At 38.8% G+C, this 72089-nt stretch overlaps 3 protein-coding genes and 1 pseudogene across 5 annotated transcripts; 1 reads left to right on the plus strand and 3 right to left on the minus strand.

The window, feature by feature from the left end:
- Positions 1-9846: 9846 nt before the first annotated feature.
- Positions 9847-10287, minus strand: LOC107766721 (uncharacterized). The gene is made up of 2 exons (XM_016585588.1): positions 10201-10287; positions 9847-10113 (listed from the first exon to the last, which is right to left on the minus strand). The coding sequence occupies exons 1-2, from the start codon at positions 10285-10287 to the stop codon at positions 9847-9849; spliced, it is 354 nt and encodes a 117-aa protein (XP_016441074.1).
- A 422-nt stretch (positions 10288-10709) lies between these two features.
- On the plus strand, positions 10710-41794 carry LOC107766854 (mechanosensitive ion channel protein 1, mitochondrial). 3 transcript variants are annotated; one of them, XM_075245295.1, is made up of 8 exons: positions 10710-10882; positions 12088-12917; positions 12999-13276; positions 23478-23578; positions 24576-24683; positions 25521-25742; positions 31077-31209; positions 41290-41794. In XM_075245295.1, exons 2-7 carry the CDS (start codon positions 12166-12168, stop codon positions 31176-31178), a joined length of 1563 nt encoding a protein of 520 aa, XP_075101396.1. In that variant the 5' UTR covers positions 10710-10882; positions 12088-12165; the 3' UTR covers positions 31179-31209; positions 41290-41794. The 3 variants fall into 3 exon arrangements, with proteins under 3 accessions (XP_075101396.1, XP_075101395.1, XP_075101397.1); XM_075245294.1 differs by having other exon boundaries at positions 10854-10990; XM_075245296.1 differs by lacking the exon at positions 10710-10882 and adding an exon at positions 10985-11327.
- Positions 31460-40970, minus strand: LOC142176996 (putative UDP-rhamnose:rhamnosyltransferase 1; annotated as a pseudogene).
- A 707-nt stretch (positions 41795-42501) lies between the features above and the next one.
- On the minus strand, positions 42502-44312 carry LOC107806565 (putative UDP-rhamnose:rhamnosyltransferase 1). The gene has a single exon (XM_016630734.2). The coding sequence runs from the start codon at positions 44098-44100 to the stop codon at positions 42670-42672; it is 1431 nt and encodes a 476-aa protein (XP_016486220.1). The 5' UTR covers positions 44101-44312; the 3' UTR covers positions 42502-42669.
- Positions 44313-72089: the final 27777 nt, after the last annotated feature.

Raw genomic sequence — 72089 nt, forward strand, 5'->3', positions numbered from 1 at the left:
TTGGTGATGATGCAGGAATGATATTTTAAAAGCATATATGACTTTTATAAAAACATGCGGGCAAAATTGGGTATCAACAAATACTCCAAGTGAGAGTTTTGGCTTGATTTAGTGGCATTCTTGGGCCACGTGGTGTCCAATGAGGGGACTAAGGTGGATCCAAGGAATATTGAGGTAGTTCAGAGTTGGCCCCGACATTTTACCGCTACTAAGATCCGGAGTTTCCTTAGGTTGGATGGGTATTATCGCCGTTTTGTGGAGGAGTTTTCATCTATAGCAACCTTATTGACTAGATTGACCCATAAGGGTGCCCCATTCAGTTGGTTCGACGAATGTGAGGAGAGCTTTTAGAAGCTCACGGCTGCCTTGACTACAACTCCAGTTTTGGCTTTGCCTTCAACATCGGGTTCTTATACAGTCTATTGTGATGCTTCATGGATTTGCATTGGGAGTGTGTTGATACATGATGGTAGAGTGATTGTTTATGCTTCGCGTCAGTTGAAGCCCCATGAGAAGAACTACCCACTGCACGATTTGGAGTTGGCAGCCATTGTCCGCGCGCTTAAGATTTGGAGACACTATCTTTACGGCATGTCTTGTGAGGTGTTCACGGATCATAGGAGTCTTCAACACTTATTCAAACAAAAGGATCTGAACTTGAGGCAATGAAGGTGGTTAGATATACTAAAGGACTATGATATCACCATTATTTACTATTCTGGGAAGGCCAATGTGGTGGTTGACTCTTTGAGTAGGAAGGCTTGGAGCATGGGGAATTTTGCTTTTATTCTACTTGGGATGAAACCGTTAGATTTTGATGTTCAGGCTTTGGCCAACAGGTTCGTGAGGTTGGATGTTTTGGAGCCTAAACGGGTTCTTGCTTGCGTGATTTCACGGTCTTCTTTGTTTGAGTTCACCAAGGCACGTCAGTATAATGATCCCCACTTACTTGTCCTTAGGGACACGGGGCAGCACGCTGATGCCAATGAGGTGACTATTGAGAATGATGGGGTGTTGAGGTTGTAGGGTCGGATCTCTGTTCCGAATATGGATAGGTTGTGTGAGTTGATTCTTGAGGAGGCCTATAGTTTACGGTATTCCATTCATCCGGGCATCATGAAGATGTACCATGATTTGAAGTAGCACTACTGGTGGAGAATAATGAAGAAAGATATTATAGAGTATGGGGCTCGATGTTTGAATTGTCAGCAGGTTAAGTACGAGCATTAGAGATCGGGTGGTTTGCTTAAGAGACTTGATATTCTAGAGTGGAAGTGGGCGCATATCACTATAGATTTTGTAATTGGACTTTCATGTACCTTGAGAGGATTTGATGGAGTGTGGGTCATTGTGGATAGACTGACCAAGTCTGCACACTTCATTCCAGTCATGACTACCTACTCTTCAGAGAAACTGGCTCGAATTTATCTTCGTGAGACTGTTCGCCTTCATGGTGTGCCAGTGTCTATTATCTCAGATCGAGGCACACAGTTCATATTGCATTTTTGGAGAGCCATGCAGCGTGAGGCACATAGGTCGAGCTGAGTACAATATTTTATTCACAGACGGACGGATAGTCTGAGCGCATTATTCAGATCTTGGAGGATATGTTACGTGCATGTGTCATTGATTTCGGGGGCTCATGGGATCAGTTTCTATCACTGGCAGAATTCGCCTACAATAATAACTATTAGTCGAGCATCCAGATGGTAGCCTGGGGAGGCTAGCTTGTTGGGTACTGATTTGGTTCGAGATGCCTTAGAGAAGATAAAGTTGATTCAAGAGCGACTTCGTACAATACAGTCCAGGAAAATGAGTTATGCTGATAGGGGGCTCGTGATATGTCAATCATAGTGGGTGAGAGGGTTCTACTCAGAGTTTCTCCCCTGAAGGGTATGATGAGGTTCGGGAAGAAGGGAAAGTTGAGCCCTCGGTATATTGGTCCTTTTGATATTCTTGAGAGAGTGGGTGAGGTGGTCTACAGACTTGCTTTGCCACCCATCTTATCAAAGTTCACCCGGTGTTCCATATTTCTATGCTCTGGAAGTATTATGGTGATCCGTCGTATGTGTTAGATTTCAGCTCATTATAATTGGACAAGGATTTGACCTATGTTGAGGAGCTGGTGGTTATTTTGGATAGGCAAGTCCGGAAGTTGAGGTCGAAGAATATTGCATCAGTGAAAGTTTAGTGGAGAGGTCAACCGGTCGAGAAGGCAACTTAGGAGACCGATCATGATATGTGGAGCCGATATCCTTACCTTTTTGGCACTTAAGGTATGTATCTATACTTGTTCGAGGACGAATATTTGTTTAAGAGAGGGAGAATATAATAACCCGACCGATCGTTTTGAGTATTTTAGCCTCGTTTCCCCTATTTGATGCTTTACATAAGTGAATTTGTGATTATGTGACTTTTCGGAGTGGTTGTTTTGGTTTCGGGAGAGTTTTGGATCGAATTGGGACACTTAGTCCCTTAGTTTGGAGGCTTAAGTTGTAAGAGTTGATCGGAGTTTGACTTTTAAGTAGATGACTCCCGAAATGGTATTTTGATGGTTCAAATAGCTTTGTATCGTGATTTTAGACTTAGCCGTATGTACGGGTTTGGATTTGGAGATTCCTAGGTTGTTTTGGCTTGAATTGGTGATAGTTGGAAAACTAAAGGTTTGGAAGGTTGATAGGTTTGACCGAGAGTTGACTTTATTGATATCGGGTTCGGATTGCAGTTTCAGAAATTGGTATAGGTCCGTTGTGTAATTTGGAACTTGCATGTAAAATTTGAGGTCATTCTGAGTTGATTTGATATGGTTCGGCATGAGCTTTGGAAGTTGAAAGTTCATTAGTACATTATGCTTGAATTGAGGTGCGATTCATAGTTTTGATATTGTTTGGTGTGCTTTGAGGCCTCGAGTAGGTCCGTATTATGTGTTGGTATTGGTTGGTGTGATTTTATGGTGTCCCGGGGACCTCGGGTATGTTTCACATCATTTTTCCTTAATTTGGACTGCAGATGCTGGTGTCTGGTTTTGTTCATCGTGATCGCAACAAAGGAGTCGCGTTCGCAGAAGGTATTCTGGTAGCAGGTGAGTTTTCTTCTCCACGTTCGTGATGGTGTGGTCACGTTCGTGCCTTGGGATCCGCGTTCACATTGAAGGGGAGGCAGGATGGGTCAGTTAGGATTTTAACCTTCGCGTTCATGGGAGTAAGAGCGTGTTCACGTAGGCACAATTGAGATAGCCATCGCGTTCGCGACTAGGCTGTCGCGTTCACGAAGAAGGGGCAACAACTGAGTTGAGTTTGGACTTCACGATCACAAATGTGGGTCCGTGATCGCAGTGTGTATACCTAGGCAGACCACTTAAGCAACTCTATTTGAGAGGGTTTTGGTTATTTTATCACATTTTGAGTTATAGAGCTCGGATTTGGACGATTTTGGAGGAGAATTTCACAATTTGGATTGAGGTAAGTATTCTTGACTCGGATTTATTATTTATTCATGATTCCAACTTTTATTTTAGCGATTGATTGATGAATCTAAGGAAGAAAAAATTGGGATTTTTAGTAAAAACTTATCTAAAGTAAAAATTGATGATTTAAAGGGCGATTTGAGCTCGCAATTGGATGAAACAAATATATTTGGACTCGTATTAGAATCGATATTCGAGATTTAGAAGTTTGGTCGGGTTCTAGGGTGCGGACCCGAGGTTGATTTGCATAATTGAACCAAGATTGTATCTTTATCGTTTGGGCTTGTTTCGTATGTCTTTTATTAATATTATTAAATTATTTTGACTAGATTCGATCCGTCCGGAGGTTGGTTCACGCGGGAAGGGCTTCTTAGAGTATTGACTTAGCTTATTTGAGGTCAGCATCTTGCCTAACTTTGCGTGGGAGAATTTTACCTTAGGATTTGGTCTAACTTGCATTATTTGTGCTATGTGAAATTACATGTACATAAGGTGACGAGTGTGTACACGGGCGTATATGTGGTATTTGACCAGACTAGACCTTAGGCTATTAATATGCCTTAAATTGGGGTTGTTTGTTATATGAGTACATAAACAACATGTACACAGTAAGTATCCAGTCTAAACTCGAAAAAGTAGTGACGAGGGGTCGACATCGACACTTACTATAGGCTAACAATAGAATACAGAAATGCTAAACAGACATAGAGTATGTAAATAATAATATTAACACAATGGCAGCAGTGATTAAATGATTATTTAACTAACAGTAAACTCCAAAAGTCTTTCACTAACACATACTAATTCCAAATAAATTCCGAACAAATAAATAAATTTTAACCTCTCAATTCATGAAAACAATATCATGTATATTCAGGCTTCAAGCATTAACACGTACGATTTATGCCGAGGTCGTACGACCCGATTCAGAATAATGTGTACACTACCGAGGGTCGAGCGACATGAACCATAGATGCATCTATTATACTGTCGAGGCTTCGGCCCGCTCCACAAGAAGAGAGATTACTTTATGAACATCCGATTTAAAATCAATTATAAGGTTAATACATAAAGAAACACAATCTCTATTAATGGTCAAGTGACCCGCCAAAATTTAAGCAAGTGAAAGTCTTTACAAATCCTTTAACAAGTTTCAATATAATTTAAGCACTTTAATTAATAAGTAGGGTGCAAACATCGCAAGTATTTCATGATTTGGGTCCTAAACTACACGAACTTAAGCATAATTAGTAGCTACGCACGGACTCTCGTCACCTCGTGTGTACGTAACCCCCATAATTAGAATCAAATAGCAATTTAGATTACATATGGGGTAAATTTCCTCTTACAAGGTTAGGCAAGAGACTTACCTCGTCTCAAAGATCACTTTCCGGCCACAAATTTACTTTAAGGACCCAACTTGGTACCGAACAATCCGAAGCTAGCCAAATGTCATATAAAATAATCAATATACACTCAAAAGTTAATAATTTAGCTATTAGAGTAATTACCCAACCCAAATTGGAAGATTCCTAAAATTTACCTCCGGGCCCACGTGCCAGGATTCCAAAACTTTTCGAAGATAATTGTTACCCATAACCTCACGAACTCAAATATATAATTTTCACCCAATTCCATAATCATTTTAGTGGTTAAATCTCATTTTTATCACAACCTAGATTTTTCAACTAAAGCCATAATTTCCATAATTTTACATGTTAAAATCTACCCATAATCTATGTACTTAACTTACATTGGATAGAAATTACTTACCTTCAATAGCTAGGTGGAAAACCCCCCTCCAAGAAGCTCCAAAATCTCCCAAGAGATGAAAGAAATGAGATAAAATTGCCTAAGTCCCTACATTAAAAGACCTCACTGCCTCTAACGATTCTGCTTCTACGGACCTTGGGTCGCACCTGCAACACCGCTTCTGCGGACAAAGGTCCTCTTCTGCAGAAGACACCCAGCCCAGCTTTGGGTGCACCTGCGGAAGGGCATCGCACCTGCGAGCCCGCTTTTGCGGCTCGCCTCTCGCACTTGCGACCTAGGCCTGGACGACCCCTTCTCGTACCTGCGACTCCTTCATCGCAGAAGCGAGGCCGCTTCTGTGGAAATTCCTCTGCTTCTGCGAGCCACAGATCCCTCGTCCAAAACCGCATCTGCGATCAAAAGCTCGCACCTGCGGCCAATATCTCGTAGGTGAGGACGCACCTTAACTGGTGCACCAACAGTCCCCCAAGTCAAATTCCGAGTCTGATTTCCAATCTGATCCACACTCGAGGCCCTCGGGACCCCATCCAATAACACTCACACATCCAACAACATAACACGGACCTACTCGCGCGCTTGAAACACCAAAATAACATCTTGAAGTATGAGTGGGACGCCAAAACACATGAATCGAATTTTGAAACTCAAAAACCTCTAGAAACACTTTCGTGCGTCAGATTCCTATTAATTCAACTCGGAATGACGCCAATTTTGGTGTGCAAGTCTTAAATCATTATACGGAACTATTCCCGGCCTTGGAATCCCAAACGGACCTCGATATCCCCAAAACCTACTTCAAACCAAATTTAAAGAACTTTAAAACCTTCAACGCGCCAGCTTTCAACTTTATGCGCCGAAACACTCCCGGGTCATCCATAACTCAATCTGTACCTACTCTCAAGTCCAAAATCATCATACGAATCTATTTTGACCGCCAAATCCCGGTTCCGAGGTTGTTTACTTAAAATGTTGACCCAAGCCAAACTTAACCCTTTTAAGCTAAGGTTAAGGTACTAAGTGTTCCGATTTCGACCCAAACCCTTCCAAGCTCAAACTAACCGCCCCCGTAAGTCATAAAATAGTAAAAGCACATATGGGGAGTCTTAATTAGGGGAAGGGAGATCTAGAAAGCAAAACAATTGGTCGGTTCGTTACATTCTCCACCTCTTAAACAAACGTTCGTCCTCGAATGGGTCTAGAATCGTACCTGGAGTGCCGAGTAGATATGGCTATCTGCTTCACATGTGTTCCTCGGTCTCCCAAGTCGCCTCCTCGACTGGTTGACTCCTCCACTGAACCTTTACCACATAAATCTTCTTGGACCTCAACTGGCAAACCTGCCTGTCAATAATGGCAACTGGCTCCTCCTCATAACCCAGGATCTCATCTAACTGAACCGTGCTATATCTAACACATGCAACCTATCAGCATGATATTTTCGGAGCATAGACATGTGGAAAACCGGATGAAATCCCGATAGACTGGGAGGCAAGGCAAGCTCATAAGCAACCTCCCCAAGTCATCTCAACACCTCAAATGGACCTATAAACCTTGGGCTCAACTTGCCCTTCTTCCCGAACCTCATGATTCCCTTCATCGGTGAGACTTTCAAGAGAACCTTCTCACCCACCATAAATGATAAATCACGCACCTTCTGATATGCGTAACTCTTCTATCTGGACTGTATTGCGCGAAGTCTCTCCTGAATCAACTTTACCTTTTCCAAGGCATCCTTCACCAAATCAGTACCATATAACTTAGTCTCGCCGGGCTCAAACCATCTGATGGGCGAATGACATCGTCGGCCATATAAAGCCTCAAATGGAGTCATCTCAATGCTGGACTGATAACTGTTGTTGTAAGCAAACTCGGCCAAAGGCAAGTATCAATCCTACTGCCCTTCAAAGTCAATCACACATGTTCTAAGCATATAATCCAAGATCTGAACTGTCCGCTCCGACTGCTCGTCGGTCTACGGATGAAAGGCTGTGTTGAGATCAACCCGAGTCCCCAACTCACTTTGTACTGCCCTCCAGAAATGCAAAGTAAACTGAGGGCCTCTATATGATATAATGGAAACAGGCACACCATGCAATTGAATAATCTCCTGAATGTAAATCTGGGCCAATCTCACTGAAGAATACGTGGTTACAACCGGAATGAAGTGTGCCGACTTGGTCAACCTTTCGACAATGACCCAAATTACCTCAAGGTCCGAGGCAACCCAACTATGAAGTCCATAGTGATGCGCTCCCATTTCCACTCAGGTATAACCATCTGCTGGAGTAGGCCACCCGACCTCTGATGCTCATATTTAACCTGTTGGCAATTTAGGTACCTTGCTACATACTCAACTATGTCCTTCTTCGTAGCACCTGGATGAATAGAATACCGAGAACTGTGCCAAGGTCGATTTATGTCCTTCTTCGTACCTCGCTACATACTCATATTTAGCACGCGCGATTTATGCCGAGGTCGTACGGTCCAATCTAGAATAATGTGTACACTACCGAGGGTAGAGCGACACGAGCCATAGATGCATCTATTATACTGTCGAAGCATACGGCCCGCTCCACAAGAAGAGAGATTACTTTATGAACATCCGATTTAAAAGCTATTATAAGGCTAATACACAAAGAAGCACAATCTCTATTAACGGTCAAGTGACCCGCCAAAACTCAAGTAAGTGAAATTCGGTCCTTGCAAATCCTTTAACAAGTTTCAATATAATTTGAGCACTTTAATTAACAAGTAGGATACAAAAATCACAAGTATTTCATGATTTGGGTCCTAAACTACCCGGACTTAAGCATAATTAGTAGCTACGCACGGACTCTCATCACCTCGTGTGTACGTAACCCCCACAATTAGAATCAAATAGCAATTTAGATCACATATGGGGTAAATTTCCTCTTACAAGGTTAGGCAAGAGACTTACCTCGTCTCAAAACTCACTTTCAGGCCACAAATTTACTCTAAGGATCCAACTTGGTGCCGAACAATCCGAAGCTAGCCAAATGCCATATAAAATAATCAATATACACTCAAAAGTTAATAATTTAGCTATTAGAGTAATTACCCAACCCAAATTGAAAGATTCTTAAAATTTTGCGTGCAAGTCTTAAATCATCATACGGAAATATTCCCGGGCTCGGAATCCCAAACAGACCTCAATATCATCAAAACCTAGTTCAAACCAAATTTAAAGAACTTTAAAACCTTAAATGCACCAACTTTCAACTTTATGTGCCGAAACGCTACCAGGTCATCCAAACTCCGATCCGAACCTATGCCCAAGTCCAAAATTATCATACGAACCTATTGGGACCGTCAAATCCCCGATTCCGAGGACGTTTACTAAAAATGTTGACCCAAGCCAAACATAACCCTTTTAAGCCAATGTTAAGGAACTAAGTGTTCCGATTTCGATCCGAACCCTTCCAAGCCCGAACTAACCGTCCCCGCAAGTCATAAAACAGTAAAATCACATATGGGAGTCTTAATTAGGGGAACGGGGATCTAGAAAAAAAAAACGACCGGTCAGATCGTTATAAAAATCTTCAAAAAGGGTATGTTTTCTCTTTTTTTAAAAAGAAAAACGTTTTGATCATTAGTCTTTAAAATGGCTCTATAATTTTAATGACAAAATATGCCACTAGGCTCATTACTATGAGTCAATGCCTAAGGCCATCTCCAACCCTCCCCCATTTTTCCATAATGGGGGCAATTTTTGCCATAATGATGCTCCAACCCTCCCTCATTTTTGTCCCCAAAATAGGGGATAATAGTGTTCCTCCAGATATGGGGGTACACTATTCATCTCCCCATTTACTATTCATGCATATTTTATTATTTAACTCTTTTAATTTATCTCTTTATATATACCTAATTATGTTTATGTAATATCTTTATAATGTTAATTTTACATCTTAACTTTGGCGTATAATTTTGATAAATTAATTTTCGTGCATTTATTATTTTTATGTAAAATTATAAGTTAATTTTATTATAAGTTATAATTGTACAAAAAATATATAATCATCTCAAAAAATGAATGGTGCAAATATAAAATATTAGATGTTACTAAAATTGAAAGGTGCGAACATAAAATATTAGATGTTGCTAAAATTGAAAAGTGAAAATTGAAAATACATTAAATAAAAATACATTAAAATTGAAAATACATGAAAATTGAAAATACATAAAAATTGAAACTACGGTAAATAGCATAATAACTTAGTAGGGAGGTATGTCGTTTCCAGATACACCAAAATCATTATAGTATTGAGTGAATGGGGCCGAGGATTGTTGTGGTTGTGAGTGTGGATATTGTTGACTTCTTTTATACATTATTCGTTGTTGTTCTTGTCGCATAAATTCATGACGAGTCAGATCGACAATAGAATCCACATCCATCATTAAAATTTTATTTTCTTCTTTCATTTTTTTTACTCTTAGTTTTTCTTTTTGAACAGCCAAAACTTCTTTTTTGCCTCGGTTGCATTATTCATCGCCTCAACCATCCGATTATTTTCTGATTGGATTGTCTTCATATAATCTTCGTCAATTTTTCTCTTCATTTTTGCTTTCTTCACCCCACTAGGCCATTATGATGATGTGGAATCACCTGCAACATCCTCATTTAAATTTAGTGAAAATGATGATAAGTTAGGGGATGATAGATAGGGTGAATCAGGGATAGGATTCTCAGAGTCCGATGATATATTAGCATAGCCTTGCTTTCTTGTTTTTTTCCTTCCAAAATCGCCATCGTTAAACTTCTCAAACTCCTTCGTTATAGCCCACACATGATCAAATTTAAAGCCCTTTTTGAAGTTCAGATCTTGCATAAGTAAAACTTTTGCTTGTGTAAGCTGCAATATTAAAAAAAAAACAAAAAACAAACAGTAAGTAAATATATATACAAATAAAATATAAGTAACTACAAAATAAATACTCACAATATCCTGCTCAAAAGCACCACTAGGACGCAAATTTTCTACTTGACGTACACATCCGTTTAATTTTCTTACCGCCTTCTCAATCATTTGCATTCGGTGTTGCAACGATTTCTTCGTGCGACTCTCCCAAAAATCTTCCTTTGTATTGTTGTATGCATCTACGATTCGACCCCAATGATTTCACTTTTATTTGAATTATTAGTTAATCTATAATAATTGCTTACAAATTATATTATTTAAAATTTTATAGAATTTTTTTAATGGAAATTACAAATTAATGAAAATAAAAGATGGAATTTTTTTAATGGAGTTTAAATTTTTTTTTGAAATGAAAGATAATAATATAATATAGAAGAAAGAGAAGAATATAAAAAAGAATATTCTCTTTTAGAGGAAAAAATAGGGGAATGATTGGAGTAAGTTGTCACAAAAATAGGAAAATCTCATTTAGGTTGGAGATGGCCTAAGTAGTATTTGTTTACAACGAATCATTTTTTTCTAATTTTTCTATCGAAAAGAAAAAGAAAAGAAAAAACGAAAAGACCATGCTTTCCTTCGGTGTATAGTCTTTTCAGTCTCACCCTACGTGACATCTTGCACGTCAAGTCACCTCTTTCTTACTGTTTATTCATTTATCAGTTCTACCCCTCTCCAATTTGATCTAGAGCTTTCACCTTTAAGGGTAAATTGATAATTGAGCCTTCCTTCCTTCTTTCTGTATTTTTTTTTGCTGTTTACCCATTATTTGTTCCTTTGTACTTTAATTTTGTTGCTTCTACTGCTCTTACAGGTGAGTTCAATTCGAATTTTCTTTTCCTCTTGCTTGGTTTATTGGCAAATTTTGCATATGTATTAGCTTTACTCACCCGTTTGAAGAAAAGTCGTATCAGATTTGGTCGCTGTTGCACACCAAGGTTGTTTGATAATATGCCTAAATCAACTGACCGTGCACAGTTGACTATGCCATCTAAGACTGACAAAGATTTTTACACGGTACTAAAGGAAATGAATTGCAGACACTATAAACTTGAAGGAGAAACTTAGATATAAAAGGTTAAAGTAAAGAAAAAAGTTATTGCCTAGTGGTCAATGGAGGGGAAGGAGAACATGATGTGTCTAGTTCAGAGGTAAGAAATATTAGGTAATTTGTTTCCATCCGTCTAAGCCTTGGCGGAGGGAATTATACATTGTTGGCCTGAGATAATAGGTACCCGGAGAAATAGTCGAGGCGTGCCTAAGTTGGCTTGTATCACTTTACATGTATTAATGAACTCTAAATGATGTGCCTGCTAAGTATTTTAATTTAGCTTCCTCTAAGTTTGAGGTAAATTACAAGTTACATGATGTTTGGGCTCATGCTATAGGTGATACTGGATATGTCCTCTTTACTTTTCTAATGATAAAAGTACTTTTGTAATATATACATGATGTTGCTTTCTCATTCTTATCTGAATGCAAATTTTCACTATGTTTAAACATAACCACCATTGCTCCGATCCATTACTTAAACGTATGATGAGGTTGATGAACTGGAATACAGCTGGGGCAAGCTTGCGTTAACTATATTTAAAATCTTGAATCTGTTGTTATTATTGGCTGGCTTTATCTTGATTTCTGTGCTCTTGAATTGAAAGCTACCACATCAACTCAGGGTCATCATAATTTTCCTGGTCCTTAAAATGAATAGGTATCATGCTGATATTTTTGTCTTTATAAGTGTGCCTGATCTAATTTGAAATGGGATATACTTTTGCCTCAAGCCTTTATAGTGTTAACCATAGCTAGTATATAATATATATAATGCATATATGTACAGTGTATGAATTATTTTGAGTTTTTATTTTTATTTTTAACCCATCTTTTACTTTGTCTTAATACTTCTTGCAGATTGAAGATGAACGTTGTAGGTTGTAGTTAAAATGATTTCATTTGAGTCATAATTTGCTGGTCAAACTCTATTTGTTGATGGCAGCAATTAGGTTTTCAACGTTGACAAGAACCCTTAGTTCCTCTTTAAGATTAGCAAATCAGGTTGATGTCAGACCTTCATTCGCTTGTGTAAATAGTAATCACTACGCTAGAGAAACCGCCTATTCCAAAAGCTATGCTGCCCCCAAATGTTTCGATATGAGGGGTATACACTCTGCTTGTGTGCCCAATCATGTTACTCCATATCTTAGTGGGCTATTTGATAATAAAAATTTGAGGGGAAGTATCTCAATTGTTGGGACTAGCCCCATATGGAATAGTCGATGGTATTCATCGTCTGTTAATAGTAAAGGAGATATTCTTAAGGGTTCAGAAGTTTCAGCTGGTGCAACTGGGTCTGATATGGATACAAGTGGTGTTGGTGGAAGTGAATGGATTGGTAAGGTTAAGGAAGCTTGGCAAAGAACCATAGATGCTGTGACTTATACTGGGGAAAAGGCGAAAGAGGCATCTTCTGAAATGACTCCTTATGTTGAACAAGTGCTTGATGCGCACCCTTATTTGAGAGATGTAATTGTTCCGGTTGGTGGCACTTTAATTGGTACCTTGATGGCTTGGATCGTGATGCCAAGGCTTTTGAGGAGATTTCACAAGTACTCAATGCAAGGCCCAGCTGCTTTGCTGCCTGGAAGCTCAATATGGGGGCAAGTTCCTTATGAGAAAAGTATTTGGGGTGCTATGGAGGACCCCGTTCGATATTTGATCACCTTCATGGCATTTTCACAGATGTTAGTAATGCGTTTCTTACTTGTTTTTTTCCCACAATGTTCTATCAGTTGTCTTTATCATTGATTTATATCTGTGTGCAGCGCGGTGATGGTGGCACCAAGCACTGTCGCATCACAATACCTTCTTCAGACTTGGAGAGGTGCTGCTATTCTTTCATTTGTCTGGTTTCTACAGCGATGGAAAACAAATGTGATCAGCAGAGCTTTGGTTGTCAAGAGCCTTGAAAAAGGTGACCGTGATCGGTTGTTAACTTTGGACAGAATCTCTTCCGTTGGCCTCTTCATCCTTGGGCTAATGACTTTAGCTGAAGTTTGTGGAGTAGCCGTACAGTCTATTCTGACTGTTGGTGGAATTGGAGGTGAGTTTTCTTAGCTTGGTTCCCACCTGCCTAGTTCTATGAGCGGGAAAAACAAAAGATCAGCTTAGTGTGCTAAATATTGGATCTTATATTTGAGGAATGATGTGTGCAATAGATCATTTGTTGCAAATGGATTTTTCCAATTACTAATTAACCATGGAATCATACTAATGTAAAATCTTTAAGCTAAGGGAAGACATACATAATCAGTAGTATATTTGACGGTTGCTTCATTTGGTTCTGTCACGAGGCACATCTTTTTACATTTCTAGTATAATCCCAGGGTCTAACTGCTCCTTTGCATCCTTATTTTCCTCATCAGCATCATTTTATTCATAGTAGTCTAAATCTGTAACTTCTTTGTCCTTTTTCGGTGCTTGAAATTTTATCATCTAGCATATTTTCTTTGGTGTCTCCAGTTGTAGTTGTTATTATTGTTTTTATCTATTTACTTTTTTGTGTATGTGGGAAACTGCTATGATTCATCTTTTGCCAGATCTTCTAACATAGTGTGTAGAAAATTTTCTCCATCATTCTACATAAGAACACATGTTAATCATTTTGTTGTTACAATCTACACATGCTGTATAAACTTCGAGAATCCTGACTCAGTTATGTTGTTCGGACTCTTCAAAATTGTTGTTGCACTTGTGTTGCCACGACATGGGTGTGGGTATGAGATCTACATGGGATTTGGTCAACTTACATGTCACGACCCAAACCAATGGGCCGCGACTGGCACCCGGTACCTTACTCAACCGAGTACCAACGTAACGTATCTTTCTTATTACATCATCATATACACGTGACATATGTGCCTAATAGGCAAACATGATCATTTATAAACTCAAAACATAAGCCGACAAGGCCGTACAATTTTTCACGTACACGACATATGTCTACAAGCCTCTAAGAGTACATAAATGCTATAAAGGTCGGGACAGAGCCCCGCCATACCAAACCATACACATCTAAATCATACTGACAAAACAAACAGCTTCGGAGCAAATGGAGTGCACCAATATCTTCTGCTGAGCTGATCGCCTACTTGGAAGACTCTCGACTTGTCTATCGAGACCTGCAGGCATGAAACGCAGCGTCCCCAGGCAAAAGGGACGTATGTACAAATAATGTACCGAGTATGTAAGGAATGAAAATTAGTAAATAATAGACATGAGAGAAACACAGAGTAAAAGACTCGACATGTACGTTTGCATAGCTCTGTGAATCATTTCATTTTTTATAATGTCATGCATATGCGTATAAATGTCATACCATGCATAGGTATATGCGTTCATAATATCATCAAGTCTCTAAGGGCATCCCATCATATCATTTCGGCCACTGTGGGCAAATCATCAACGTATACCAGCTGATCAGGTGGTGGTACGTATATAACGCCGTAACCTTTTCCCATATCCCATATACATATAATGCCATATGGTCATGGGTCAATGTACATGTATAAATGAATGCAATGCATGAGAAAGTACGTCAATAAAATCTCTCAGAATGTCATAAGACCATTATGCCTTTGATTAATATTATGAAGTAAACTTTTTCAACTTACGTATTTTTCTGAGACCCATGAACATATGATAAAATAATAGGACACATGGGAATTCAAGAATATAGGCACCTCTAATACTTCTATGTATAGAGTCATTTATGGAAGTTGTGCATTTTCTTGTTTCGTTTGTGTCATATAGATCATGCCAAAAGAAAGAAGGGATAACCTTAACATACCTGAGTCGATTTTCTTGACAATCCCTCTAAGACACGTCAATTGTGACAACACGTAACGGCAAAATCGGAGTAGGAAAAATCCGTATGATATTCTTGAGAAAGATTACACCGTACTCCATTATAATTGCCCAATCTCACGTTCTGATATATGACTCTCATATTCTTAAGAATGAATATGTGACTTTCATGTTCTTAAGACTTAAAATGGCCCTCCTTTATTAAAAGGATATGTGACTAATTTCTAGCCTTACCATGCATGTTGTATTTGATAGAAGAATAATGATCTATAACCATGGTATATAGAGTCTACCAGTAATCATTGCAAGAGCACGCCCCATTCTTAAAATGGTGGAAACGGTTTGAAACTCTCAAAATAATTTCCTTTTCTATTAGCTTTGATGATAACTTCATAAAGTTGTGGCAATCCAAACAAATACGGATGTTCTTTATAATCTTAATGACACTGCAGCTAACATTCTTTGCCAACTCCCACATCTCAATTTTTGCCACATAATCTAATGACTTAAAGAGTCACAATTCTTGGGGGTGGCTTACTACCACGTGGGGAGGGTCTAACTTTATCCAACTCTTTAATTTAATTGCTAATCTCCCACTAAAATTAATAATTACCCGATTATGCACATAATTAAGAATTATCTCAAATTACTTAAAACACTACTCACTTTTAACACACCTTATACACCTTACTATCATGGTCATGTGGTACCTTGTATGACACTAGTCCATAAATACCAGATATTTTAGCTCGGGCCGTATTTTATCCCAAAATGCCAAACGATGAAATTCATTTTATTCGATTCGTTTACCCTTTATCCTTCACGGCACTTACTTATCGCTCTTTATAAATAGCATAAATGCGTGTAACCTCAAGATAATGTCATTCCCGAGCTTCCATTAATTTATTTATGGCGTACTTTCACTTACAAAAACATGGGGTGTAGCATCATTTCACCCTTTTGGAATATTCGTCCTCCAATGTTGACTGATGCACTTATCATTCTCATAACCCATAGCTCTTGCTAATACTTTTTATTCTCCTTTCCATTTAGATAACTGTTCTTTGAATAAATCCAAAGGCCAGGGCATTCCCCCCATTTAAGCCTCTTTCTCACACCACGACTTGCAGTCGGAATCCTTTTAATCTCGTAACTGTTGCTACCTAATCATGCAGCCTGTACGACTCTAACTTTGTATGTGCGCGCCTATGCGACACTTCTCTCCTCTTTCCTCCAGCTCTTAGCCAATCTCTAGGCCTCACTTTGTGAACATATACAAAATTATGTCAAACTGTCCCTCTGAGCGTCATTAGCTTTACTACATCTAAGTAGGCCATAGTATACCGTAACTCTTACTTTGATTTATTGTTACTGAGGTCTGCGACCAAACTCCAGGTAACTCTTGTTGCTTATCCTATATGCATACAACTAAGTCTTTTAACGCTTCTTCATTACTGTTCATCTTAAGAATGATGGTCTAATCTCATATCGTACTTTGTATCTTTTATCCATCCATTGTTGATTCACCTCAATGTTGATCTACAATATTCCATCGATAACTTGAAACTTATTACGTAATACATTGCCACTAGGGCTTATGCTGCATCAAGGAATGCTTGAAGTGATTTTCCTGATCCACTTAGGGGCGATACTGTACTTCAATAATCGTATTTTATAGCATCCCAATGTGATTCACCTTAAAATTCCGTACAATCCATGAAATCCTCTTCAAATCATTACTCAGTCGAAGGCCCAAACGTCATCCGTTATCTATCACAATCACACCCTCATTCCATTGCCAGGGCAACATTCCATTTTTTTTTTATAGATATTATTAGTCTTAGACTCCTTTGAGTTCATTCAGGCTATACTGAACTTTCTATAATTTAGAGAAACCATTAGCTCTCTTGTTTTCATGGTTTAATCCCGAGGACTTATCCATTCTCGTCACCTTCTCACTCGTCCTTTCTTGTCATAAAACTTTGTCGCTTTACTATACTTTAGCTTGCGACCTATACATATCTATTTATACTATTCGCAGCCTTCCTTCAACTTGCTTGCACCATAGATTTCCTTGTGTTATTCTGGAACATCAAGTGAGACATCACATCGCATCTAACTCTTTTTTATTCTCTTGACTAGATCTCTCGGTACTTAGAAACCATAGGCTGGAAGGTATGTCACTGACGACGCTGCTATCATTCCTGGATATTGAATCGCAGTGCTTCTAACCTTCTATCCGAAGCATGGACTATTCACGATCTTCTGCCTTTGAGTATCTTGTACGTTGTTCACCTTTACCTTACTTACCTTAAAATCTCGCAATGTATGTTCTATCTCTTTCATGACCTCCCTTCCACATAGGTATAATTCACGTCCATAACTTGAAGCTCTATTATAATACTTGCACCTCTGGTGCATACACAATCCGGTGGGAGCATCGTACTGACTTCTTATGAGGCTGATACTTTTCTAACCGGCTTTATCGTAGGGCCGTTATAGAATATGGTTGTTGTACTATCCCTCTGGTACCTTTGATATTAAGAGTGATCCTGTAACGTTCTCAATCACGATTTCTCTAATTTTCTGGGTCCAATAATCAGATTCCTGATTTACTTCGTTGATGTAACTCTTCAGTTTTCTCCTTCTTCTGATCAGCCTTTATGTAGGCTTACGCTACCTCCCGATCTGCGGTTCATGGTATTAGTTATTACGTTTAGCCTTTCACGGGCGCTGAGGAATATCCACGATATAATCCTTTAATAATTCAATCCTTCGTCTATGACCTGGGCTCAATTCTTTCTTTTAACTTCTACCGGAACCTCCTACGGCTGTATATGCTGCATGTATAAAACTCCAAACTCTTAAGTGCGTTTATAACGTAACTAACTTTGGATCATGAATCGAATAATTCTTTTTGTTCCATCTGAGCTTTCTTTAAACATAAGCAATTACTTTTCCTAGTCTTTCTGCCCCCTTTTTGCTTGCATACTTAGCTTATCTTGGTGCCCATGCATATTGGAATTCCATATAACTCATATGATCTTGAATGTCACTTCTGATTTTACTTCCCGTTCATTAGCCACAGTAGGTGCCATTTTCTTATGGAGTGTATACAATGTTGTTGTGAGACTGTTGTTATAAGACCATTTCCTCCTTAGGTCAAGCTGCGAGCTAATTACACCGAATACTTGACAATTTTTTTTTTTTGATGTCCTTTCTTGCCTATAATTATCCATAGTTTACGCTCGTGTGCTTGTAGGGTTGCTTCTGAACTTGATATTTTGACTGTCTTCCCAGTGACTTTCTCTGTTATTTCAGTAACACTCATATGGTACCTTTAACTACCCCAACTCCTATCTGAATATTTCTCAAGGATCACGATGTCATATCTGTGAGACTGAATTCACCATAACTAGGCTCTTCCTGAATCAATTACTGACTACTCGTTGGCCCATTCTCATATCAATATTCTGCGTAATTTTTCTTGGGTTATTTCTTTGTCTTAACTTACGTCTCGCACTGACTCCTTATCTATCAATAACATCTTGGGCCGGGACCCTTACTTCCTTTCCTTGACGCCGTGTTTGTATAATGTTCTGGAATCGTAGCATATCTGTAGGCTTTGAATAAGTGCAATCTCCTCCCTTTTTCATTTTTTTATCGCATTCTTCCTTTAACATTCCATAATTATTAGAACTCCTTAATTCTGACTTAATGCCATATCACTCCATATTCCCCCCTTTAGGGGAGTACTAACATTTAGTGCTACGATGATCTACGTATAAATGTTTTACCTCTTCATCTTTGGCATCTTTTCACATCATCGATGACCCTCACTCGCCTTGCGGTAATCCTTCTGTACCAAGGATAACAAATTTCCTTACTCACGAGGAAAACACCTAGTGTAACCGGCACCTACAGTCCCTTATGCTTAACTTTGCTCACATTGCTTGCTTTAGGGAAGCGTCTTCCTGAATGACCATTCTCTGAATTCCTCATGAATCTTCTTTTGTGGTCCATTCTATTATTGCCGGAACGCAATCTGAAATTATCATGATGTTGACTATTATTAAATCACTTAGCCCCTAATTCATGTTTAGTTTATCTTGTTCACCAGCCCATACTGATTTCTATTACTCTGGGGATTAACTCTCTCTTCTGGTAGTCGCGTTGGAGTCACGAACTTATTTCTCGAAATGAGGATATGACTTTATGACCTATACTCTTTTGTTGTCTCAAGGCCTGACTCCTCTCGTCTTTTCCTTAACTTGACTACATATCCTATAATACCGTCATTTACCGTTGTCATCCATGCATCACATCTTACTCATAACGCTTCATTAGCTCTCTTCTCATTTCCTGCTAACATTTCTGTCTATCACTTTATTTTGAAAATTTCAACAGGACATTCTTTTGCTTTTAGCTCCCCTTGCTCCATCTTTGGCTCTTCGGGTTGCCTAGCATTCTTTCTTTACTAGGGACGGGAGCCATACTAAGGTAACATTTATCCTTTCAAGGCTTCCAGTGCCTATCTTTATAGTACTCATATCTAGCTGTACTATTTTTGAGTGTACTATCTGGGTGTCTCACAAGGAGATTTTGTTAGTACATTTACAATATCCTGCGGAAATGTCAACTAACGCAAACAATCCAACCATCATTTTGGGTTACTCTAATCCCAGCCGGTTCCTGATATTCGTCCTTCTCTTAACTATTTATGTTAGCTCCCATGGAGCATAATTGAGATTAGTGTGACTAATTGTACATACCTCTATTACAATTGAAGGTATCTCAAAATGCTTATATTTCTCTGCTTGAATTGTAAATATTGTTAATCTTCATTAACTGGGTACCTCGTACCCTTCTTCATCTTGCTTCTTTTACTTGCTGAAACTTGTGTCTACCTTCCGATTCTCTTATTCCTTTTTACCATAAGAGTGGATAGACATTCTTGCTTTAGGGATCCTTATCAAGAAACTTACATGTCTTAGTACACACATGATCTGCTGAATACCTCATATTTATGCAAAAATCGAGTTCCTCTGACTCAACTCTCCCACAACTATATCTCTTACCAACTGTCTTTCTGGATGTAGGCATCGTCTTATTATGAATAAGATAGAGTTAAGAAATTGAGTTCTTACAATTGAGCTCTATCACACGATCTAGACTAAGAAGAAAGAGTGATAGTCCTAAATACCCTGTAGCCTTCTGCTTATAAGTGTGGTGCACGACACACTCATAAACAAGACTCTACTGGACACGGCTTGTAGACTCCCTAGGACAGAACTGCTCTGATACCACTTTTGTCACGACCCAAACCGATGGGCCGCGACGGGCACCCGGTACCTTACTCAACCGAGTACCAACGTACCGTATCTTTCTTATTACATCATCATATACATGTGACATACATGCCTAATAGGCCAACATGATAATTTATAAACTCAAAACATAGGCCGACAAGACCGACAAGGCCGTACAATCTTTCACGTACACGATATATGTCTACAAGTCTCTAAGAGTACATAAATGTTATAAAGGTCGGGACATAGCCCCGCTATACCAAACCATACACATCTAAATCATACTGACCAAACAAGCAGCTCCGGAGCAAATGGAGTGCACCAATATCTTCTGCTGAGCTGATCACCTACTTGGAGGACTCTCGACCTGTCTATCGAGACTTGCGGGCATGAAACGCAGCGTCCCCAGGCAAAAGGGACGTCTGTACAAATAATGTACCGAGTATGTAAGGAATGAAAATCAGTAAATAATAGACATGAGAGAAACATGGAGTAAAAGACTCGACATGTACGTTTGCATAGCTCTGTGAATCATTTCATTTTTTATAATGTCATGCATATGCGTATAAATGTCATACCATGCATAGGTATATGCGTTCATAATATCATCAAGTCTCTAAGGACATCCCATCATATTATTTCGGCCACTGTGGGCAAATCATCAACGTATACCAGCTGATCAGGTGGTGGTGCGTATATAACGCCGTAACCTTTTCCCATATCCCATATACATATAATATACATCTATATGCGTATATAGCGCCATATGGTCATGGGTCAATGTACATGTATAAATGAATGCAATGCATGAGAAAGTACGTCAATAAAATCTCTCGGAATGTCATAAGACCATTATGCCTTTGATTAATATCATTAAGTAAACTTTTTCAACTTGCGTATTTTTCTGAGACCCATGAGCAGATGATAAAATAATAAGACACATGGGATTCAAGAATATAGACACCTCTAATACTTCTATGAATAGAGTCATTTATGGAAGTTGTGCATTTTCTCATTTCGTTTGTGTCATATAGATCATGCCAAAAGAAAGAAGGGATAACCTTAATATACCTGAGTCGATTTTCTTGACAATCCCTCTAACACACGTCAATTGTGACAACACGTAACGGCAAAATCGGAGTAGGAAAAATCCGTATGATATTCTTGAGAAAGATTACACCGTATTCCATTATAATTGCCCAATCCCACGTTCTGATATATGACTTTCATATTCTTAAGAATGAATATGTGACTTTCATGTTCTTAAGACTTAAAATTCCTTTATTAAAAGGATATGTGACTAACTTCTAGCCTTACCATGCATGATGTATTTGATAGAAGAATAATGATCTATAACCACGGTATATAGAGTCTACCAGTAATCATTGCAAGAGCACGCCCCATTCTTAAAATGGTGGAAACAGTTTGAATCTCTCAAAATAATTTCCTTTTCTATTAACTTTAATGATAACTTCATAAAGTTGTGGCAATCCAAACAAATACGGATGTTCTTTATAATCTTAATGACACTGCAGCTAACATTCTTTGCCAACTCCCACATCTCAATTTTTGCCACATAATCTAATGACTTAAAGAGTCACAATTCTTGGGGGTGGCTTACTACCACGTGGGGAGGGTCTAACTTTATCCAACTCTTTAATTTAATTGCTAATCTCCCACTAAAATTAATAATTACCCGATTATGCACATAATTAAGAATTATCTCAAATTACTTAAAACACTACTCACTTTTAACACACCTTATACACCTTACTATCATGGTCATGTGGTACCTTGTATGACACTAGTCCATAAATACCAAGTATTTTAGCTCGGGCCGTATTTTATCCCAAAATGCCAAACTTCGACGAAATTCATTTTATTCGATTCGTTTACCCTTTATCCTTCACGACACTTACTTATCGCTCATTATAAATAGCATAAATGCGTGTAACCTCAAGATAATGTCATTCCCGAGCTTCCATTAATTTATTTATGGCGTACTTTCACGTACGAAAACATGGGGTGTTTTGGACAAAATTGTAATTTAATTATTTCCCTCATATTTAAGAATTTAAAATCACCTAAAGTTTTGATTATTTGAGTATTCCTTATTTGAACTATGTAGGAATTCTTAATATAGGACTAAAAGTTAATCGTGACCTTATTACATATAAATCTTTTCTATTTTCCTCCTTTTCCTCAAAAATGTTATTTAGAGCATTATCACCGTCCAAGAAATCAAGAAAAATTATCACGTTAATCAAATATGGTATATTTTGCTAGGATATGTGTAAGGTGATTTGTAATGCTTATTAATTATGACTATGAGCAAGTGGTTGACATTCGTGATAAATATAGTATTAACAGTAAGATTTTTTTCATGACAAAGTCATTCAAATGATACAAAAGAATATATATCAACAACATCATTCGTTAGTTAAGTGAGATAATATCCAATCAGTTGGACTCAAATAATCAACTAATAATTTTTAATTATTTAACTGTTATTCTATTTTATAACTCAAAAAAATCTTAAAATGTGTATGTTTAAAAATATATATTTTAAACACTATTGTAATGATTATATGAATACACTCTAAATCTACATGAAATGTTAATGGACTTATATACCTTTTGAGAGTAATATATTACATGGTACACTTCACATTGGATAAATAACAAAAACATTAATTTATGCCTTAGTCTCTGTGACAATCATTTTATTTTTTCTAGAAACAAATAGTTGGGTTTAAATACTGCCCAATAAATTTTTTGTACTAACTAAATCTGCAATTTGGAGTCTCCTTATGATTTCTGTATTTTTTCGATTTGAGTTCCAATATGGATAAGATGAAATTCATATTAGGTACTTGAGCAAATAAAATTTATTCTTTAAGGCCATGAAGACAATAGTATTGTTGCATGATATTTAAATATAAGTCAACATATTATTCTACATTGTCTGAGCTACTAAAGAAAATGCACGACTCATATATTGAAGTTATAATAATGCATTAGAATACTGTTGTGTGACATAGTTTTTCACTTTCTTAAGTTGGCTAAATATGATCAATATTAATTATTTTCAAGACCTTATATTTTCGTAAAATTTTATAAATAATGCAGGGGTGGCTACTGCTTTTGCTGCTAGAGACATCCTTGGTAATGTTCTCAGTGGACTCTCCGTACAGCTTTCACAACCTTTTTCAGTTGGCGACACGATAAAAGTATGTCAAAAGTTTTCTTAATCGTTATCAACATTTATCTTTTTGTTTTGTTTTATTGCGAGTATCTAAAGAGTTGGAACAGTTTATGCAAAGATTAGAAGTACATGGCAAGCCTTTATTCAGTATAACAGCTATCATGGATTGTTTAGTGTAAGGCATAATGGTGGATAATGAAAATACAATGTGAAGGCCAACTAAACACACTTTTTTTTGGGTCTATAACTTAACACACTCTGTATATCAACTATTTATTCAAGTTCTAGAGATGCATCTATTGGCATGATGTCGTAATAATGAGGTAGTTTTAGGGAAAGGAAGACAGTAAAAGATATGGAATGAAGTGCTAAGTATATGAAGACTTGCGGTGTTGAATGTGATCCTAACGGGGTTGAGTGGAAAAGCGGAAATCTTGTATCCATCCCTAGTTGGCGGAATTAGTGTTTAGTTGAGTGATATATTCTAATATATATGCGGTATTGCAAGTCAGGTCAGCTCCACTATAAGTATTCGTGTGTAGCAACATTCGCACGGATAGACTGTGCTGAGGACTTACGCTTACGCTGGCAAGATGGTTGAGGTAGGCAAGGGAGTAATACATTTATGCCTCAGGTGTCAAACTCAATCCTGCTCACTATCTGAACTTGAATGAATAATTGCCGGTCTAGTTCTGATGTATATGTGCGTCAAAAAGCAATTAGTAGGACAGATGGACCCATAAAAAGTGATTGATCATGATAACTAGAAGATAAGAGAAGAATAGGGATATTTAATTATGACTGGAAGTTAATTACCAAAACAAAAAATTATGACTGGAAAGCTGGTTTAACAATAAAATGATATCTAACTAAGAATAAAAAGAATATTTGCGCAACAACAATTATAATATTGTTCCCAATGAATAGATCTACCAGAAGTCAGAACCCAATTCCTGTTTTTCTTACAACATCTGACATTTAATCAATTCCATGGGTTGTTTAACAGCTACCTTCATTTGCAGGCTGGATCAGTGGAAGGTCAAGTGGTTGAAATGGGGCTCACCACCACATCATTGTTGACTGCAGAAAAGTTTCCCGTTATTGTCCCAAATTCACTATTTTCTAGCCAGGTGGGTTTTCTTAGTTATTTGATGCTCTACTACTTTGCTTCATTCCTTTGGTAGGTTATAATTTTGAGACCCCTTTTACTTTAGATCTCTACCCAATTTAACTTGCATGGTTGTGAATAAGGGTGTAGCTATGTAGAACCAAGGGGGTTCAATTGAAGAATCCCCTTCATCTGAAAATTATATTGCGCAAGCAAAAACAAGTTTATTTGCTTATATATAAACTGCGGAATCCCCTTTTCATAGAGGAAGATACTATTGTAATGGCAAAGGGGTTCAAAAATTGCTTTTAGTCTTACGTTCAAATCCCAAGTATGTCTGAAACTTTGCTGGCCGTGCTGGATCATGTGTCAAATAGATCTTATAGGTTATTTGCTCAGCAGGATAGCTTCTTATAATTGAAGGCAGCTTCCACTTCTTAACTTCTATCGAACAAGTGTGTCAGATACTTCCAGATATCCAGAATCTTGGTATTGTGACTAGTGTTGCTTAGTGGCAAATCTGCTCAAAACATATCTTGGCGTTACTGTGTCTATATGCATACTTCTTTTATGAGGCTGGACACTTCAATGGATCACTCAAGAGAGAGCTTTCTATTAAATCTTTTGTGAAGGAGCTGAATATAATTCATTTCTCTATCTTGTGTGAAAGTGAAAAATAATCATATAGATTCTTAATCTATGGATCTCTAACACCTTTAGTTCTTTTGGCTCTGATATTTCTTACTTTGTTGAAGTTTCCTCCCTCTCTCCACCATTTGGGCCCTAAAAAATTAAAGTAAAGAAACGGAAGCAACAGAAAAGGAGGAGAATTTGACAGACTGTTTTGTGCAAATTACAGGTGATTGTGAATAAATCACGTGCTCAATGGCGTGCCTTGGTCACTACAGTTCCTTTCCAAGTTGAAGACTTCGATAAGATTCTCCAGATTTCAGATGATGTAAAAAACATGCTCAAATCTAATCCAAGTGTTTTCTTGGAAAAGGAGGCACCATACTGCTACTTGTCTAAAATAGAAAAAACATATGCAGAGCTGACTCTTGGGTGCAACTTAAGATATGCAGTATGCCTTCTCTGTTTCAGTCTTTCCTAATGGAATTTATTTTGATATTTGTTGCTTGAGTTTCATGTCTACTTTAAATACTAGCACAATATTTATGAATTTATCTAGTGTTTAATGCTAAAATACGAGATAACTTTCTTTCAACTATTTTATAATAGTTATGTAATACTTGAACGACACTCAGAGCTTGATAATATTTGTTTACTATACCGATTTGGTGTGAATCTACGACGACAGTGGCTGCTGGAGAAGATGACGATGAGAGAAGGAAGCAAAGTATTGACCGCTGGGTAATGAAACCCTACTTTGAAGTACAAAAGGCATACAGTTGTATTAAAGAAGGGGATGGTCACGTGGGAACATCAAGAAACGTGCCCAGTTCAAAATTTGATAAAGGGAAAAGGGCACATGCTGGTGTCCAGATGGCTAATAATGTATTTAACTCAGGTTTTACACTGTCCCATAAACCTACTTACCCCACAAAGGCTAACTCTCAAAAGAAGCCTTTGGACTCTGTTTTAAGTGAGGAGGCCCAAATTCTAATTTCGGCCCAGTCCATTATGCCCAATTGGAATAAAGTGGATCCGTTTGTCGTGGAGATTGAAGCAAACTGTTTTATCCCAGTTAATGTTGCTCAAGTTTCAGAAGAGGAAAAGAATGAAGAAAGGGAAATTTCTTTGTCTCTCCTGCAGGAGAGAGAACAACTGATGAACCAAGAAGAATGTGATAAATATGAAGATGCCATGACTAATATTGATGGTGAAGGTCTACAAACTGTTGGGGTGGGAAGCAGCAAGGACATGCTGATGATAGTACAAACTGAATCTGATGGTTGGGTAATTGAGGAAGCAGAACCTCTGAAGATACAATTACAAAGCGACGATTTAGAGGGGGAGATGGATGCATCCTTATGGGTTCATCAGAATGTAATTAAGCTCAACAAACAATTTGGGGTGGACTTCCATGGCTGCGAAGAGGATGCTCTGGCTTTATTTATGAAGATTGATAGATGCAGACAAGCGAAGAGACAAGAGTCAGAAGTAGTAAATATGGTTACACCCAAAAAGAAAGGCAGTCAGGAGTTAAAATGTTTGATTTTCGATATGAAGTTTAAAAGTACTGGGGCAAGAAATAGGGGGAAAGAAACCTCAACCATGGATCAATGAATGTGAAAATCATATCATGGAATGTGAGGGGATTGAATCGTAAAGATAAGAGAAGGGTGATTAACATCTTGATTCTCAATTGGAAAGCTGATGTATATATAGAAGGGATTGTCAAAGAAATTTGGGGATCAGGGGTATAAAATATGGGCAATTGGAGGCTAGTGGCACTAGAGGTAGTATCTTAATGCTATGGGATAGTAAAATTTGGAAAGGGGAGGTAGTAACTATTGGTGCTTATTTATTGACTTGCAAATTTGAGTCACAGTCTCTAGATTTTAATTGGTATATGATAGGAATTTATGCACCTAATTGCATCAGAGAAAGGAGGAAAGTGTGGTGGGAAACAGGGGGTACTAGAAGTCTATTCACAGGGCCTTGGGTGGTAGATGCAGATTTTAACACTATCAGATTTCCCTCTGAAAAGAGGAATTGCAGCAGAATTACCAGATCGATGAATGAGTTCTCTAAATTCATCGAAGATATGGAGTTGGTTGATCTTCAATTAGAAGGGGTATCTATACATGGGCTAGAGGGAACAGTCAGGAGACCATTTCTAGGATTGATAGGATTCTGGTTAGTTGGTTGATCTTCAATTAGAAGAGGGTATCTATACATGGGCTAGAGGGAACTGTCAGGAGACCATTTCTAGAATTGATAGGATTCCAGTTTCAGTGGAGTGGAATGATTGTCTCAAAAACATCAAACATGAAATTCTTCCTAGAGTTCGTTCTGATCACACATCTTTAGTGTTAAAGTGTGGCAACTGGGAACACACTAAATCCTATTTCAAGTTCGAAAACTGGTGGTTGGAGACTGAAGGCTTTATTGATAGAGTCTAGAAGTGGTGGTCATCCTTCATCTTTGAAGGAAGACCAGATTACATTCTTGCTTGCAAACTAAGAGCTCTTAAAGGAAAATTGAGAGAATGGAGCTCGAATAGCTATGGCAACCTGAAGAGGGGAAAAAGCCTCATCTTGAACCAAATTGCTGAGTTGGATGCTGTCCAACAAGTCAACAATAGTGGAACCTTAATGAGGAGGAGATGTCCAGGAGAACAAATCTTTCCATCGAATTTGAAGAATTTGCTAAAATGGAAGAAATAGCTTGGAGGCAAAGATCAAGGGCATTATGGCTCAAACAAGGAGACAGGAACGCCAAGTTCTTTCAAAGAACTGCTAATGCACATAAAAGATACAATAACATTAGCAAATTGGAGGTGGATGGAGAGAGTATTGAAGAGCCAGTAGAGATCAAAAGGGAGATTATTGCTTTCTATCAGAAATTATAGTCTGAAACGGAAGAATGGAGACCTACCTGCAACATGAACAATTGTCCTTCTATCTCTGAGGACGAAGAGCAGACATTGCAAAACTCTTTTGAGGAGAATGAAGTCTTAGAGTGCTTGAAGACTTGTGCAATAGACAAAGCTACGGGGCCGGATGGGTATACTATGGTTTTTTTTATCAAATGCTGGGACGTGGTGAAGTCAGACATAATGGCTACTATCCAGAATTTTCATTCTCAGGAGTTCTTTGAAAAGAGTTTTAATACCACTTATGTGGCATTGATACCTAAAAAGAGTGGTGCCAAGGAGTTAAGGGATTTTAGGCCTATCAGTCTCATAGGTAGTATTTATAAACTGATCTCCAAATTACTCACTGAAAGATTATAATGGGTGATGCACAAATTGGTAGATTCATAGCAAATGACATTTATAAAAGGAAGACAAATCACATATGCAGTTTTGATTGCGAATGAGTGCGTAGATTCCAGAATCAAGGAGAAGAGACCAGGAATTATGTGCAAGTTAGTTATTGAAAAGGCATATGACAATGTAAATTGAGAATTTTTGCTTGGAACTCTCCAAAAGATGGGTTTTGGTAGGAAATGGATAAGTTGGATTAGATTCTGTGTAAGCACTGTCAGATTCACCATCTTAATCAATGGATCTCTTGAAGGCTTCTTTCCTTCTGAAAAGGACTTGAGACAGGGCGATCCCTTATCCCCTTTTTATTCATACTTGCCATGGAAGGGTTCAACAATATGGTAAGAACTGCACAGGGCAATGGATGGATTAAGGGCTTCAGTGTGGCAAAGATCCAAACTGACAGGTTGGAGGTTACTCATCTTCAATATGCATATGATACCCTCATTTTCTGTGATGCAGGTGAGAACCAAGTAAAGTATTTAAGAGTTATTCTTATACTTTTTGAAGCCATTTCTAGCCTTCATATTAATTGGAGAAAAAGTCAAATTTTTTCCAGTTAGCGAGGTGCCAAATATTCAGCTGCTGGCAGGGATTTTGGGAGGCGAAATTGATATTATTCCAACCACGTATTTGGGGATGCCTTTGGGAGCAAAGAGCAAATCCAATGATAATCTGGAATGGAGTCCTGGAAAGATGTGAGAAAAAGATAGCAAGATGGAAATCAAATTACATTTCTATGGGTGGTAGATTGGTTCTCATTAACTCTGTACTAGATGCTCTCCCTACATATATGTTGTCCTTATTTCCTATACCTGCAAATGTAGATAAAAGGCTGGACACCTTAAGAAGAAATTTCCTCTGGCATGGAAATAAAGAGAAGAAGGGTTTTCATTTAGTCAAATGGAAAACTTTGACCTTCAGCAAAAAGAAGGGAGGTCTGGGGGTTAGAAACTTGAGAATGCAGAATAAAAGTCTTTTGATGAAGTGGCTTTGGAGGTTTACCATGGAGGAACAAGCTTTGTGGGGCAAGGTGATAAAGGCTAAGTATGGAAAGGAAGGATTTTGGATGACTAAACATGTGAACAATGCTTATGGTACCAGCTTGTGGAGAACTATAAGGAACCTGTGGCCAAATTTTGCGGACAAGCTAAAATTCAATGTAAGGGATGGCAGGAAAACTCTTTTTTGGGAAGATAACTGGTTGGGAATTGGTTGTCTTAAGAATCTTTTTCCAGACATTTATGCTCTGAATCAACAACATAGAGCTACAGTATATGAACTTTGGGGGGCACAAGCATGGAATCTCACATTCAGAAGACCTTGATATGACTGGGAGTTGCCTAGAATAACAGATTTCTTTAACACACCGGAGCTATGCAAAGGACTGCAGGATGGAGAAGATACACTGAGCTGGAGCCAAAATAGCAGTGGGAAGTACACAGTTAGTTCAGCCTATGAGTACCTAAACCAGGATGGAGAACAAGTCAATTTATGGCCTTGGAAACACATTTGGAGGGTTAAGATACCATATAAAGTGGCATGTTTTTCTTGGTTGGTAGTTAGAGAAGCTGTTTTTAACACATGACAATTTGAGGAGAAGGGGAATACCAGTGTGCTCGAGGTGCTACTTATGTGGTCAAGAGGTAGAGACAATCAGCCATGTGTTTCTACATTGTAGAGTGACTAGTCAGTTGTGAGATTTATTCATCAACCTCAGGGGTATTAGGTGGTCAATGCCAGGAAGAATATCTGAACTCTTGTCATGCTGGAATGTAGGGGGAAGTGTACTACTTCAAACAAAGACCGATGGAAAATTGTTCCTGCAACTATTTGGTGGACAGTATAGAAGGAGAGGAATTCAAGATGCTTTGAAGATACCATTAGCTCTACTAAGAAAATTAAGATGAATTGTATTCTTCTTTTTTGTTTTTGGTGTAAAGCAGAGTATAGTGATGATTTAGAGTCAATTTTACAAGTCCTAGACTCCTTGCAAGAAGTGCAAGGATTATAATAGTGAGCCTTGTAAGTTTTTGTAAACTTCATCTTTTGGCTTCAAGCACAAGCTTTGTGCTGAAGATTGATTAATATACTGATACATGTTACACTGCCAAAAAAAAAAAAAAAGAAAAGGAAGAAAAGCCATTTCTTTTTCTAAGGTCTGCCTTTGATTTCTGTAATTGATACACAACAAAATGTTTGGAACAAATGCTGACATGATACTTACCATTGAATCTTTAAGTTGTTTTGTTTGCTGTGTATCTGACGATTTCCATGTGCAATTATTTCACTGATCAGTTTCCGTTGAATCGTATGTTTTATTTGCTGTGTATCTGAGGATTTCATGTGCAATTATATCGGTGATCAGCTTATGCTTCCAATGTTTCCCTTCGGTCAGCTGCTCATGGATCTTGTTTATGGGTTTCACTTTATTCATCTAATAATTGTCTTTTATGAATATAGAGCAAGGACAAATTGTTTTCAACACAGCAGGATATTCTTCTGCAAGCAGCCCGAATAATTAAGCAACATGGGGGCAAACTGGCTGATCCATGGACTCAGTGATTCGCTGGATAGAAGATGTCTTACCTTTGAGGTTAGATATTTCTTGATTTTGTCTTTTGCATATACTCAACACAATGTACAGTTTTGAGGAATGTATACAGTTCTGAGGAATGAGTGACGCTGTAGCTTGTGAATATCTTATGCAAGCTTGTGCTGTTTGGCCAAAAAGGGGTGATCATGTAATATTTTGACAGAGCATCTTAAACATTATAGGAGCTATCAACCCTTACACTTTCGTGAAAATAAATCCTTGATACTTTAGAAAGGCTGTTTAGCTAGTTGATAGATATTGAACTGGGTGAAAGAATTTCTTCAACTTAGAATAGAATATAGGCGCATGTTTTAAAATATAACTGGTGCATCCTAAAAAACTGAATATTCTTACCTACCTCACTGTCAAGGATTGCATGGGGGTAAGGATGGTAAAAATGGTTAAGAAAAGGAAATGCATAATCTGTGTGACACATACTTGGGAATTGCTGAACAGCTGGCAATACAGTTGTAGATTAAGATTGGAGATTGACATGCATTGACACATAGAAATTATTTGTACTTTGCTGGTTGATGAATAAACCTTAATCTCACCATTACTTTCCGAATATTCAACAAAGTTTTTGATGTAGGAGTTATAAAGCTTCCGGTCTCCAAAATTGCAGCATCCTTTCTTGCTCAAGCTCTAAGCTCTTCCCCTTCCTCCGAGACCATTGCTTCTTAATGACATTGCCATTGCGATTTCATTTCCACTAAATGATCCATCTTCTTCGTTACTCTTCTCCTTAATCGCTACTCCTTTTGCTACTAGCAATCTTGCATTCAATCCTTGTTCAAAGCAAAGAGCAACACCACAAGAACATGACCGTGCTTCAAAGTTTCAATGGCTGAACCGAAACCTGCACGTACAGGGATCCTCCAATAGATAAATGTTCTAGAATTTCCGTCTTTGGTTCCCAGCCAATGTGCACCAACCCTATCTCCTCCGTTGCCAAAACCTGATGGTAAAGCTCAAATGAGTATGTTAGTTTACAGATATGTATAGTGTAGTCTTGTCCCACATTGGAAGAGGAGTAATATCTCCTTGTAGTGTATAGCTATAAATAGGGACCTCTTGTATTGTATTTATCATCCAATATCAATAACATATTTTCTCCCATGCCTTCTCACATGGTATCAGAGCATTAGTGAGAAAAGATCGTTGTGCGTCATTCCAGCGTTAACCGGGAAGAAAGAACTTAGTCATCGTGCAATTTTTCCAGTGACCTAAGACTTGTCTAAGTGAAAGTCACTTTCTGTCGGTGTTGTGCTAAAACCAACACCACCACGAGGTAGATCACCCTCCGACGACCAACCCCTGAAATTTTATCCGGCAGAAAAGCTGCCACGCTACTCCACGCGCCGGCAACAACAACTTTTCCGGCGAGGGTTCCGGCCACTTTCCGACCATTTTTTCGCGAAGCTTCTTCAGGACAGTGTGCTCTCCTCAAAATTCTGAGCTTACCCATCTAATTCAAATCAAATTCCGACCACTTTTATATTTTTTCGGCGTGAACAGTGACCTTTCCGGCCATTTTTTGAAAACATTTCTTCAGGACAGCTTGCTCGCAAAGGAATTCCGAGTCTATCCATCCTGGTTTCGACAAATTCCGACAACTTTGGAATTTTCGGGCGAGCTACAGTGTTTTCGGCGTGAATAGTATTTCCGGCTACAGTGTTTCAAGTTAACCCTACTACTACAAATTGTAGTGACATGGGAACCGATGCTTTGAATAGTCGGATGGTTTCTTTAGCAGAGTATATTGAGTTCCTTCAGTATAAAGCATGTAAGCAGACATCTTCTGAGATGGTTTCTGTTGTTCAAACAGGTAATAGCATGACTTGTTTCTCCCCATCTCCCCATCTTCATCCTCTGAGTCTTGGGTCATTGATTCAGGTGCATCAGATCATATTTCTGCTAACAAATTTCTTTTCACTACTATTTCGTATTCTCAATCTCTTTCAAAAGTCACAATGGCCAATGAGTCTCAAATCATGGCAACTGCAATAGGCCAAGCAAGCCCACTTCCTTCCTTACCTTTAAATTCGGTCCTTTATGTTCCCAATAGTTCTTTTAATCTCATAGCTGTTAGTCGCTTAGCCAAATCACTTAAATGCGCTGTTTTATTTCTTGATGACCCATGTTTTTATGCAGGAACACAGTACGGGGCGAATCATTGGTACCGAGCATGAATCAAACGGACTTTATTACCTTATCCTTGCTAAATCACATGGACTCACATCTTCTCTTCCTTCTACAACTTGTTCTGTTACTGATTCACCAGATTTATTACATAAATGGTTGGGACATCCCAGTTTATCAAAACTTCAGAAAATGGTATCTGGTTTATCTCACTTGTCAGCTCTAGAGTGTGAGTCATGTCAGCTCGGTAAGCATACCCGCTCCCATTTCCCTTGGCGTCTTGATAATCGAGCACAGTCACCTTTTACTTGAGTCCATTCAGATGTTTGGGGTCCTAGTCGGGTCAGTTCCACATTGAGATTCCGCTACTTTGTCAGTTTCATTGATGATTATTCCAGGTGCACTTGGATATTTTTGATAAGAAATCGATCTGAGTTGTTTTTTATTTTCCAGACCTTCCACGCTGAAATTCAAAATCAATTTGGGGTTTCTATTCGCACATTTCGTAGTGATAATGCCTGAGAGTATTTGTCTTCCCCATTTCAGCAACTTATGAAATCTCATGGGATTATTTATCAAACATCTTGTCCGTACACATCTCAACAAAATGGGGTAGCTGAAAGAAAGAATAGACATCTTATTGAAACTGCTCGTACCCTACTCATACAATCTCATGCTCCGTTGTGTTTTTGGGGGGATGCAATTCTTACATATTGCTATCTTATTAATCGTATGCCATCTTCAGCTATCCAGAACTAAGTTCCATTCTCTGTCATGTTTCCCCACTTACCTTTGTTCTCTTTTTCACCCCGTATCTTTGGAAGCACTTGTTTTGTCCATAACCTTACTCCAGGAACAATTAAGTTAGCTCCTCGTGCTCTTAAGTGCGTATTTCTGGGTTTCTCGAGAACACAAAAGGGGTATCGATGCTACTCTCCTGACCTCCAGCGGTACCTTATGTCCGCTGATGTTACCTTCTTTGAAACCCAATCATGCTTCACAGGTTCATGTCATCACTTAGATATTTCTAAGGTACTACCAGTTTCATCTTTTGGAGATTCAGTCACTCCAGCTCCACCACCTACAGCTCCAGTTGTAGCTCCACCACTTATAGCTCCAGTTCCACTACCTACAGCTCCGGTTGTAACTCCACCACCTATAGCTCCAGTTCCTCCACATAATCCAGTTCAACCTTCTGCAGCTCCACCACTCTTGACTTATCATCGTCGTCCACATCCAGCATCAGGCCCAGGTGATTCACGTCCGCATCAGATTCTGCACCTACTGCGGACTTGTCTCCTCTTAGTCAACCAATTGCACTCCGCAAAGGTGTACGATCCATACTTAATCCTAATCCCCACTATGTTGGTTTAAGTTATCATCGTTTGTCGTCACCTCATTATGTTTTTATATCTTCTTTGTCCACTGTTTCTATCCCTAAGTCTACAGGTGAGACACTATCTTATTCAGAATGGCGACATGCTATGATTGACGAGATGTCTGCTTTACATGCCAGTGACACTTGGGAGCTTGTTCCTCTTCCTGCAGGTAAGTCTACCGTTGGTTGTCGTTGGGTTTATGCAGTCAAAGTCGGCACAGATGGCCAAGTTGATCAGCTTAAGGCTCGTCTTGTTGCAAAAAGATATACTCAGATTTTTAGGCTTGATTATAGTGATACTTTCTCTCCCGTGGCTAAAGTAGCATTTGTTCGTCTCTTTTTGTCCATGGCTGCTGTACGTCATTGGCCTCTTTATCAGTTAAACATTAAGAATGCTTTTCTCCACGGTGATCTTGAGGAAGAAGTTTATATGGAGCAACCACCTGGTTTTGTTGCTTAGGGGGAGTTTAATGGTTGTGTGTGCAGATTGCGCAGGTCACTATATTGTTTGAAACAGTCCCCTCGAGCTTGGTTTGGTAAGTTCAGCACAATTATTCAGGAGTTCGACATGACTCGTAGTGAGGTTGATCACTCTGTGTTTTATTGGCATTCTGCTCCTAATCTGTGTATTTATCTAGTGGTTTATGTTGATGATATTGTTATTATTGGTAATGATCAAGATTGTATTACTAATCTGAAGCAACATCTCTTTCAGTATTTCCTGACTAAGGATCTGGGCAGATTGAAGTATTTTCTAGGTATTGAGGTCGCTCAGTCTAGCTAAGGTATTGTTATTTCACAGCGGTAGTATGCCTTAGACATTCTTGAGGAGACTGGAATGATGCAAACCTATTGACTCTCCTATGGATCCGAATGCTAAGCTTCTGCCTGTATAGGGGGAGCCTCTTAGAGACCCTACGAGATATAGGAGGTTGGTTGGCAAATTGAATTACCTCACAGTGACTAGACCTAACATTTCTTATCCGGTGAGTGTTGTAAGTCTGTTTATGGATTCTCCCTATGATAGTCACTGGGATGCAGTTGTTCGCATTCTTCGATATATAAAGTCAGCTCCAGGCAAATGATTACTATTCGAGGATCGAGGCCACGAGCAGATTGTTGGGTACACAGATGCTGATTGGGCAGGATCACCTTTGATAGACGTTCTACGTCTGGATATTGTGTTTTAGTAGGAGGTAATTTGGTCTCGTGGAAGAGCAAGAAACAGATGTAGTTGCTCGATCTAGCGCCGAAACCGAATATCGGGCCATGGCTATGGCGATGTGTGAGTTAGTTTGGGTCAAGCAGTTGCTCAAGGAGTTAAAGTTCGGAGAAATCAGCAAGATGGAACTAGTGTGTGATAACCAAGCTGCTCTTCATATTGCGTCAAATCCGGTGTTTCATGAGAGGACTAAACACATTGAGATCGACTGTCACTTTGTCACAGAAAAAATACTTTCGGGAGATATTGTTACAAAGTTTGTAAAGTCGAATGATCAACTAGCATATATTTTCACTAAGTCTCTTTCTGGTTCTCGTATTAGTTACATGTGTAACAAGCTTGGTACATATGATGTGTATGCACCGGCTTGAGGGGGAGTGTTAGTTTACAGATATGTATAGTGTAGTCTTGTCCCACATTGGAAGATGAGTAATATCTCCTTGTAGTGTATAACTATAAATAAGGACCCCTTGTATTGTATTTATCATCCAATATCAATAACATATTTTCTCCCGTGCCTTCTCACATCATATGTACAGAGCTTGTTACACTAGCAATCTTCCAAACTAAGGATCTGGGCAGATTGAAGTATTTTCTAGGTATTGAGGTCGCTCAGTCTAGCTCAGGTATTGTTATTTCACAGCGGAAGTATGCCTTAGACATTCTTGAGGAGACTGGAATGATGCAGACCTATTGACTCTCCTATGGATCCGAATGCTAAGCTTCTGCCTGGACAGGGGGAGCCTCTTAGAGACCCTACGAGATATAGGAGGTTGGTTGGCAAATTGAATTACCTCACAGTGACTAGACCTGACATTTCTTTTTCTGTAAGTCAGATTATGGATTCTCCCTGTGATAGTCACTGGGATGCAGTTGTTCGCATTCTTCGATATATAAAGTCAGTTCCACGCAAATGATTACTATTCGAGGATCGAGGCCACGAGCAGATTGTTGGGTACACAGATGCTGCTTGGGCAGGATCACCTTTTGATGGATGTTCTACGTCTGGATATTGTGTTTTAGTAGGAGGTAATTTGGTCTCGTGGAAGAGCAAGAAACAAAATGTAGTTTCTCGATCTAGCGCCGAAACCGAATATCGGGCCATGACTATAGCGATGTGTGAGTTAGTTTGGGTCAAGCAGTTGCTCAAGGAGTTAAAGTTCGGAGAAATCAGCAAGATGGAACTAGTGTGTGATAACCAAGCTGCTCTTCATATTGCGTTAAATCCGGTGTTTCATGAGAGGATTAAACACATTGAGATCGATTGTCACAGAAAAAATACTTTCAGGAGATATTGTTACAAAGTTTGTAAAGTCGAATGATCAACTAGCAGATATTTTACAAAGTTTGTAAAGTCGAATGATCAACTAGCAGATATTTTTACTAAGTCTCTTTCTGGTTCTCGTATTAGTTACATGTGTAACAAACTTGGTACATATGATGTGTATGCACCGGCTTGAGGGGGAGTGTTAGTTTACAGATATGTATAGTGTAGTCTTGTCCCACATTGGAAGATGAGTAATATCTCCTTGTAGTGTATAGCTATAAATAGGGACCCCTTGTATTGTATTTATCATCCAATATCAGTAACATATTTTCTCCCGTGCCTTCTCACATCATATGTACAGATCTCTTTCAGCACTTCCAGACTAAGGATCTGGGCAGATTGAAGTATTTTCTAGGTATTGAGGTCGCTCAGTGTAGCTCAGGTATTGTTATTTCACAGCGGAAGTATGCCTTAGACATTCTTGAGGAGACTGGAATGATGCAGACCTATTGACTCTCCTATGGATCCGAATGCTAAGCTTCTGCCTGGACAGGGGGAGCCTCTTAGAGACCCTACGAGATATAGGAGGTTGGTTGGCAAATTGAATTACCTCACAGTGACTAGACCTGACATTTCTTTTTCGGTGAGTGTTGTAAGTCAGATTATGGATTCTCCCTGTGATAGTCACTGGGATGCAGTTGTTCGCATTCTTCGATATATAAAGTCAGCTCCACGCAAATGATTACTATTCGAGGATCGAGGCCACGAGCAGATTGTTGGGTACACAGATGCTGCTTGGGCAGGATCACCTTTTGATGGATGTTCTACGTCTGGATATTGTGTTTTAGTAGGAGGTAATTTGGTCTCGTGGAAGAGCAAGAAATAAAATGTAGTTGCTCGATCTAGCGCCGAAACCGAATATCGGGCCATGACTATGGCGATGTGTGAGTTAGTTTGGGTCAAGCATTTGCTCAAGGAGTTAAAGTTCGGAGAAATCAGCAAGATGGAACTAGTGTGTGATAACCAAGCTGCTCTTCATGTTGCGTTAAATCCGGTGTTTCATGAGAGGACTAAACACATTGAGATCGACTGTCACTTCGTCACAGAAAAAATACTTTCAGGAGATATTGTTACAAAGTTTGTAAAGTCGAATGATCAACTAGCAGATGTTTTTTCACTAAGTCTATTTCTAGTTCTCGTATTAGTTACATGTGTAACAAACTTGGTACATATGATGTGTATGCACCGGCTTGAGGGGGAGTGTTAGTTTACAGATATGTATAGTGTAGTCTTGTCCCACATTGGAAGATGAGTAATATCTCCTTGTAGTGTATAGCTATAAATAGGGACCCCTTGTATTGTATTTATCATCCAATATCAGTAACATATTTTCTCCCGTGCCTTCTCACATCATATGTACCTAGCTTGTTACACTAGCAATCTTACAAACTAAGGATCTGTGCAGATTGAAGTATTTTCTAGGTATTGAGGTCGCTCAGTCTAGCTCAGGTATTGTTATTTCACAGCGGAAATATGCCTTAGACATTCTTGAGGAGACTGGAATGATGCAGACCTATTGACTCTCGTATGGATTCGAATGCTAAGCTTCTGCCTAGACAGGGGGAGCCTCTTAGAGACCCTACGAGATATAGGAGGTTGGTTGGCAAATTGAATTACCTCACAGTGACTAGACCTGCCATTTCTTTTCCGGCGAGTGTTGTAAGTCATTTTATGGATTCTCCCTGTGATAGTCACTGGGATGCAGTTGTTCGCATTCTTCGATATATAAATTCAGCTCCAGGCAAATGATTACTATTCGAGGATCGAGGCCACGGGCAGATTGTTGGGTACACAGATGCTGATTGGGCAGGATCACCTTTTGATAGACGTTCTACATCTGGATATTGTGTTTTATTAGGAGGTAATTTGGTCTCGTGGAAGAGGTAGAAACAGAATGTAGTTGCTCGATCTAGCGTCGAAACCGAATATCGGGCCATGGCTATGGCGACGTGTGAGTTAGTTTGGGTCAAGCAGTAGCTCAAGGAGTTAAAGTTCGGAGAAATCGGCAAGATGGAACTAGTATGTGATAACCAAGCTGCTCTTCATATTGCGTCAAATCCGGTGTTTCATGAGAGAACTAAACACATTGAGATCGATTGTCACTTTGTCACAGAAAAAATATTTTCAGGAGATATTGTTACAAAGTTTGTAAAGTCGAATGATCAACTAGCATATATTTTCACAAAGTATCTTTCTGGTTCTCGTATTAGTTACCTATGTAACAAGCTTGGTACATATGATGTGTATGCACCGGCTTGAGGGGGAGTGTTAGTTTACAGATATGTATAGTGTAGTCTTGTCCCACATTGGAAGATGAGTAATATCTCCTTGTAGTGTATAGCTATAAATAGGGACTCCTTGTATTATATTTATCATCCAATATCAATAACATATTTTCTACCGTGCCTTCTCACATCATATGTACCGAGCTTGTTACACTAGCAATCTTGCTTTCAATCCTTGGTCAAAGCAAAGAGCAACACCACAAGAACATGACCGTGCTTCAAACTTTCAATGGCTGAACCGAAACCTGCACGTACAGGGATCCTCCAATAGATAAATGTTCTAGAATTCCCGTCTTTGGTTCCCAGCCAATGTGCACCAACCCTATCCCCTCCGTTGCCAAAACCTGATGGTAAAGCATCAATGTCGTTCAAAGCCTTCTGGGCTTCTGTAGTATCCACAGAAATGACAGTCCAAAGAGTTGTACTCTGTTTGCTATTTCATATAGTTGATTATTGGTAAATGGTAACTTTACATTCAGTACCGAATCCCACAAACACAAAAGATCTTGGCTTTTGTTTATCGAACCATTTGGAGAGCTTCTGCCCATGTGGCTGACAAGCAAGAGTTCTTTCATGCGCTGGTAATATTTCCGCCGGTAGCAATCCAACGGGAATCAGTGGCTTTCTGTTAGACTTTTTTATGTCTCTAAGTAATCACTTTATAATTCAGTGCAAGTACGTATAGCCACAGCTCTACATGTGTTCTGTATGGCATCGTGTCCCAGTAAAGCTCGGGGCGAAACATTCTCTCCATATACGGCATATATTAGTTCCAGGGCTTCATGTTTTCGTTATGCAACTATCAATGGGAAATCCACTGATGGTGGTTGTGATGTCAAAAGTTCATGTAATGGCTTTCATCTTGAACCCTATCTGGGGCAGCTCTGGGGTTTGGGGCCCCGGAGAGGACCCGTGAAGCAGCAATGAAGACTGAATTTAATGAGGGGCATATCAAGTTCTCGAGCGATATCAGCCACTCAGTGGGGAATGAAATCAGCAATGACCCAATCACATCTTTATCAGCAATGAAGCGTATGACGGGTTCTTGAGGGAGATCATAAGCTTGCTTCAACTCTATCAGAAGGAATGTCCAAGGTTGACTGAGCATCCTTTGACAGAAGACTCCTAATATCAAGTGATGGTAGTGGAAACTGCATTACATTACTAGTGGTGCTAAGTTAGGAGGAAGTTTAGGAAGTCTCTTATTGTTCTTGGGAGTGGATAGGAACTTTGGCTAAGGCTGTGGAGATTTGAAAAAATGGGTTCAGGTGACCAAATGCTAACATGGCACCATTACAATGTGAACATTATCTCCGCTCATGTTCTTTTTCTTTTTCTGCTTTATCAGTCTCTGCGGAGTCAAACCTTTTGCTTTATGTTTGTCTGTATTGCGTGGTAAGTGATGAATATCCCTTTATATAGGGAAAAGTTCATGCATGATGTAGCTGTATGAAGTGTACTTGCTAGCTGCTGTCAAAGTGACATAAGACCATGACAAGTTATATGGCTAAAGCACATAGATACTTTTATCTTTTTAAAAAAAATAATCCTTTACTTTGATTACGGCCACAATAAAATATAGCCCTGAAAAGTCAATGTTGTAAGTAAAGGTTATAATTTCTCGTCTAAGTACTGCTTTTTAAGCAGTTTGGACTGTATTCTTCATGCTTGTTCATTTATTTTCTGACATGTTTTCATTAAATTGGGTATTGCCAACTTTTTCCAGGGACCTGGAGGAAGGCTGGGGTTCGGTCGTGGAGGTGGAGATTTGGTGCTAGTTCCAGTGGGAGTTTTGCTTGAAATTGTTGATTTTATCATAGGATTTTTGCTGTTGAGCTATTGTTATGGCAGTACCCGAATATGGTAAATACTACTATTGGCTGTGTGCTGTTGTTGGATTTCGCTGTTGAATTTTGACCGCAATCACGAGCTTGCTGACGGCTTTTTAAGCTGAGAAAAAGTGTGGGCTTTCTTGTAGTAAATGGATGGCTGTCGCATGTAAACTGAAGTCATTCAACAATTAAGACTTTTCAGAACTATCGCTTCCACATGACCCGTAGCAAAAGAGAGTCTTCATAGGAAAATTGTCACTGCTTGTGAACCCAAACTTTGGGGATCTATCCTGTTCAAGGATGAAGTTGGTGATAATATGTAGAATAAGATCTTCAGGTAATTCAAATATTGTGCATTTACCGATCGAAATTTTGAAATTGGATTTATGCTTTATCGACTTATTTCATGGTTCGTGCTTAGAAAGTCGATGAGATTTACTCTTCTTTTTGATGCCTGTCGCCCTCATGGCATTTGGCCATCTCTCTAGCTGTAATGCTTTTATTAACACTTGGTAGCTTTTCTGATCTACCCGTTTAGTAGGTGGCTGGAACAGCCTTTCGACCACTAGATCTCGTGTTTCCTCGTGGGTGAAACTAAGTTGGGTGAAACTAAGTGGAGGTAAGAACCGGCTGAGGTTGAAGAATGAGTTGTGGTTAAGGGTGATACTCTACTTGAAACTAGAGCTAGTTGGTTCTCCCTGAAATCCATTGAGGTGCAGCAGTTAGTTGGACATCACTAGGAGTAAAATATTGTTTGGTGCGGGCAGCAAGAGGTACGAAATCGAGGCAAACTTTCCTGTATTGTTTTTTCGCTTGAGATCCAATACAAAATAATACCAAGATTAACTTATAAGTTAATACACTAAGATTAATATAATGAAATTGAAATTGTGACCAAACATAGGATAAAATGAAGGTTATTCATATCATGATTATTGTTACTAAAATACATCAAACCGTGCCCTTATTGTTTTATTTAGGAACTCGGGGGCGCGTGATCACAAATACTTATCACATCAGGAGTTGCCCGTTAGTCTGCAATTATTAGACCGAATTAAAAGAGGAAAAATTAATAACTTTACCTATTAGCGCAAGAAAATCTATCATTGTAACAACGACGTAGTTCATTTATTGCAACCAATACATAGTTGATTTTTTTTTTTGGAATACATAATTGTCCGTCATTTCAATGCGTACAAGCTGAAAAAATATTGTTATAACTAGATTGACATGCATTCAGAACACAATATCTTTTCTAATTTTCTGGTTGATGACTAAACCTTCATCTCACCGTTACTTCTCATATACTCAACAAAGTTTTTGACATAGGAGTCATGAAGCTTCTGGTCTCCAAAAATAGCAGCAGCTTTTCTTGCTCGAGCTCTAAGCTCTTCCCCTTCCTCAGAAACTATCGCTTCTCTTAATGACGTTGCTATGTCATTTCCACTAAACGATCCATCTTCTTCGTTCCTCCTCACTTCAATTGCCACACCTTTTTCTACTAGCAATCTTGCATTCAATCCCTGGTCAAAAACAAAAGGCAGCACCACAAGAACATGGCCATGTTGTAAAGTTTCAATGGCTGAACCCCATCCTCCATGAAATAAGGATCCTCCAATGGACGGATGTGCAAGAATCTCCTTCTGTGGTGCCCAGCCAATGTGCACCAACCCTCTCCCCTCCGTTGCGGCGCCAAAACCTGATGGCAAAGCATCAACGTCGTTCAAAGCCCAACTGGGCTTTTGTAGTATCCACAAAAACGGTAGTCCTGAAAGTTGTACTCCGTTTGCTATTTCATATACTTGATTCTTGGTAAGTTTACATTCGCTTCCGAATCCCACAAACACAACCGACCTTGGCTTTTGTTCGTCAAGCCATTTAGAGATCTTCTGCCAATTTGGATGACAAGCAAGAGTTCTTTCATTCGCCGGTAATTCTTTCGGTGGTAGCAAACCTATCGGAATCACTGGCTTACCTGCGACTTTGTTATATGTATCCAAGTAATCACCTTCAAATTCCATGCAAGTACGTATAGCCACAGCTCTACATGAGCCTTCTACTACGGCAGCATGTCCCAGTAAAGTTTCGCGCGATTCATTTTCTGCACGCAGGATAGAAATTAGATCTAGAGCTTCATATTTCCGGAAAGCAACCATCGACGGGAAATCCACCCATGGTGGTGGTGATACCAAAAGTTCATGCAATGGCTTTGATCCATTTTTAACTTGACCGGGCTGGGTTCTAGGTTTTGGGGGCCCGAAGAAGACCCGTGAAGAAGCAGTGAAGACACTGAATTTAAGGAGGGGGATGTTAAGTTCGCGAGCGATATCAGCCACCCAATCGGGGACGAAATCAGCGATGACCCAATGAGTTTTTTTATCAGCAATGAAGTTTTTGACAGGTTCTTGAAGGAGATCAAAAGCTTGGTATAAATACTCCATTTGATCAGCAGAAATGTCTACACTAGCCTCAGCATCAGCAGGCAAAGGGCTACCGTCGACTGATGGCAGTGGAAATTCTACTAGATTTACTAGTGGTGCTAAGTTAGGAGGAAGTTTAGGGAGTCTCTTAATGTTTCTGGGAGTGGAAAGGAAAGAGACATGAACTTTTTCTTTGGCCAAGGCTACGGAGAGTTGGAAAAATGGCTGCAGGTGACCAAATGCTAACCATGGCACCATTACAACGTGGATACTGTCTTTCTTCATTTTCTCTTATTAGTCTATACTGAATAAAACATTTTGCTCTAAATAGTGGAGTATCAGTGATAGTCGGGCGCTAGAATCAATTATTTACTGTTTGTATTGGTAAGTCTACATCAAATGTTTTACACGTTTCTTATTGAACCAAAATCCTAATCATCCTCAAAGATACTCTTTAACGAGGAGTACTTTTCTCAAAAATATTTTTAAAAAAGTGCTTTTTGTAAGAATCAGTTTGTGTTTGGCTAATTAATTTGAAAAACACTTTTGAGTAGTAATTAGTGTTTGACCAAGCTTTTGAAAACTGCTTCTAAATATATTTTTCTCAAAAGTATTTCTCAGAAAAGTGCTTTTGGAGAAAAGTTACTTTTTTCTGCTTCTCAAAAAATGCTTCTGCTTCTCCTCAAAAACACTTTTTTTCCTTCCAAAAACTTGGCCAAACACCTCAATTTTTGGCCAAAGGTGCTTTTGGCCAAAAAAGCACTTTTTGCCCAAAAAGAAGCTTGGCCAAACAGGCTATCAATGTGGGGTATACTATAAACCATACGTATTGTTATAGTATTCTTTATAGAACAATTGTTTATTTAATAGAGTTTAGCTTATACACGGAAGATTAGATCATCGGTTCTTATAGGTCATAAAGTTTATGTTCACAATCTAATGATGGAATTGGACAAACCATCGGAATGGTTGTAGCACAAGATTAAATATAATTTATCTTGATTATGGGAATGGTTTAATTCCGACTTCTTGTGCTAGTACATTTTGTATGTATTGGGCGGATCAAGTAGAAATAAGTATTTTATACTGACTTAATAAAATAATTTCTCTAGTCCATTCAATGTACTTATACTTTTAATCTCGATATAATTATTATTAGTTGTGCGTGTCGTTTATTGATTTAATTTATTAAAAGGCGAGACTCTTCCGTGGATCAATAAGCATCGTAAATTGGACAATAATGATATACATTGGCGAAGTAATAATTAATTGATAAAATTCATGTCTCGACTTTTGAGATTGATGATACTCCTTTATGAAAGCTTATAAGTTTCATGTGTAAACCCGACCGGTGGATTTTGTATCCGACACATGAAATAAGTTAAGCGAAAGTCCAAAGGAAGTAATCAATAAATTAAATTATCAGTAATTTAATTTGATTGATTAGTATCTGAATCTTAACATGAGGAGTTAAATAAGGTTTTATGGAAGAATTTTAAAATTGAATTTAGGAGTGCAATTGCAAATTTTTAGTGGAATAATTCGTAATTTATTATGGTAGAAATTAATTTCGAATTTCGAAATTTATTCCATAATAGGGAGCCTTGTTAATTAAATTATGTGGTCCTTAATGTGCCTAAATAATAGGAAATAAAGAAAACCTTTCCTTAGTGGAAGAAGAAAACCTAACAGGTTTTGGAAAAGGGTTTTAACCTAAAAAGCGTGGCTATATATACTCCATATAGGGCTGGCCGTTTTTAGATAGTTTTTTCCACGTTTTGCCTTGGAATTTCGCCAACCTGAAATTCTCTCTTTTCGGATATTATTTGGGTAACACAGTAGAAGACTGTGGAACGTTTTGCTGAGGTCACGGTCTTGCTACTCTAGAACTGGAGACCGATATTAATCTGCTTTGTTCACGCTTCAAGAGGTAACTCGAATAATCTCCATATGTGCTAATTGTTTAATTTACATGTGAATATGATACTATAATTGCTTTCGCTGCGATATATAATCCATCAATTGGTGTCAGAGCCTACTCACGTCTAATTAAACAATTAAGATGAACATGAAAAGAAGCATCATGTTAATATTCAAGTTTTTGAATTACATGCAAATATTGTTTTTCTGTAAAACTACACTATTTTGAGCATGAATATTTATTCCGAGAATTTTGATTATTCTGAAAATCATGTAATATCTGCTTATTGTTGATGATATTTGATTAGAATAATCTGAAAATTTCGTTAATCCAAAGGAAATGTAAAAGCTACTATTTGGCCGAATTGGCGAGAAAATCGGAAGTCAAACGGTTGACGAACTCCGATTGACCTAAAATTTGGCAGAACCATGCAAAACGGCCCAGTGATCAATACTCATCAGCTTTGCTCATGATGTAAGCCATTCTTTGGGATTTCGAGGTTGTTTAGATGGTGATTTGGGCATTTTTTAATTTTTTGAAATTTTTTCGAAATTGTTTTTTTGTTTTAATCTAGTGGTGGTAGGGATCGTTTCCTATGGACTCCATGTCACGACCCAAATTCACCTATAGGTCGTGATGGCTCCCAACATCACTGCTAGGCAACCCAACTAGTGAATTAGACATATTATTCCTCTTTCAATAAGTTTCCGAGCAATTAAACTTTCCTTATATGCAAGATTCAAGAAAATTAAAGGTTTAAATAAATAAAACCAAAGTGATAATTCAATACCACAATTATACTAGTGTGTGTGCCAAGACCTGGTGACACAAGTGTATGAACATCTAGTAGATTATACAAAATTCTAAATATTATCCGAACATAAAATAGACAGAATACGAATACGAAGAGAGATACTAGGTGTTGCGGAATGGCTCAGGAAAAGTAGCTCACCACTAGGCCTCGGGATATCGGGGAAGCGCACCGGTAGGACAGCCTGATGCGCCTGTCTCAGATCCTGCACAAAAAGTGCAGCAAGTGTAGCATAAGTACGTAAGTAACGTGTACCCAGTAAGTATCAAGTCTAATCTCGGAGAAGTAGTGACGAGAGATCGACTTCGACACTCACTTGGGTCAATAATTATTCAAATAAAATCATAAATAAATACTGGATGTGTAAATAAATTTAAATCTTCTCAACAAGCAGGAGCAAATAATTCTTTCACAATTATATAATTTTCAAATAAGTCATTCCTTTTAAAGGCTGTAATCTTACAAGCCACAACAAAATATCAAGACACCAAGTACTATTATTAAGCACGAATTATGCCGTGGTCGTACGACCCCATCCAGAATAATGTGTATAATGCCGAGGGTCGAGCGGCACGAACCATAGATGCATCTATCTACTGCCGAGGCGTTCGGCCCGCTCCAAGAAGAGAAGGATACTCTATAAGCATTTGACTTAAACATTATTAAGGATTTATACTAAAACAATACGAATTTCATTAGCGATCTTTCACAATTTTTCTAACAAAGCCTAATATAATTTAGGCATTTTAAATTAACAAGTATGGTGCAAAAATTCCAAATAGTTCATGCATTGGGTCCTAAAACTATCCAGACATAAGCATACTTAGTAGCTACGCACGGACTCTCGTCACTTCGTATGTACGTAGCCACCCACAAATTGTAGCATCATTTAATTTAAATCACCTATGGGGTAAATTCCCTCTTACAAGGTTAGACAAGAGACTTACCTCGTCCCAAAGCTCACTTCCCGGTCACAGTTTCATGCTAAGCCTCAATTTGGTGCCGAAAAATCCTAAACTAGCCAAATGTTATGTAATTTAATCAATACATGCTCAAAAATTCGAAATTAAATTATTAGATTAATTACCCACCCCAATTTGGAAAAATTCCTAAAATTTACCTCGGGCCCACGTGCCCGGATTCTGAAAATTTTCAGAGGAAGTCGTTACCCATAACCTTAAGAACTCAAGTATACAATTTTCATCCCATTCCATAACCATTTTCGTGGTTAAAATCGCATTTTTATCAAAACTTATGCTTTTCATCTAACCCATGATTTTCCACAATTACATGTTAAACTTTACCCATAATCTATGTATTTAACTCACAATAGGTAGAATTTACTTACCTCCAAGTTTCTAGGTGAATAACTCGCTGAAGAAGCTCAAAAATCGCCCAAGGACGAAGAAAATGGGCTAAATAATGGATGAGCCCCGTTTTTAAAACATTTTGTTAGGCACAGTAAAATCCTTCTTCGCGAACGAGGTAAGTGCCTCGCGTTCGCGAAGGTAAAATTCCCCAGGCCCTTAAAATTCCCTTCGCGAACGCGATAGGTATCTCGTGTACGCGAAGGCTTACTTGGCCTACCTTTCGCGAACGTGAAGGGTAAAATATGCCGACCCCTCCCAGGCCTCGTCCTTCTATGCGAACGCGAGAAGGCTTTCGCGAACGCATAGGCCTAGGATTCCCAAGCTTCGCGAACACAACCCCCTTCCTGCGAACGCGAAGGATAACTGCCCACCCATCTCCCCAAATTCTTCATTGTGAACGCGAGAGTCCTTCCGCGTTTGCAAAGAAGGAAACGAAAACTGGAAAATCTGGTTTTTCCAACATTGCTCCGGGTGGTCCGAAACTCACCCGAGCCGCTCGGGACCCCTTCTAAATGTACCAACAAGTCTATAAACATAATACGGACCTGGTTGAACTCTCGAAATGCTTAAATCAACAACGAAACTAAGAATCGCACCCCAAAACCGAATTGAATCAAAATATGAACTTCAAGTTCCTAAATTGCTCTGAATGCGCCGAATCATACTTAGACTACTCGGAATGACACAAAATTTTACGAGCAAGTCTTAACTCACCATACGAAACTATTCCCAGGATTGAAATTCCAAACAAACCTCGATTACTCCAAAACCTACTCCAAACCAAATTTGAAGAACTTTAAACCTTCAAATAGCCAACTTTCACTATTAAGCGCTGAAACGCTCCTGGATCGTCCAAAACCCGATTCGAACATACTCCCAAGTCCAAAATCACCATACAAACCTATTGGAACCGTCAAATCCCGATTTTGAGGTCGTTTACTCAAAAAGTTGATCGAAGTCAAACTTACCCTTTTAAAGCCAAACTAAGGAACCAAGTATTCCGATTTCAATATGAACCCTTCCAAATCTCGAACTAATAATTACCGCAAGTCATAAAACAGTAAAAGGACATATATGGAGTCTTATTTAGGGGAACAGAGTTCAAAAAGGCAAAATGATCGGTTGGGTCGTTACACTCCAGGGTTAAATTCTTGTGATATAATGATTTTACACGTTGACATAAGTCTTCTTCCATAACAGATAAACTCATTATAGATAATCACTAGGTTATACTAGTTGTTGATTACTTGTATTTACTCTCCATCTGAGTATGCATGTTGGTTCAATGGGACTAGTATATTGAATGTTGATACTCACTTGACTTAAATTAACAGTTTACTCTCCATATGAGTATGGCCTGTTTAAATTCATGGAGTGAATAATCTGTCATTACATATGTATATTGCAAGAATAACTCTTTTTCCATCGAAACATGTTGTTCAAGGTGCATGGCTTATACGTGTGTAGTATGTTTTGAATTTTAATATTCATAATACATGACTGATTTTGATCTATTTATTTAATTATCTCTCGGATTAACCATGGCTGCTTTCAATCCCCTTACTCCTATTCTTACTCAAAACAAACTTGAGGGTCTGAATTATGTTGATTGGAAATGAAACTTAGATATTGTCCTAATTGCTGAAGAGTACAAATTTGTGCTCGATGAGGTGTGTCTAGAAAAACATGGAGATAATGCTACGAATGATGAACATAAAGCTTACCAAAAATGGGTTAAGGCTGATGTGATGGCGTGGTCTTACATTCTGAAATCTATGTCGAATGTTCTGCAACATCAATATTAGTCTATGGAGTCTGCTTATGATATTTTGGAAAATCTCAAAGAGATGTTTGGATATCAGAATCGTGCGGCTAAGCAGACTGCCATGAAAGCTCTTCTGAATACCAAAATGGTTGAAGGTTTATCTGTTAGGGACCATGTCCTGAAGATGATGAGTCTTCTAAATGAACTGGAGGTCCTTGGATTATAATATGAACAAAATGAATTTGTCACTTGCGATATTGCTGAATGAGCTACAGTAGGCAGATACTATTATCAAGTAACAAGGTCCTCCTGTGGCATTGAATTTCGAGGTAGGTTCTCCTTCTAAGATGAGAGGCGGGCAGAAGAAGAAAAAGGCTCAAAAACCCTCTGTTGGTGGCACAACTGCTGGTGTGAAAAAGGCTAAGGGCAAGTGTCATCACTAAAAGAAGACTGGGCATCATAAGAAACAATGTCCGACTTATCTGGACAAGCTGAATAATAAACCAGGTGATTTACATCTACTTGTCGTTGAAACTCTTTTAGCGGCTGTTTCTATCATGTCATGGTATGTAGATTCGGGAGCCACTAATCATGTCTGTACTTTTTTGCAGGGGTTTCAGGTAATACGGCGACTAAGTAGAGGAGAAATCAATATTTATCAAGCAGATGGTTCGGTAGCCCCAGCTTTAACATTAGTAAATATTAGTATTTCGTTTTGTAGTGATAGAATATTAGCTTTAAAAGACACATTATATGTACCTTCCGTTATAAGGAATTTAATTTCGGTTTCTAGTGCTATGAGAGATGGTTATGACATTAATTTTCATGATATTGATAAATGCGTTATTAGTCATAATAAACGTTATATTTCTTCGGCTACATTGATTAGCGGTCTTTTTATTGTTGATTCTATTCCTAAACTGTTACCACCTAAAGAACTGAATTATATTGATTTACCATATAAGAGAAAACGTTCTTCTAAATTGAGTGAAACATATTTATGGCACTTGCGTTTGGTTCATATAAATCTAAACAGAATTTCAAGGTTGGTTAAGGATGGACCTTTAAGTTCATTAAAAGTGGAGGCACTACTAACTTGTGAACCTTATTTAGAAGGACAAATGACAAAACGAATTTTCCCGAGAAAGGAAATCGAGCAAGTGATAAATTAGAGTTAATTCATTATGATTTGTGTGGTCCAATGAATGTCCAAGCAAAAATGTTTTAAGTATTTTGTGATTTTCACAGATGATTACTCAAATTATGAATATATTTATTTGTTGCGCCGGAAGTCTGAATGTTTTGAAAAGTTCAACGAATTTAAGACAGAGACTTAAAAGCGACATAATAAATATATCAAGACACTACGATCTGATCGTGGTGGGGAGTACCTCTCTGCGAAATTTATTAGTTACTTATCAGAATGTGGAATTACCTCTCAATTATTTGCACCTGTAACACCACAACAAAATGGTGTAGCTGAAAGAAGAAATATGACTCTTATGGAAATGGTTAGATCAATGATGAGTTATTCTAGTTTGCCTTCGTCCTTTTAGGGACATGCCTTAGAAATAGCAAATTACATTCTGAATTTTGTTCCTTCTAAGTCAGTACCTTTGACCCCTACAGAATTGTGGACTGGGTGCAAGCCTAGTCTGCGGCATATTCGAATTTGGGGTTATCCGACACATGTGCTAAAAAGGAAAATAGATAAATTGGAGGCGAGGACATATGTATGTGTGTTTGTGGGTTATCCAAAAGGGACAAAAGGTGGTTTATTCTATTGTCCTAAAGAAAAGAAGGTTATTGTTAGCGCAAATGCCATGTTTCTTGAAGAGGAATATTTGATGAACCATGTTCCTAGAAGTAAACTTGTTTTACAGGAACTTAGCAAAGGAATGGAAACTCAATCATCTGAAAAACAAAACGACCAGATGCAAATCCCGGAAGTCGATTTTGACATACCATTGCATTTTAGTAGTGGGAGAAATGTCAATAGACTTGATGTCCCCCAAGAAAAAGTGCCCAAAATCATACTACCACAAAGTAGTGGGAGTTATGTTGAGCAAACTGCACAACAGGATGAAGTCGTTAATATCCATGTGGATAGCATGGAGACTCAGGTTCCTGATAATGATGTGGTTCAACACAAGATCACAATGGTCTAGTTGCAACTGATATAGTGCATAGTCGTAGTGGGAGAGAAATAAGACAGGCGGTTCGTTATACACTCTTGGAAGAATCATATGATAGGGTCCCTGAGGAGCCATCTTTCGAACCTGTCAATTATGATCAAGCACTACATGATAAAGATGCTGATAAGTGGGTTGCTGCTCTGAAATCAGAGATGGGGTCTATGTGCTCTAATCAAGTCTGGGATCTTGTAGAACCACCTGATGGGGTTAAACTCATTGGATGCAAGTGGATCTATAAGAAAAAGAGAGGTGTAGACGGAAAAGTGAAAACTTTTAAAGCAAGGCTTGTAGCGAAAGGGTTTACTTAGAAAGAAGGGACCGATTATGAGGAAACTTTCTCGCCAGTACCCATGCTTACGTCTATTAGGATTATCTTATCCATTGTTGCTCATTATGATTATGAGATTTGGTAAATGGATGTCAAGACAACTTTCCTTAATGGAAGTCTTGATTAGTGCATCTATATGATGCAACCAGACGGTTTCGTAGAAAGTGGCAAGGAACATATATTGTGTAAGCTTAAAAGGTCCATTTATGGACTGAAACAGGCATCTAGGGCATGGAACACTTGTTTTGACAAGGCGATTAAAACTTTTGGTTTTGATCAATGTCTTAACGAGTCTTGTGTATACAAGAAGTGGGATGGGGACAAAGTGGCTTTTCTAATCTTATATGTAGATGACATATTGCTCATAGGAAATAATGTGGGCATGTTGGGTTCAGTTAAGCAGTGGTCACGCACTTTGATATGAAAGATTTGGGAGAAGCGGCTCATATCCTTGGGATCAAGTTCTTGCGAGATCACAAGAAAAGAATATTGGGCTTATCCCTGGCTCTTTATATTGATACAATACTCTCCAGGTTTAGCATGCATGATTCCAAAAAAGGATTTCTCCCTTTCATGCATGGAGTTTCTCTATCTAAATATCAGTCTCTTAAAACTGGTGAAGAGATAGAAAAGATGAAGGTGGTCCCCTATGCATCTGCTGTGGGGAGTCTGATGTATGCCATGTTATGTACTAGACCTGATATCTGCTTTGCTATTTGCGTTGTTAGCATATTTCAGTCTAATCCTGGGAGAGAGCATTGGACAACGGTTAAGCATATAATCAAGTACCTGCAAAGGACTAGGGATTATATGCTAGTCTACCATTCAGATGACCTTATGCCTATTGGGTACATTGATTCGGATTTCCAATCTGATAGAGATTCAAGAAAGTCTACCTCAAGAAATGTGTTTACTCTGGGATGTGGAGCCATAAGTTGGAGAAGCATCAAGCAAACTTGTGTTGCTGATTCCACCATGGAAGCTGAATATGTGGTAGCCTCTGAGGCAGCCAAAGAGGCGGTTTGGCTCGGGAACTTCCTAAGAGAATTGGGTGTGGTTCCCTCGATTCAAGCACCAATAACACTTTATTGTGATAATAGTGGTGCGGTTGCAAATTCAAAGGAGCCACGAAGCCATAAAAGAGCAAAGCACATTGATCGTAAATATCATTTAATTCGTGAGATAGTGCAAAAAAGGGATGTAGTAGTCACCAAGATTGCGTCGGAGAACAACTTGGCAGACACGTTTACTAAGAGCTTGCCACATAAGACGTTTGATAGGCATGTAGACGGGAGATTGTCAGAATTGTAGACGCATGGTTATAAGTCTTAGTGGGAAATTGTTAGGATATACTATAAACCATGCGTATTGTTATAGTATTCTTTATGGAACAATTATTTATTTATTTATTCAATTCAATAAAGTTTTATTTTAAATAGATCATGTATTTGTCTATGTGTCTGTTGCTTATATAGTAGATGATTTAGTATATATAGTTTAGCTTATACACGGAAGATTAGATCATCGGTTCTTATAAGTCATAAAGTTTATGTTCACAATCTAATGATGGAATTGGACAAACCATCGGAATGGTTGTAGCACAAGACTAAATATAATTTATCTTAATTATGGGAATGGTTTAATTCCTTCTTGTGCTAGTACATTTTGTATGTATTGAACGGATCAAGTAGAGATAAGTATTTTATACCGACTTAATAAAATAAATTTTCTAGTCCATTCAATGTACTTATACTCTTAATCTTGATATAATTATAATTAATTATGTGTGTCATTTATTGATTTGATTTATTAAAAGGCGAGATTGTTTTGTGGGTCATTAAGCCTGGTAAATTGGACAATAATGATATACATTGGCGAAGTAATAATTAGTTGATAGAATCCATGTCTCGTCTTTTGAGATTGATGATACTCCTTTATGAAAGATTATAAGATTTCATGTGTAAACCCGACCGGTGGCTTTTGTAGCCAACACATGAAATAAGTTAAGCAAAAGTCTAAAGGAAGTAATCAATAAATTAAATTGTCAGTAATTTAATTTGATTGATTAGTATCTGAATCTTAACAAGGGGAGTTAAATAAGGTTTTATGGAAGAATTTCAAAATTGAACTAAGGAGTGCAATTACGAATTTTTAGTGGAATAATTTGTAATTTATTATGGTAGAAATTAATTTCGAATTTTGAAATTTATTCCATAATAGATAGCCTTGTGAATTAAATTATGTGGTTCCTACTGTGCCTAAATAATAGGAAATAAAGAAAATCTTTCCTTAGTGGAAGAAGAAAACTTAATAGGCTTTGGAAAAGGGTTTTAACCTAAAAATCGTGGCTATATATACTCCATATAAGGCTGGCCATTTTTGGACTGTTTTATTTTTCACATTTTGCCTTGAAATTTCGCCCACCTGAAATTCTCTCTTTCCGGATATTATTTGGCTAACACAGTAGATGACTGTGGAACGTTTTGCTGAGGTCGCGGTCTTGCTACTCTAGAACTGGAGACCGAGATTAATCTGCTTTGTTCACACTTCAAGAGGTAACTCGAATAATCTCCGTATGTACTAATTATTTAATTGACACGTGAATATAATACTATAATTGCTTCCGCTGCAATATATAATCCATCAAACCTCAAATATGGAGTTTGTGCTATGTGAGAGCGACCAAATTGACCAAATACCTCCAAGGTTGTGCTAAAAATAGAACTGTTTACCAGAAAAACAGTACAGTTGAATTTGTTTGTGGTTTTTAAATAAGTGAATTAATTTGATTCAAAAGATAATAAAATTACTAATGAAATATAAAATACATAGCCTTAGAATATAGATGGAGCGGCAGAGCTGATGAGTCCGGGAACAGGGTTTCTAGGCACAACAATGATGAGATCAAAAGCGAGAAAATAAAATTGTATTAAAATACTGTATAGAATGTAGTGTAAGTTCACCAGAAAATTTGTGTCCCTTACAATGATAATTGAACTCTCTATTTATAGCTATGTCTAGGGAAGGAAGTCCTAGGATCATGCCCTTCTTTAACGTCAATTATGAAGTCCATTGATGAAGATGTAACGTTAGACATAAATGCCAAATTTCTTGTAACTAGCCATCATCCTTAATGTTGCAAAATATACTGTATTACATATTACCGGGCGCAAAGCATTTAATACTACTTTTATGATTATTATTACTTCCGGTGACAAGCGGAATAGCTATGTTCGGTGTCCCATCCATATATTGTGTTTCACGTGTCCTTCCTTTAAGCGGCCACGTGTCATGTCGTATTTTTTCCTATACAGATAGTCCCTCTGCTTTCTGGTGACATAATCTTGAGTTACCGGGAAGTTGGTAGAAAGCACCTTTTTGGTGGGAATTACTATAACTCCCTTTGAAGTTTTCTGATAGTTGATTAGATGCACGTCTCTCCGCATTTAATGCCTCGAACACGCGTCATCCCACGCACTTTTGCCGATTATCGAGGTTATCATGGCCATGAATTTAGCTGCCAAAGTTTTACTTATACACATCATCCTCCTCTTATGTACTTCATAATTTCTCAAACTTCTAACTCGCATCTCTATTTCCCAACCTTTATCTAATCTTCTTCGAACCAGAAATTTTCTTTTCTTCTATTCCAATGGCTTCCTCTTCAAAATGTGTCATGCCCCAAAACCGAGGAGCATGACCGGCGCTCAATTGAGTGAACCCGACCAAGCAAGCCTGTTAGATTCCTTCTACCCAAACTCATTCATGAATAAAGAGAATATATGTTTTCCTTAATTAAACAATAAAGCGACCATGTCTGCAATTACCAATTTCTTACCATAAGTTTCACCATTTTTAAAGTCTCAAATGGACAAGTAATACAACCATAACATAGCATAGTTTGTCCTTCACAGCACCAATACACAACCCACACTATGTCTACGGAGCCTCTATAGATAAAGATGAGTACAATGATAATGTCGGCAACAAGGCCCCGACTATACCTCAAACAGAATACACAAATAACAAAAGATACATGACCCAGGGATGAAGTGGGGCTCACCAAGTCAGTTGGGAAGAAGGTGTACTGCTATCACTGATCAATATCTCCTACTGTGGAACCACCTGTATCCATTTAAAGATGCAGCGCCCCCGGCAAAAGGGACGTTAGTACCGTCGAATAGTACTAGTATGAAAACTAAACACCAATTTAAGAATTCAGAAATACAAGATGAATATGATGAACCAGTGCGACAATAGTATAATATAGATAACCGTTTAAACCAGAGCAAGCTTATTAAAAGCAATCTATAACATTTATACGATTTAAGATGCTGTAACCATCTTCACCCAAAGCGGCCCCGCCGCCTCACCCGATGTATGTAGGTGGAGGTGTATGTACAATACCACAACTCTACTCAAGCGGCCCTGCCGCCTCACCCCAATGTATGTGGGTGGATGTATAACCACAGTACCAAGAACCTACACAAGCGGCTATGTCGCCTCACCCTAATGTTTGCAGGTGGAAATGCATCAACGATACCAATACCAACACAAAGCGGCTATGCCGCCTCACCCCAATGTATGCGGGTGGAGGTGCATCAATGATACCAATACCAACACAAAGTGGCTATGTCGCCTCACCCCAATGTATGAGGGTGGAGGTGCATCAACGATACTAATACCAACACAAGCGGCTATGCCACCTCACCCCAATGTATGCGGGTGGAGGTGCATCAATGATACCAATACCAACACAAAGCGGCTATGCCGCCTCACCCCAATGTATGCGGGTGGAGGTGCAGTCCCACAATACCACAATCCATACACAAAGCGGTCATGCCGCCTCACCCCAATGCATGCGGGTAGAGGTGTATCACAATCATAATCTCTTCACAACTTGGCATAATAACTTTCAAATAAATCACGACTAGAAATTATAATATGTGGATACATAATCCATAGTTTGGGACACCTCCTCAATTTATAATGCAATATGATAAGAGTATTTGAAACACGAATTTAACATATATCTTCATCACAAAACTTATCGGAATACTCCATTTATAATCAACATCTCGGAACTTACAAGGATATTGGGAATTCCAATTCTTAAGGAAGAGTTTAGCCAACATACCTCAATTAAGCTTCCTTAAACTCTAAAACGTTCCAGAATTCTTAGCAACTTCAATCTATTTTAGAAATATAACAAATTGAACCACAATTAAGAAGATGATTATGGTTCTAGCTCATTTGAGCATTTTATCAAACACTAGGTGTGCATTAAGGTTTCAAGATCCTTTTATATGGAGGATTCCATCATCCCACAACCCAATCTTTACCATTTTTAGCTCAAAAATCTTCTTACATCCTTTGATAACTAATCCTCTTGCCTAGAAATTATCTTTCTTATTATCAATGTCTACACAAAATTTAAAATTGAGGGTTAGGGTGTAGAATCTTACCTCTAGGATGAAGACCTAGTGAGTTTCCCTTCTTAATCTTCCAAAACTTGGGCAAGAATTGAAGGACAAATATTGGAGAACACCTTCTCACTCTAAAATGTCAGATAATAGCTCAAAAATGACTCAAAGAGTGTATTTAACGAAATAGGGTCGGGTTTTAAAAACACAAAAATGAAGCTCCGGAACAGGTTTTGCGGTCGCATATGCGACCGCATAATGGTTATGCGGACCGTATATCGGTCGCATAATTGGTTACAAAATAGCCAAAAGAACTGCCTGTGTATGCGGTCACTATGCGGTCCGCATAACTGTTATGCGGTCGCATAATGCACCACATAATAGTTATGCGGTCGCATAGTTGACCACATAGCTTCTTCGAGAATAGCCCTCTCCTGCTCACTTCTGCGGTCATTATGCAGCCCGCAGAGTGATTATGCGGTCTCATAATGGATCGCATAAACGCACTTTTCTGGCAATAAACTTTCTTTACTTTCCTGTGCATTGTTCAACCCAAAAAGTCCGAGCCGTGGCTCGCAAGCTCGCCGCGAAGAATTTCTATAATCCTCAAACACGTAAGCCTAGTCCGGCACCATGAAACATTATTTTCTTTGCAAATTTTACCAGGACTTACACTTAGGTACTTTGAAATTTTCCGGGGTGTTACAAAATGTGCCAGTTCTTCAAAGGGCAAGAACAAAACCGATGATTCCGTTCCTCCAATAGTGGGTTCCATCATCCCAGGAAGGCTTAGTACTTTGAAGAATTTTGAAGAGAAATTTCTCACTGCTAACCCTCGCACATGGGCTGTTAGTAGGTACCATTCTTCTATTCGTCCTTCCAGCATTCCTGCTGTGAATGAGGATCGTCGCTGCCCTGAGTTAGATATTATTGCTCCTCATTTATCGGAGCGAGTGACCCTTCCCAAGGAAGGTTTTACGTATTTTTTCACGTATCCTTTACTTTGGGTGTGTAGTCTTTGAGTGGAGAGTTCGATCCCATGATTGCGGAATTTTGCCTTCACTACCAAGTGTGCTTGGCACAGGTGAGCCCTTTAGTATGGAGGACGGTTGCCTGCCTTTGACACATGTGTCAGGAAACTGGGGAAGAGCTATCATTAGCTCATATGATGAGTCTTTATTCCCCCATGATTTTCTGGGGAGGTATGATAAATCTCTGTAAACATGGCCATCATGCTTTGTTGATCAGCATGGATGATGACGATGACCGTGGGTGGATGAAACAATTCATTGCAGTTGCCACCAGTGACATTATTCCAACAACGGATTCATCCTTTCCGGTTGCTTGGAACCGTTCTCGTAAGTTCCCTTTAATACACTTTCTCTTACTAAATATTCTTTCATGCCTGTATTGATCCTACAACCTTCGTATATTACAGCGACTCGATGGACCCCACTGGTGGTAGAAGGCTTGGACCGGTGGGTTTAGAAGATCTTGGACATCACAACACCCGAAACTCGTTTGTGGAAAGAGATGTCCCTTAAATACGGGTGGAAGGTCAAAATTCATGGTAACTTTATTTTACCTTGTTTCCACTTTTTATATATGAAGAACTTGGTTGAACCCTTCTGACTTGTTCACAAAATTAGGTCTACTTGCGGGCTCAGTTGATGTCCCCGAGGAGGATGTTTTGTCTGACCCTGCTGATGCGGCGAGGCTGCTTCAGGAGGCACTTACTCAAATATGCATCTTCGAGCCTGCTTCGGGCGCAAACATTTCTTCATGGAGTCCCCGGTCAGATAACAAGCAACCAAAGAGAAGACGTTCCTCTGCGACAGAGGAAAAGAATAAGAGGGTAAAGGTTGATGCCGCCGAGTCATCTCCGATGGGGATGCTGACTGGTCCTTCTTTCGGGCCGGTCATAGACACTGTGATGATCGATGATGATGAAGAAGCTAGTGATGAGGGAGCTTCTTTACATAGAATGATATGATCCTCATCATCTCAACAGGATGCTCGACCTGTTGAGACAATTGCACCAACTGATGATGACTTCTCAGCACTTTCGGGAGAATCTGATTTAGTTGCATATGCTAACTCCCGCTTCCGGGCCCCAATTGTTGTAACCAGTACCGTGGGGTGAGTACCGGGTCCGTGCCATCTTTGGTTGGCGAGCATCAAACAACCAGCACTGCTTTTGATGCAGTTGCTTCTCACTCTTCAACTCCATCAGCTTCATCTCCACCTTCACCACCACCAGCAACTGCTACATCATTTCCATCTTCATCCACTCTTCCAACAACGGTTGCTACATCATATTCATCTACTGCACCTGACCATGAAGAAGGTATCCCTCCTCCACAGTCCCTAATTCATGGGAATTTGGGGCATAATTATGCTGCCCCTTCTGAAGGTCCACAAAGGAGGAGGAACATTACTCTTTCGATCTCTACTGGGTGAAACCTGCTATCCCGGCCAGTGGAGCTTGCTAATTATCTGAAGCCTTTGGCTTTAGAAAAAGACTGGGAAAAGATTCAGACACTCTCGGGGGAGTGTTTGTTGAACAATGCTATGCACAACGCTGCAGCGGTACATTCCTTTCTTCTTCTGTTATTTCTTCTACTTTTGAAAAAATGTACTCTAAGTTTTACCTCCTCTTGTTTTGTAGTCCAAAGTTTTTGCTTCTAAGGGCCTTCAAAGGCTGATTCGTGAGAAGGAAGAACTTACTTCTGAATGGGATCAACCTTTGGCGAAATGGGACCAGACTGTTCTCTGCCTCTAGGAACTGGAAACCAAGGCTACCGAGGCCATTGTTTTGGAGGCCCATTTGTAGCAAAGCGAGCAAGAAGTGGTAACCCTTAGCCTAGAAATTGGGCCGCTGGGGGTTAGATTTGATGAATCTAAAGCTAAATGGGCAGAAGTCCAGAACGTCGTTCTTGCTGCAACTGGTCGTGAGGCTGCCTCCACTGAAAGAGTGATTAGTTTGGAAGCAACATTAAAATCCAAAAGTGAAGAGGTTGCTGCTGTGATACCGAAACATGCCCAGCTAGAAGAGAAGTACATGAAAACTATCGAGCATAAAAGGCTCTTTAGTTCAACTGTCCGTGAGCTCGATGTCAGTCTCAAATCTTCTAGGTCCGCCCGGGAAAACCTTTCCGCCGAAGTTACTCAACGCAAAGAAGAACTCAAGCGCCGAGTGGCTTCCCTCATTGTTGAAAAACATATTCCATGTATAGCATGAGAAGAAATACCTTGGAAGAGGCCAAGACTGGTATCATTGACATTGATGCCGAAGTTGCTAAGGCCCGAGAGCTTGAGTTGGCTGCAAAAATTGAACTTCCAGCGCAGTCTGACGCTACAGGTTCTTCTGATTCTGATTCCGAGTTTTCGTAAACTGAAGAAGGATCAAAAGGCGATGATGCCAAAGAACAAGCTAGGGAAAATGTTGAGCCATCGGTGGAATCATCTACTACTCCCGGGGATGCGGATACTTCTCTTCCTCCTGATTCCGGAGACGCTGCAGTTTAGCTTTTTGTTTCTTTTTCTATTTTGTACCTTTATCATTTTGACGCGTCCTTGTAAATAAAAACATATTTTTTGCTAAAGTATTATTTGAGTCTTACTTTCGTTTGAATATTCATGCAAGTCTTTAACTTTTGTACTTGCTCAAGTATTCTGCGCATGTTGTTCTATTCACGCTTTATTATGTGTAATCTCGGATGCTTTTTCTTCGAAATATTTTAGTTCCGTGTATTATCCCTTTTTCGTGAGGGTTTCCATGAGTAATTGTGCAAGTTTTCTTTTAGCGTCTTTTTTCGTATGCGGCTTCGGATGTATTTTTCACCGATGGTATTCTAGATTCCGGGCATTGATTCTTCCGGAACCAACCCTTTAATGAGAGGGTTTTTATAAGAGAGGGCCCTCTTATGTTTACGGTGCTCTTGAAGAGGATGTCTCCTATTTATTACGACACTAACATTTGAAGTACTTGCTATCGCGCTCCCTTTTTCTCGCGAAATCGAGCTTCGACACGTGACAACTCTTTTAAGGAAGGTATTAAAAGAGGATAGTCGCCACCTAATGATTTTTAAGGTGTGTTAGGACACCTATTTGCAAATTACTCTATTTTAACTAGTTTACATCACCAAAGATCGGGTAAGGGCTCAAGTTACCTCAAGGAGAAGGTATTAGGCACTCCTCGAGGTCCACAACTGTGGGTCCCAACCGAACTTAAATTATATGGATTAGTCTATGTGATCAAGTAAGAAAAGAGAGAGTACAAAATCTAAGAATTTTATTATAAAAAAGATTTTTTGAACATAGGGGTACAACTATTTATGATTCTAATAGAAAAAATAAAGAAGGGGGGGGGGAGTCCTAAGTTGTTTTAGCCTAAAGGATCGCCCCGTACAACATAAATAATACTTTGCAACTCCCTTGAGATAGGGGTTGCTCATATTATTCAGCGGGCACAGACTATCATCTCCTACTACCCGATTACTATGTTAAGGTTGTTTACCTAAAGGCGCTCTAATTCAATTATAGGTCGTACCCTATGCGTGCACTACCCGTCCCATACCTATGGTCTAGGAGGCTTTGGACCTCTATTTGAGTGGTTCTAGACTTCTCTAGGCAGCTCAAAATTGCAAAAAACTAGGCGACAAACAAAACGTATAAGAACTCCACATAAAACAATTAAAGGCTCATATTGACCTCCACACCTAAGCACCAAACGCACGCAAACACATATGCCAATTAGGAATTGGCAAAATCCAGAATCTTAATCATATAGACATGCTTTCTAGGCGATCAAAGTACGCAGGCAATTCGAGATGTAAGATATTGCTTATAAACATAATTATGCAGGTATGACAAGCTGGTTATTGAAAGTTTTAAGTTACCAATCCTATATGTGTGATGCCTAGGTGATCTACGCAGTTGGGTATAACAGAATCTGCTGAGGAGAGTCCCAAAATTATCCAGATTTTCCTAACAGTGTCGCTCAGGAACAGTGTTTAAGTAGTCTAATATTAACCAATTAACAAGCAATTATTTCCTATAGGCAGGATCTCTAACAGTTGATGATTAGAACTCGTTTTATTTATACTTAGTCCTATAAACAAGATTTCTAGTGAACAATGTGATACAATATCAAATGAAGTGTTCAAAATCCTATAGGCATGATTTCTAGTGAATTGAAGGAAAATTCATTAACACTCGTTCCTATAGGCAGATTTCTAATACATTTAAAAGTAGTCATGCAAATTGAAGGAGTGCTCACTTCCTATAGGCATGCTTCTAATGCATTTGAAAGTAGTCATGCAAAGTGATTGCTTCCTATAGGCATGCTGTCTATAAACATGCAACAGTAAACATAGCATCTGAACTCATGATTAATAGTAAACAAGTAGTGTGTCCTAATATCATGATTTCTACAGTGCTCATGTAATCGAACAACACGTATAGCAAACATATTGTCAAGTCCTATAGGCATGTTATCTACCCACTTTGCATGTGGATATTAAATTCTACCCATTCTCTTTTAACTAACATCCCAATTGTTTATACAAAGATTATTACTGGCCCAATAATGAGTAAATTAACAAATATTACATAACAGTGATAAGAGGCCCACAACATGCCCAAATAAAATAAATACCCAGCATTGCCTGGGCCTTCAATAGCTCTTACACATCATACTCAGGCCTTCAACAAAGAGCCACATTCGATACACGACTCAAGGATCCATAGAGGAGTCCAGAATGAGTTTAATCAACCATGGCACCAAGTGTTGCATCATTTAAATCAGCCAATTCAAGTACACAACACATAACAAGGGGAAGTAGAGTGAATAGGAAAAGTTTGAGATTGAGGGAGTGACTAAGGACCAAGCCCTAGTGTGTCAGAGTTCACACGGGTTTCAATTAGACCCTGAGCAGTGCTCACACCAGGGAGGCCAATAATAGAACCTAGGTAGCCTTGGCATTCAGCCGGCTAAGAATGAAGAGTTCAAAATAGCATAAGTTGCAAGTAAGGAGAGTGGACAGAAGTTAAGGGATACACTCATATCCTAAAGTAGACATAGCCAAGTTGAGCATACAAAATAGCCAGTCAAGCATGTCATAAGACTTGTTTAGTAGAACTTTAATGTTTGGCAAAGTAGCACATCACAAACACATATTGGGAGAATTAGTGCAAGGAACAGGTTTGCAAAGTTTGACAAAAATCAACACTAACAGGTTGAGACCTAAGAAGTCCAATTTAGGCTAAGTATACATCTTAGCATCACAAGACAAACAGGTTAATTCTCATTAGGAGGTAAGGCAGCGTTGGAACACATATTATGACAGGCCAAGTAACCACTGAAGGAACAGGGAATTAAGACATATCGGCTGGGGGGGGGGATATTAGCGAGATCACAGTTGAGGAAAGAGGTCTTATAACATATTAAAACACATTAGGTATGCAAGACAAGCATCACAGAGATTCAATACAAAGTGAGAAGCAAGATCATGTTAAATAATACATGTAGGTATTCTAATATTGACACAATAGACTAATTACCCCAAGAAGGTTTAGATTATGCTAACTATAAGTCCGGATCATGCTAATTTGGCAATAGGGCAGCATTTAGACATGAGAAAAACAGATTACCATTACTGGTGAAGAAAAGATGTGGGTTAAACATGCTAAAGGGCATACTGATAGAGAGCAGGGTCAAAACATGTCAGATAGGTGAGTCATCAATACAGAAATTTAGAATATGAGGAGAAACAGGCTTGTGCCATACAGTGGGGTACATATTCATGCTTTTGAACTCAATCAACTAGTCGACTAAAGAAGTACAAATTATGCTAGTGAGGCATATTCAAGTAACAAGATTGATAGCAAAAGACTAAATTAAACACCATAATATGATAACAAGTATAAGGGTCCCAAAAAGTAATAATTTCTAACACATTTACTGGTGAGAACTTAATAGAACCAGGTTTAGGCATGCTTGAAGCTAAAGGCTAAAGAGACCTAAAGAGTTGAGGAAAGAAAACAGAATTACACACAAAAGCAATCCAGAAAACATACTGAACTGACCAATTTCAGGAATGAAAATGTATACAAACCATAATGCCTAGGAATGAAATTGCAAAGATAGTGACTCACCAGTTAAGCGAAGAACAGTAAAGAATAGGTTTCCATAGAAAACCCAGAATCCCTAATACGTCAAAGTTCCCAAGAGCTTCAATGAACTCATGGCAGTGCTCGCACCAAGAACGGGTTAAGTAACAAGATGCTAATGGCTTTGGCTTTCAGCTAGCCAATACAGAATACCAAGCAAGAGAGTAGCAAAAACCTCAAAATTTTAGTGAAGAAATCAATTTTCTCAAAGTCTCCCCTAGAAGGGAAAATGAGGGGGTTCATATAGTAGTCAAAAATCGAGCAAACATATAAGGAAAATAACTTATTTAAACAACAAACAAGGAAACGAAACATGAAAATCAATTTGAAATCAATTTAAGAGAGAAAATCTGGTAAACCCTAATTTTTAGGGAAAGTGTAAATCAGCAAAATACAAACAAAATCGGACTCACATAGTGTAGAATAGAACGTGTGTAGACAGAATATAGTCCAGATTCAAGAGATAGGAATCAATCGGACAAAATAGGAGAAGTAGTACTTGCCATGTTTAGGCAAGTACTAGGTGATACCACAGAGAATCAACCAATAGCGGAAACACACAAATATGATAAGTAAATGAGAGGAGAATCCCATTAGAAGAGGGATTAGGAGAGGGGTTTAAGGAGGCGGTGATTAGGGTACTTCAGAGAGGGGGAGAGTTTTAGGGCGGCAGATTTAGAGGGAATAAGATTAGGGTTTGGGGTTGGGTGATTTAAAAGGGGGGATTAAATATGGGCCGTTGATCTTAGAGATCAACATCCAGGATTTTAAAGAGGGGTTGGATTGGGTTGGCTAGGCGGGTCGCGACCGGTATGGGCTGGAGTTATTGGGTTAGTGTATTGGACTGGTTTGGTCCGAAAATTTGACTCAAAATTGGGCCAGCTTTAAAAAATAGAAATAAAAATAAAAATAATTTAAATAAATATATAAAAATGCTACTTATGCAAATTAATACTTTACAATAATAGGAGACTATAAAAAATGTAAGATATTATTTTTACCCTAAATGAAATATCAATTGCAATAAGAATGCAAAATGTAGGCTATTATTGCAAATTTATGCAAATAGCCTAAAAATACCATTGTAATTATATAAAAAAATGGGGTAAAAATATTTCAAAATATATTAGGGATGCAAATAATAATTTTAGGTGATTAAGTCATCACAAATATTTTAAAAGAGTGATTACTGAATTTTTATGTAAATTAATACAAGACAAATTAATTTAAAAACTCTGAAATTATGAAAAATTATAGGAAATGCTTGTGTAAATCCCGTAAATTAATAATAATGCAAAAATGATATTTTGAAAGTATGCATATTATTTAAAAAATATATGAGGGCAAAATTGGATATCAACAGCTGCCCCTCTTTACCCCGGGAATGATGAAAGAGCTATCGGATAAAGAAAATGATGACCGATTTTGACTGAATGAGGTAATTTTTTAAAAAGAAAAATAGAGGTCGAACCCTGGTCCCTGAGTTGACTATATATCCCTGGTGTTACGGGAATCAGGCCATGTGTAGTTCTAGATCTAACGACGAACGAAACCGATGAAGTTGTTATAGGAATGATCGCATGCTTCGGAAAAGGTTCCTTTGGGTAGGACGGTATCACATAGTATATACGTTACCTGAAACGTTACGGATGTATCTCAGGATGAGTATTTGAATGGTTAAGAAGTAGAAGTGGGTAACTGATAGTGATTGGGTTATGCTTGAAATAATTGCAGGATGTGAATGCTATGAACGAAAACCGGAGCGAAGATTACTCCTATTAGGAGAACGGTTACTTCCTGAATTACCTGAAAAACTTAAAACACGATGCATGCAAGTATATATGGATTATTGCGAGAATTTAAACATGATGCAAATTCCCTTCGGACCATGAAGATTGTCTTTGGACGATGAGGATAATACCTTAGACCATGACGTCCTGGGCTATGAATCATGTGATAAGGGATTTGCAGGCCATGAAATGATGTCCTCGAGCTATGAGAATGGTACCTCTGAACCATGACGCCTTTGAATAATGATGTACACTTTTGAGAGATCCTCGAGCCATGGAATGGTGTCTTCCATCTATGAGGATAATGCCTTCAAACTATGATGCCTTTGGACAAAATGGAAATGTTTCAGCCCAGGAAATACAACGAAATGGTGTTTGGTCATATGCGAAGATAAGACAAGACAAGGCTTAGTCTTGAGTAAGGTGAGGGCAATGCTTAGCCCTGGGTGAGTAGAGGATAATGCCAGGTCTTAGATGGCATAATGGAGATAGTATTTAATCTTGAGGAAAAGGCAATGCTTAGCCATATGCAAGAAGGGGAGACAATGCTTAGTCTCATGCGGGAAAGGTAATGCTTAGTCTCATGCAAAGAAAGACAGTGCTTAGCCTTATGCAGTTAAGGAGGCAGGGCTTAGCCTCATGCAAATAGGATACAATGCTTAGTCTTATGCAAAGAAAGGCAGTGCTTAGCCTTATGCAGTTAAGGAGGCAAAGCTTAGCCTCATGCAAATAGGAGACAATGCTTAGTCTCATGCAAATAAAGGCAGTGCTTAGCCTTATGTAGTTAAGGAGGCAAGGCTTAACCTCATGCAAATAGGAGACAATGCTTAGTCTCATGCAAAGAAAGGCAATGCTTAGCCTTATGCAGTTAAGGAGGTAAAGCTTAGCCTCATGCAAATAGGAGACAATGCTTAGTCTCATGCGAAGAAAGGCAGTGCTTAGCCTTATGCAGTTAAGGAGGCAATGCTTAGCCTCATGCAATTAGGAGATAATGCTTAGTCTCGTGTAAAGAAAGGTAGTGCTTAGCCTTATGTAGTTAAGGAGGAAATGCTTAGCCTCATGCAATTAGGATACAATGCTTAGTCTCATGTAAAGAAAGGCAGTGCTTAGCCTTATGCAGTTAAGGGGGCAATGCTTAGCCTCATGCAAATAGGAGACAATCCTTAGTCTCATGCAAATAAAGGCAGTGCTTAGCCTTATGTAGTTAAGGAGGCAAGGCTTAACCTCATGCAAATAGGAGACAATGCTTAGTCTCATGCAAAGAAAGGCAATGCTTAGCCTTGTGCAGTTAAAGAGGCAATTCTTAGCCTCATGTAAGAAAACAATGAGTGGTAGTGAGAAAGCAAAGTATTTCTTAGCTGGAGATGTGTTTGCGTTTGGCAACTTTGTCATTATGAAGGTAGTGATTCTGATGTGTGTATGTATTTGCGCATATTCCTGTTATGTTCATTGTGCCTGCATCCAAAGAAAAATTGTGAGTTTGCGGGGAAAGTTGGTCCGTGATTTCGCCTTCTCGCTTTTCTTTTGCTCCTGTCTTAAGATCCTGTTTGAGTTACCCTGGGCAGCATCTGGCTGTTTATAAAGTTTTCGAAAAATATGCGTGCATTTGATGAATGTAGTTATTTAAATATAGTAGTATGTAATATCAAGTAATTTAGATGAACTAATGACTGTGACATATTTTAGAGACATTGCGACTTCCTTGCTTTAGAATCATGAGGGTCCTCCTCAAAATTCTGCCCTAGTTTAAAAGTAATTCTTTGACCGTTCTGTGTATGACGAAGTTGGCTGGACTTGCTTCAAAATTTTGAGGGTCCTCCTCAAAATTCTGTCCCAGTTTCTGACCATGGCAAAATGAAGATCTTATTGAGATGTGACCGAACCCACATGGCTGCCTATGTATCCCCTCTTAAACGGGAATCAGGTCAAGAGTAGTTCAGATACATCAAATGAAGAAATGTAAACAATCTAAGTATAGTATCTCTTGACTGCGTTTGAGTTGATAGGTTTTGGCCAAATTTCTCCGTCCATTTCTGCAAGTATGAGCGCTCCTCCTGTTAGTACTCTGTGAACCATGTAGGGCCTTTGCCAATCGGGTGAAAAGTTCCCTTTGGCTTCATCTTGATGTGGGAAGATCCGCTTTAGCACCAACTGCCCTGATGTGAATTGTCTAGGCCTGACCCTTTTATTGAAAGCTCTAGACATTCTGTTCTGGTAAAGTTGACCGTGACATACTGTGTTCATTCTTTTCCCGTCAATGAGAGCCAGTTGTTTATAATGAATTCGCATCCATTTCGCATCACTAAGTTCAGCCTCTTGTATGATTCTTAAAGAAGGAATTTCTACTTCGGCGGGAATGACGGTTTCAGTACCATAGACCAGCAAATAAGGAGTTGCCCCAGTTTATGTGCGAATCATGGTTCGATATCCAAGTAGGGCAAATGGTAACTTCTCGTGCCATTGTTTGTGATTATCTACCATCTTCCTTAGTATCTTCTTGATGCTCTTATTGGCGGCTTCCACAGCTCCATTCATTTGTGGGCTGTATGTTGTGGAATTCATATGCTTGATCTTGAAGGTTTCACACATGGATCTCATCAAATCACTATTAAGGTTGGCGGCGTTGTCGGTGATGATTGACTCTGGTACCTCTAATCGACCGATAATACGATCCCTAACGAAATCTGCTACGACCTTCTTAGTTATAACCTTGTAAGATGCGGCTTCAAGCCATTTTGTGAAATAGTCTATGGCCACTAGAATGAACATTTGCCCATTTGAAGCGGTGGGTTCGATTGGACCGATGACATCCATCCCCCAAGCGGAGAAAGGCCAAGGTGCACTTGTTGCATTGAGTTCATTGGGTGGCACTCGTATCATATCAGCATGTACTTGGCATTGATGGCACTTTTGGGCATACTTGATGTAGTCTGTTTCCATAGTCATCCAAAAATACCATGCTCTTAATATCTTCTAAGATAAGACAAAGCCATTCATGTGTGGTCCACAAGTCCCGGCATGTATTTCTTTGAGCAATTTGGATGCTTCCTTGGTGTCGACCCTTTATCACTAAATACGACACCTATTGTTATAACTTAATGTCGTTCGGATTAAAGAACGCTGATGCCACTTATCAACGCCTAGTAAACCGGATCCCAGATCTGGAGTCCTTTTGTACAGAATCCCTCCTTTTTGGAAGATGTGGTTAGATAATCTTCGGAGTGTGCATTTTTTAGTATGATTTGCGTGCTTCGGGTATTCTTCTTTTGCCAAATATTTTTTGATGTCATGGAACCATGGATTTCCATCAATTTCTTCTTCAACGTGAGCACAATAAGCTGGCTGGTTATGAATCCCTACCAGGATAGGGTCGATGAAATTCTTGTCTGGGTGCCTCAAAACATGTTTGAACTTTATCTATGTGAATCTCTTCATCAATTCTTGTACATAGTACAAATACGGCAGTATTTTGGTATTGTTTGTAGCCCATTCTCCTAGAACCTGATGTACCAAAAGGTCTGAGTCACCAATTACCAGCAATTCCTGAACATTCATGTCAATGGCCAACTTGAGTCCCAAGATGCAAGCCTCATATTCTGCCATATTGTTGGTACATGGAAACCTAAGCTTTACGGATACTGGATAGTGTTGACCTATATCTGATACTAAAACTGCTCCAATACCCACTCCTTTGAAATTTGCAGCCCCATCAAAGAACATTCTCCAACTATTATAGGTTTCAGTGATATCTTCTCCTATGAATGATACCTCTTCGTCGGGAAAATACGTTTTCAGTGGTTTGTACTCTCTGTCTACAGGATTTTCTACCAGATGATCTACCAACACTTGCCCCTTAACAACCTTCTGAGTTACATAGATGATGTCGAACTCACTTAGTAATATCTGCCATTTTGCTAACTTCCCCGTGGGCGTGGGTTTCTGAAGATGTATTTTAACGGATCCATCCTTGATATGAGATATGTGGTGTAGGCACAGAAGTAGTGCCTCAACGTTTGAGCTATCCATGTCAAAGCGCAGCAGGTGCATTCCAACAAAGAATACCGTGCTTCGTAGGGTGTGAACTTCTTGCTCAAATAGTATATAGCCTGTTCCTTTCTTCCCGTCTCATCATGTTGTCCCAAGACACAGCTGAAAGCCCCATCTATTATAGATAAATAGAGTAACAGAGGTCTCCCATGTTCCGGTGGGACCAGAACAGGTGGTTTGGATAAATATTCCTTGATCTTGTCATAGGCTTTCTAGCACTCTTCAGTCCAACTTGTTGCAGCATCTTTCTTCAACATTTTGAAAATCGGTTCACAGATCACAGTTGATTGTGCTATGAAAAAGGCTGATGTAATTGAGACGCCCTAAGAAACTCATCACATCATTCTTGTTCTTCGGAGGTGGAAAATCTTAGATAGCCTTGACCTTTGACGGGTCTAGCTCAATTCCTCGGCGGCTGACGATGAACCCTAACAACTTTCCAGCAGGAACTCCAAAGGCACATTTTGCGGGATTCAGTTTCAAGTTGTACCTTCAAAGTCGATCAAAGAATTTCCTCAAATCTGCTATATGATCTATGCTTCTCTTGGATTTGATGATGACATCATCCACGTACACCTCTATCTCCTTGTGTATCATGTCATGGAAAATGGTTGTCATGGCCCTCATATAAGTGGCTCCAACATTCTTTAGGCCAAACAGCATAATGTTTTAATAATATATTCCCCATGGAGTAATAAAGGCTGTCTTTTCGGCATCCTCTTCATCCATCCAAATCTGATGATATCCCATGAAGCAATCCACAAAGGATTGAAGTTCATGCTTGGCACAGTTGTCAATAAGTATGTGTATATTGGGCAAAGGGAAATTGTCTTTGGGACTTGCTCTGTTTAAATACCGATAATCGACACACACTCTAACCTTCCCATCTTTCTTTGGAACCGGCACATCCAAATTGGACTTAGTCTTGTTTTCAAAATTTTCCACTTCTCTGACAATTTTTTCGGGTATTATATCCTCTCCCAGATCCTCTGAATCACTATCCTTATGTTGCGTTGTCTCATTACATGTCACAGTTGTAGGTTCATCAGGATAAGTAATAATAACGTTGTGGAGAGAAAATGTAAAGGATAATAATAAATACTAGAACAAAAATCTATTGATAAATATTTAAAAACGTCAAACAAATGCAGTTCAATGATTCGAGCAATTATTTCAAAAATAAAACGTTAAAAAAACAAAATACTGAAAATGTCTTAAATGCCCATAAAATTGCTTTTAAAAATAAATGATGTTAATTGCCAGGCTACCCAGGAACTCAACGGGCCCTTGATGGTACAACAGTTCAATTCTTGAGAACAACTCCCTTCTCCATTGTCTGAATAATAAGGTCTTCCCCCGCCTCCTCCTCAACTATCGCACTGCAGTCCATGTCTTCATAGTCCAGAAACAGATTCCTTATGCCAGCTAGAACTTCATCTTCTTCGGACCCT

The sequence above is a fragment of the Nicotiana tabacum genome, chromosome 23, assembly GCF_000715075.1.
Source record: "Nicotiana tabacum cultivar K326 chromosome 23, ASM71507v2, whole genome shotgun sequence".
Lineage (NCBI taxonomy): Eukaryota > Viridiplantae > Streptophyta > Magnoliopsida > Solanales > Solanaceae > Nicotiana > Nicotiana tabacum.

Bases quoted from the DNA above. Each gene is read 5' to 3' on its own strand.
- LOC107766721 (XM_016585588.1), bottom strand. From the start codon at position 10,287: ATGATTGAGAAGGCGGTAAGAAAATTAAACGGATGTGTACGTCAAGTA. The intron at 10,114-10,200 runs GTGAGTATTTAT...TTAATATTGCAG, and splicing joins GTGCTTTTGAGCAGGATATT to CTTACACAAGCAAAAGTTTT.
- LOC107766854 (XM_075245295.1), top strand. From the start codon at position 12,166: ATGGCAGCAATTAGGTTTTCAACGTTGACAAGAACCCTTAGTTCCTCT. The intron at 13,277-23,477 runs GTGAGTTTTCTT...TAAATAATGCAG, and splicing joins GACTGTTGGTGGAATTGGAG to GGGTGGCTACTGCTTTTGCT. The intron at 25,743-31,076 runs GTATGCCTTCTC...TTATGAATATAG, and splicing joins GGTGCAACTTAAGATATGCA to AGCAAGGACAAATTGTTTTC.
- LOC107806565 (XM_016630734.2), bottom strand. From the start codon at position 44,100: ATGAAGAAAGACAGTATCCACGTTGTAATGGTGCCATGGTTAGCATTT.